The following is a 71,012-nucleotide window of genomic DNA, read 5'->3' as shown; positions in this document are numbered from 1 at the left end:
CACTGTCAAAGCCAACCGTATGACCATCAACTCTGTCGTGTATACAGCCAGGTGGTCTGTCATACCCCCAGTCAATACGGTGGGTTCGGAACTATTCCGTTTGAGACCTGGTGGCCTCAGCATCAACTCGGACTCGGACTCGGGGGTGGGGGCGGAGCTCTTCCCGAGTCCGGGAGATTCATATTACTCTGGGTTCCGGCTAACACGGAACCCAAACCGGCTGCGCGCGTGCGCTATCATGCATAAATGTATCCCCAACCCCCCCCCCCCCCCCCCACACCAAACGCGATCACGACATGCAGGTTAAGCACGGAAATCGACTCTGCCTCTCGAGCGTGCTTTTGCGGCACAGTCGATAGCGCGCCGGACCTCGGGCTAGAAGGTCGAGGGTTCGAGACCTGCGCCCTGCTGTTTCATTACACTGGTGTCAGAAGTGGGATCGGACCTTGCATCCACGACAGTGTGTGTGCTTGGCCGGTGAGCGCGTTCCTGTAAGACGTAGAGTCGCAAGCTAGCTCGAGGACGCGCTCTTTGAAAGGAGGGAGTAGTGTAATGACCCTGGGTTTATATGCGGAAATCGACTCTGCCGCACGAGCATGTTTTTGCGGCACAGTCGATAGCGCGCCGGACCTCGGGCTAGGGGGTCGAGGGTTCGAGACCTGCTCCCTGCTGTTTCATTACAGTATTACCACGACAACCGGCAACAAAGTTCGTCTTCACCCACGTGGGTATAACCAATGAGGAGATGGCACGTGGGTACCTGCTTCTATAAACCAATGAGGAGATGACTTTCAGCGCGATCTTCGTCAGAAATAGGAACGACTTCTATTTTAGCCATTGGCAATGGCATACGCTCGTTGGCGCGCGCGAGCAGTGTGGGTGCAATAATTAAATAACATGGATTTCTAAATTTATTTTGCGACGCTTGCGCACGCGACGTGTCCCGTCTGGTCAGCATGTAATGGTACTTGGGTCGAGTCCACTTCAGCATATCTGTCTGTCCCGATAATATTTTTCAGAAGTAGGCCATATGAGGTTTTTATTTGGCAGGTGATAGAATAATAAAAAAACAAATTAATGTAATAATTGCACCTCTAAAATTGGTCCCATTAGTCTATTAGATGGAGAAGGACCCTAGATAATCTATGCTATAAATTAATTAGATTTTACAACTTTTTTTTTTGGAACACCACTCGCACTAATTCTATTAATTTCAGTGCTTTGGCCATTCCTGGCTTAATATAGTGCTATTAGCGATATTTAGGCATATGCTGGTGGCTATGTTAATTAAAAGACGACTTGGGATAGATGATCCACGACAAACAGCACATCTCAATGTCATAGGCCTATTTTTCTAAGGTAGACCTATCTGTAAACGACGATACATCATAACAAAATACACCATATAAGAGGCCCAATGTAGTTTTATGGACCTTCTAAACTGTCGAGAATAAACCCATAACTGATACAAATGGTTGTATTATAGAGGCTTTATTTCAGCATGAAACACAAAAGGCCGTTTGAGTGGTTATTCAAATTAGCATACATCGCTGCAGTTTACAGCCTAGACAATAATTGTGTACTAAACGCTCAAAACGTCATGATTGGGTTTGATTCCCGGGCCGTGAACGGAAAATGAATGCATGCATACTGTCGCTTAGGATAAAAGCATCTGTTGATGTCACATTTATTATTTTTGCACACCTCATATTTGTGATGCATCGAACATTTATCTGCATGGAACTGTTGACATTCTGCGCATTCTGAAAGGAGAAATTCTCATGTATTGTTTATGTTTATGTTGTTCATAGTTCGGTTGATAGCTGCAATATTACTACCTACATTTAATATTCACATTTTTTTTAGGGGGGGGGGGGGGCATTGCTGGGCTGATTCTGTCCCTAAAATTGCAGCTTTGGCTCAGTTCAGGCTGCCAGATCCGGACCAAGTCTGTACCGTATTTCATTTCAGACTCAGGCTGGCAGTTTTAGATCTGGCATGTCGGAATCAGGCCATGTGGGGGCCAGACATTTTGTGCTACCTGGGACGTTTCCTGACTGCAACCCCACTTTCCTAAACAACAAAGGCTATCCCAGTCCGACATGTCCTTGGGTCTTTTGATCCATCTGTGTATATGGGCATAAAATCCTGATATACAGTATCCAGTCATCTTTTAAATAACTTGGATGGATCAAACCCCTCCCTGTCTTTCGGTAATCTCTCCAACACTTGTAAATCAACTACTGGAGGTGGGAGTAGCCATGGTGGTGGACTCACAGGGATAGGTACCATGGGGCTGAACTCCCTGCCAAACAGTCCCATCTGCCTTGCCTGGGTATCAGCCACCCATCCAAAGCTTGTATTCTGTCCACAATCCATATCCCTGTAAGTTAACCCAATAGTTAATTGCCAGCTGTTGTTTTCTAATATGTAATGGAGTCTCCCCCATCCCCACCTGTAGAGCTGACTCTGGAGAGGTCTGAAAGGCCTCACTACATATTCTGAATCCTTGCGTCTGTATGACATCAAGCCTTTTCAGTGATGTCCTGTCTGCCGAATCATACACTATACTTTGTTAGTCTATTACAGATGGAATCAAAGCAACATACATGGTCCTCAGTGAGAAATGCCCAGCCACTAACTCATCCCTGTGCATCACATATAGATATTTTTTTTTACATTTTCCTACTACTCCCTCAATGTGTTCTGCCTAGGTCCCGGTTTCCCGATAGCGATGGAATTTAGGCTTAAGAGTGTTTTAAAGATGCATATTTCCTACAACTGCTGAAGACATAACATGCATTTATGTCCCAAAACACCACAAAGCAGCCTGGTCTCATAGACTAGATGTAACATAGTAGATGTAAATCCAAGACAATCATATTAGTATGATATGTTACGTTTGGGATGGTTACATAAGACAGAGATTTACTTAGGGTGGTTCCTCAGGATGGAGCAGTGGGTGTATAACTAATGTGAATGTCCAGCAACCCAAAGGTTGTGAGTTCAAATCTCATCATGAAACATTTTAGCTAATTAGCAACTTTTCAACTACTTACTACTTTCTAGCTATTTTGTAACTACTAAGCATGTTAGCTAACCCTTCCCCTAACACCTAACTCCTAAATGTAACAGTATAACTTTAAACCGTCCCCTCGCCCCGACACGGGCGCGAACCAGGGACCCTCTGCACACATCGACAACGGTCGCCCACGAAGCAGCGTTACCCATCGCTCCACAAAAGCCACGGCCCTTGCAAAGCAAGGGGCAACACTACTTAAGTCTCAGAGCAAGTGACGTAACTGATTGAAATGCTACTAGCGCGTACCCGCTAACTAGCTAGCCATTTCACATCCGTTACACTCACCCCCCTTTCAACCTCCTCCTTTTCCGCAGCAACCAGTGATCCGGGTCAACAGCATCAATGTAACAGTATAACTTTAAACCGTCCCCTCGCCCCGACACGGGCGCAAACCAGGGACCCTCTGCACACATCGACAACGGTCGCCCACGAAGCAGCGTTACCCATCGCTCCACAAAAGCCACGGCCCTTGCAAAGCAAGGGGCAACACTACTTAAGTCTCAGAGCAAGTGACGTAACTGATTGAAATGCTACTAGCGCGTACCCGCTAACTAGCTAGCCATTTCACATCCGTTACATAAACTTAACCCTAACTTGAACCCATAACCCTAACCTCTAGCCTAGCTAACGTTAGCCAGCTAGCTAGTATTCGTGACATATTATATGTTTTGCAAATTCGTAACATATTGTACATTTTGCACATTCATATCATACAAAATGAGTGATAAACATCCGCAAATGAATACATACCAGACGAAACATAACATACAACATGGAGTGTCACGGATTTACATACAGAATAATACGAAATGCTCTGAGACCATTGTACATTTTGTTAATTCATAACATATAATACGAATTATAATTTGTAACATTTAAAAAAAAAATGGTTGATGGACAACCACAAATTAATACATACCAACAAGAAACGCAACATTTCATATTAAATGATGGATCTCTGATTTATTTACAGAATGATAGGAAATGCTCTGAGACCAGTGTTGTGCAGAGAAAACGTTCGCTAAGTGCGTCGTTGAGGCATGATGTGTCGATACTGATAGGATCGAAAGAAAGGCAGCTCTGGTCTCGGCTTTCTCCTTTCAAAATTTACTTAACATTAGAATTATTCCACAATACTGACGGCGGATAAGCCCCTACCTAGAGAGATATTATCACCTATGGCTGCAAATATTGTGACAGCTTATTCTATTGCTTACTCTATAATAATGCACTAAATCAAGGTTCAGCAAATCATTGCGCCGACTTTTACATATCGTTTTTTGGTGGCTACAGCAAAGATGCAGATGTCACTTGGTTAGCTAGCAAGAAATGTAAATCACTTTGCTAGCTAGCTATGCTGATGCAAAATGTATTTGGCATCGATTAAATGGCTGTTCAGGCAGGCAAGTTCCCACTCCGTTGTCAAAACCTGGGTTGGGAAAAACATGCATTGCAGGCAAGCTGCAGAAGGGTGAGCAGGCTACTTACTATTCCCCATCGTCTATCTGTGCAATTTTGACAGCCAACTACAAACTGAAAAAGTTTGAGAGGGTTTATCTACTGTTCCCTCGTTAGATTACTGTGGTTAAGCCACCCACTCTGACGTTTACTTCTGAATTTTTGAAAAAAAATATATATATATATATATATATATATTTTTTTTTTTCAATATATTTTCTTCTGAATGTAGTAAGCAAATACACAACACCTTACGGTATCGCGTGTTTTCTGGTAGGGAAACTGAGTCGGATGCACGCAGAGATAGAGTAGAGAAGACAGCTACAAATCATTCGAAGCAAACAGTTTGAATCACACTTATTCAATCATCCATAATAAAAAGTATACCAAATCGTTTATTTCAGCCTAACGGGGGTGCCTTTCCGCAAATGTTACATTGTTAAAGCAAGATGTAAAAACAGTCATGACATACAAACACTACAAACAGCACACAAAGTAGATTTGTTTAATACTACGAAAAAACACTCTGTGTGACCCTGTTTTAGCCCACTGCAGTAAAAAGGTAATGGATTTAATTGTCATTGTTTGTCAACACTCTACACTTCAAAAATCTTCAAACTATGTCAAATTGACAGCAGCATATCACCCTGCTGGCTTGCCTCTTAACCTAATCAGGGTTGCTCCTGGTCAGTTGCAGAATGGGAGACCAGCTGCTGCTGGAAGTGGTGTTGGAGGGCCAGTAGGAGGCACTCTTTCCTCTGGTCAAAATAATAAAATTACAATATATGCCCCAGGCCAGTGATTGGGGACATTGCTCTGTGTTGGGGGATGTCTTTCGGATGGGAAGTTAAATAGGTTTCCTGACTCTCTGTGGTCGCTAAAGATCCCATGTCACTTATTGTAAGAATAGAGATGTTAACCCTGGTGTCCTGGCTAAATTCCTAATCTGTCCCTCATACCATCATGGCCACCTAATCATCCCCAGCTTCCAATTGGCTCATTCATCATTGTAACTATTCCCCAGGTCATTGCTATAAATTAGATTGTGCTTTCAGTCAACTTACCTGGTAAAAAAAATGTCGTTGATCATGGCTAGACAACCATTTTCAAGTCTTGCATAGATTTTCAAGCAGATTTAAGTCAAAACTGTAACTCGGCCACCACTATGCTTGAAAATATGGAGAGTTGTACTCAGTAATGTGTTGTATTGGATTTGCCCCAAACATAACACTTGTATCAGGACAAAAGTGAATTGCTTTGCCACATTTATTTGTAGTATTATTATCAATCAATCACATTTATTTACATCCGCCGATCACAAAGGGCTGTATAGAAACCCAGCATAAAACCCCAAACAGCAAGTTATGCAGATGTAGAAGCACAGTGGATAGGAAAAACTCCCTAGAAAGGCAGAAACCTAGGAAGAAACCTAGAGAGGAAGCATGCTCTGAGGGGTGGCCAGTCCTCTTCTGGCTGTGCCAGGTTGAGATTATAACAGTACATGGCCAACATGTTCAAATGTTCATAGATGACCAGCAGGGTCAAATAATAATCACAGTGGGTGTAGAGGGTGCAACAGGGCAGCACCTCAGGAGTAAATGTCAATTGTTTTTTCATAGCCAAGCATTCAGAGTTAGAGACAGCAGGTGCGGTAGAGAGAGAGTTTGCCTTGTTGCAAACAGGATGCATGTTTTGGAATATTTTTATTCTGTACAGGCTTCCTTCTTTTCACTGCCAATTAGGTTAGTATTGTGGAGGAACTACAATGTTGTTGATCCATCCTCAGTTTTCTTCTATCACAGACATCAATCTCTGTAACTGTTTTAAAGTCACCATTGGTCTCATGGTAAAATCCCTGAGCAGTTTCCTTCCTCTCCAGCAACTGAGTTAGGAAGGATACCTGTATCTTTGTTGTGACTGGGTGTATTGGTACACAATCCAACGTGTAAATAATAACTTCAACATGCTCAAAGGGATATTCATTGTCTGCTTTTTTATTTTTACCCATCTACCAATATGTTCCCTTCTTTGCATGGCATTGGAAAACCTCCCTGGTCTTTGTAGTTGAATCTGTGTTTGAAATTCACTGCTCAACTGAGGGACCTTACAGATAATTGTATGTGTTGGGTAGAGATGAGGTGGTCATTCAAAAACCATGTTAAACACTATTATTGCACACAGTGTGAGTTCATGCAACTTATGTGACTTGTTAAGCACATTTTTACTCCTGAACTTACCATAAGGGGTTGATTACTTATTGACTCAAGACATTTCAGCTTTTCATGTTTTTTAATAATAAAACATTATTCCACTTTTATAGTATGGGATATTGTGTGTAAAGGCCAGTGACAGAAAATATAAATGTAATGAATTTTGATACAGATTTAACACAGTAAAATAGGATGGTAAACACTCCCACTAGTACATCACAGTGAACTTTGAGTGATTTTAATCAAGGCATTCATTCATGCAGACATGTGACAATGTTTACCATCCAATTTTACTGTGTTAAAATTAAAATGATAGTCCATCAAATTGCACTGTAATATAAAGTAAACTAGTGTTTTTCCTATATTGTAGCTGGCATGTGGATTAGGGACAATGGATTAGTGATCTACTTGTGGCAAACGTGTGACCAATTGTTTAACATCCATTTTTACTGTTTTAAAATTGAATTATGTTCCCTCATAGTTCACTGTAATATACTGTAAACTAGTGTTTTTCCAATGTTGAAGCTGTCCTAGTATGGGCATGTTATACTGAATCAATAAGGCAGGAGGAGGTGTGATATATGGCCAATATACCAAGGCCAAGGGCTGTTCTTATTCCCGACGCAATGCGAAGTGCCTGGACGCAGCCCTTAGCCGTGGCATATTGACCACATATCACAAACCCCCAAGGTGCCTTATTGCTATTATAAACTGGTTGCCAACGTAATTAGATCAGTAAAAACAAATGTTTTGTCACACCCATGGTATACGGTCTGAAATACTATGGCTGTCAGCCAATCAGCATTCAGGGCTCGAACCACCCAGTTTATAATTTGCAATGTTAATGACAATGGATTAGTGATGTACGAGTGGCAGACGTGACAAAATGTTTACCATCCATTTTTACTGTTTTCGAATGTAATTTAAATCACTGAAAATTCACTATAATATACAGTAAACTAGTGTTTTTCCAATGTTGTAGCTGGCATAATATGGGCATGTTATGCTTTGCATTAAAAAGTACAATGGATTGGTGATCTACTAGTGGCAGACACAGGGATTGGAACCAAAATTATTTTCCAATCGTTTCGTTCTAAACAGAACCATTATTGTTTTTGTTCCATTCCACTGTTCCAGCAAAATAATGTTCTGAACCGGTTCGAAACCGCCAAAAAGTATCAGTTTATATTGTTCCTTTTTAAACCTCTGAAATATATTCTTTGACATTTAGCTCAATATTAAATTACTTCACCAATCAGTGCAGATAGAGCAGCTTGCTGTGGAGCGGGTAACCAATTTAATCTGTATAGGAAAGTCATTAGGAACAAATTCTATTTTGCAGTAACTGCAAAGAGAGAGAGAGTGAGAATGGGGGAAGCTTGAGTTGAAGTACTGGACATCTTGTTATGACAAGCATTATTTGAATTAGGCCCCAAAAATTATACCTACGGAGGAGCGGCTTCTATGGAGGAACTTTTAATGTCTATGAACTTCCGAGTTGGTTTAACGGTGGACTAGAGAAAACGTTAGCTAGCTAGCGAGCTAACAAGCTTGTGTGTTCAGAGTAGCGCTAGAATTAAAAAAACGTCTTACTAATAAATCCAATGTGAACCGTGATAACTATAGAATCCTTAACTTGCATTGAAAAAGTAAATCCATTCTTCTGTAATCTCTCCCTAATTTCTGAATTACGCTTTTAACATCCTCAGGAGGCTACAGTAACATATGGTTCAGAGGGGAGGGGCAGGTACCCTACTCACACGCACACCCACTGGCAAAGATTTTGGTCTGGAAAGCAGACACAGTTGTGGGTGAACAGGGCGTACAGGAGGGGACTAAGCATGCACCGTGTTGAGGGTCAGCGTGGCGGATTTGTTGTTGCCTAACCTCACCACCACCATCTGCAATGCAGATGTAGAAGCACGGTGGCTAGGAAAAAGTCCCCAGGAAGGCAGGAACCTAGGAAAAAACATAGAGAAGAACCAGGCTCTGAGGGGTGGCCAGTCCTCTTCTGGCTGTGCCAGATGGAGATTATAAGAGTACATGGCTATTTGAGGCCAAATTGTTCTTCAAGATTTTCAAACGTTCATAGATGACCAGCAGGGTCAAATAACAATCAGTGGATGTAGAGGGTGCAACAGAGGGTGCAACCTCAGGAGTAAATGTCAGTTGGCTTTCCATAGCCAAGCATTCAGAGGTCGAGACAGCAGGTGCATTAGAGAGGGAAAGGGTCGAAAACAGCAGATCCGGAACAAGGTAGCACATCCGGTGAAGAGGTCAGGATTCCATAGCCACAGGCAGAGCAGTTGAAACTTGAGCAGCAGCACGACCAGGTGGACTGGGGACAGCCAGGAGTCATCAGTCCAGGTAGTCCTGAGGCATGATCCTCCGGGAAGGAGGGAGAGCGAGAGAATTAGAGGGAGCATACTTCAATTCACACAGGACACCAGATAAGACAGGAGAATTGCACCAGATAACAGATTTTAGCTAGTCTGGTAGTTACCCATCACTGGTCAGATCGCGGCTGGATTTCCTTTTGTAATCCGTAATAGTTTGCAAGCCCTGCCACATCTGACGAGCGTCAGAGCCGGTGTAGTAGGATTTGATCTTTGTCCTGTATTGACCAGGTCTAACCTATAGCTCAGTGTGGACGTTGCCTGTAATCCATGGCTTCTGGTTGGGATACGTACGTATGGTCACTGTAGGGACAATGTCATAGATGCACTTATTAATGAAGCCGATGACTGATGTGGTAAACTCCTCAATGCCATCGGATGAATTCTGGAACAAATTAGAGTCTGTGTTAGCAAAACGGTCCAGTAGCTTAGCATCTGATTCTTGAGCGCGTCACTGGTACTTCCTGATAGAGTTTTTGCTTGTAAGCAGGAATCAGGAAGATAGAGTTATGGTCAGATTTGCCAAATGGAGGGCGAGGGCAAGCTTTTTATGCGTCTCTGTGTGGAGTAAAAGTGATCAAGTTTTTTTGCCTCTAGTTCACTGGTGACATGCTGGTAGAAATCAGGTTAAACAGATTTCAGTTTTCCTGCGTTAAAGTCACCGGCCATTAGGATTGCCACCTGTTGGTTATCATTTTCTTGTTTGCTAATGGCCATATCACAGCTCTTTGAGTGCAGTCTTAGTGCCAGCATCGGTTTGTGGTGGTAAATAGACAGCTACAAATAATATAAACTCTCTTGGTAAATAGTGTGGTTGCAACTTATCATGAGGTATTCTAACTCAGGCGAGCAAAACCTCAAGACTTCCTAATATTAGAGATTGCGCACCAGTTGTTGTTAACAAAGAGACACACACCACCTCTGAGCTTCTCCCCGATGCAGCCGTTCTGTCCTGCTGATATATAGGAAAACCATCTAAATTTACATTTACAATGTCCTTGTCCAGCCACGACTCTGAGAAACATAGGATATTACAGTTCTTCACATCACATCTAAAGGATAGTCTCGAACCGAGCTCATGCAGTTTATTCTCCAGTGGTTGCACAGGTGACATGCCAATAGATCGAAGGGTAGAGGCGATTTATCCACTCTCCAACATAGTCTTTTCTGGTATCCCGCACACCGGCCTCTATAGGCCCACCTCATCCATCCTTCTTCGAGTGTCAGGATTTGGGCCTGGTCCACAATAATCAATATGTCTCAGACTCATTGAATTAGAACTCTTTGTCCAAATGGAGGTCAGTGATAGCTGTAATGATGTTCAGAAGCTCTTTTCGGTCATAGGAAACGATGGCAAAAACATTATGTAGAAACAGGAAAAAGTCTTTGCACACTTCCAGTCAGATGCAAATGTTTTTAATTATAGCTGAGCTTTCGGTAAGTCGACCTTCATCAGAGCATATCTCCACAAACAATAGCGGGACAGATAAGGCCACACAGCGAGCCAGAGGTAATTGCAGATACCTGTGGTAATCTAAAGTACCCAAAAGGGCCACAAGGTGTCATAATATCAGATACAGGATAAAATAGAACATGTTATAGATGTATTTCTACTAGAACAAAAACACATGTACACAGGGAATGTGGTTACTATAATTCATCCATACTCTCAAAGATAGCAATACAGGTGAAAAACTACAAAAAAAAGAACAAAAAAGGAAAACATATACAACACTATATACATACGCAGAACCAGGAGAAATCTAGAAAACAACCAGATAAAGGTAAACTGTCGGGGAAGTATCGGGCCACTAGGGCTTTAATGAATACAGGACACCCTAATAGCAGGTGTGTGAAGCTAAGATGATGTAAAGATTATGTACAAAAAAGTTAAGATCAGCCCAATACAAAAACACAGAAACCAGGCCCTGATCGTGTGCAAGTTAGTAAATGTACACCCCTTACCAAGATGAACAGTCTCCAGTCTATTATAATCAAATCATGTTGTGGGCCAATAGTTCCATCCCACTTGAAATCCCCTTTAAATGTAGTTTAGTAATTGGTAGCTTGGAAGACTATATTTTCAGAGTAGCTTCCCCAGTGCTAACCACTGCTCCTATAGGGTTAACCCACTTGGGGGAGATTGTAACCCTAGGCACGGGTTGTTACTTGTTCCACTACCTACCCTCTTCATTCAGGAGAGTGTGGCTGTGGCCACAAACGCCTTTCCAATGACACCATCCTACTTATGATACCAGTGCAGTGAACAAAGACTGTGCACTGCCTCTTTCGGGTATTGAACTTGTGTCTCTTAGACCACAGGCAGACTTGCGAACCACTGCTCCAATAGAGGTTAACCTTAGGTTGTTGCTAATGTGACTAGAATGACGTTGCAAGTAACAATAAACTTTCCAGGACATAGACATGTCTTATATGTGTAACAGTATAACTTTACGTCCGTCCCCTCGCCCCGACCCGGGCGCGAACCAGGGACCCTCTGCACACATCAACAACTGACACCCACGAAGCATCGTTACCCATCGCTCCACAAAAGCCGCGGCCCTTGCAGAGCAAGGGGAACCACTACTTCAAGGTCTCAAAGCGAGTGACGTCACCGATTGAAACGCTATTAGCGCACACCACCGCTAACTAGCTAGCCATTTCACATTGGTTACATATGGGCAGAAAGCTTAAATTCTTTTTTTTATTTTTATTTTTTGTCCCATTTTTCTCCCCAATTTTCGTGGTATCCAATCGCCAGTAATTACTACCTTGTCTCCTCGCTACAACTCCCGTACGGGCTCGGGAGAGACGAAGGTCGAAAGCCATGCGTCCTCCGAAGCACAACCCAACCAGCCGTACTGCTTCTTAACACAGCGCGCCTCCAACCCGGAAGCCAGCCGCACCAATGTGTCGGAGGAAACACCGTGTACCTGGCCCCCCTTGGCTGGCGCGCACTGCGCCCGGCCCGCCACAGGAGTCTGGAGCGCGATGAGACAAGGATATCCCTACCGGCCAAACCCTCCCTGCCCCGGACGACGCTATGCCAATTGTGCGTCGCCCCACGGACCTCCCGGTCGCGGCCGGCTGCGACAGAGCCTGGGCGCGAACCCAGAGACTCTGGTGGCGCAGTTAGCACTGCGATGCAGTGCCCTAGACCACTGCGCCACCCAGGAGGCCCCAAGCTTAAATTCTTGTTAATCTAACTGAAGTGTCCAATTTACAGTAGCTATTTCAGTGAAAAAGACCATGCTATTGTTTGAGGAAAGTGCATAACAACAAAAACTTTTATCACGGCAACTGGTTTGATACATTCACCTTCAAATGTAGAAACTGGGTTCTACAGTTTGAACCCCTGCTGTGTCTGGCCCCACACCCACCCGCAATCTAGATGAATGAAGGTTATTATCTTTTCTGTAGGGAAGCTAATTATCCATAATTTATGACATTCCCGGGAGTTTGTAAACTTGTTTTTTTATTACCATATAATTTTTGTATGTTCTCTATAGTTATGTACTTGAAAATGTATCAATTGACCAATTCGGCACATTTGGGCAGAGATGATACAACATTTTGTGCAGTAATGCAAAGCTTCAATGGATCAGTCTGAAACTTTGCACATACACTGCTGCCATCTGGTGGCCAAAATCTGAATGGCCCCTAAACTCCTATGTGATTTAATGGCCTTTCTCTTGCATTTCAAAGATGATGGGAAAAAAAATATAGAAAACGCATGTTTTTTTGTTTGTATTATCTTTTACCAGATCTAATGTATTATATTCTTCAATCTTAATTTCACATTTCCACAAACTTCAAAGTGTTAACTTTCAAATAGTATCAAGAATATGCATATCCTTGCTTCAGGTTCTGAGCTACAGGCAGTTAGATTTGGGTGTCATTTTAGTCGAACATTTAAAAAAGGGTCCTATCCTTATTAACCCACTTAGGGGATATGGTAAGGATGACCCAAGGGTCTTTACAATACTAATGTGGCGCCCAGGCGTTGTGACTGTGAGATCATCTGCGCAACTCGAGTAGCCTACTATAAAAAGATGTCCAGGAAGCGGCTAAATTAACATTTGAACTCAAAATGACTGCAGCTCCGACCACACAGAACAGACTGGAACGCGCCCATTTTCAAATTTGCGCAGTCGCAATGATGAAAGCATTCGAGAAACACCGCCATTATTGCGTAGCTAGTCTGACTATTGCATTGTGTTGTCGACCTAAACAAAAATTACCTGCAATAATGAGGGAAATTGTGGAATTTTGTGGGAGTAAGCCCATATAGTGCGCGCCGTTTACATAAGGTGCCTTTGACCAGCTCAAGATGTCCACAGAGATGCTCAGGTAACAAACATATCGACCGTAAAGCTGCCTGAGCAAGCCACTGTAGCTAGTAGGGCAAGCCGTAGATCGCTAACCTGAACTAGTTAGCTTATTTGCTGCCTGCTAGCTTCCTAAAGTCCTAAAGTAGTCAGTCCTCACATTCAAGCTACTATTCCGACTTCAACTTCTGACATTTACATAATTAGTACATACATCAAGAGGACCTAGCTATGTTTGCCCAACGTTATTGTTTGGTATTTATGTAGCTAGGTAACACGTTTTACTGCTAGCTAACTAGCTATAAATTAGTTGAATGACGTACATTAACGTTAGCTAGATAGCTAGAGAATTGATTTGTCAATGATCTGAGCCCGGTTTCCCTAAAGCATCTTTAGGCTAAGTTCAACGTTAGGAAAATATGGTGTATTTAGTCTTAAGATACCTTTGGGAAAACAGGCCCTGGTATTTTTTAGGGTAGCTCTCGGGAAAAACCTTAGTGTTCAAATGCAATAATTTCAAAGATTTTACTAAGTTATAGTTAATATAAGGAAATCAGTATGCTGAGTTAAATTCATTAGGCCCTGGATTTCACATGACAGGGCAGGGATGGAAGTCATGGGCTGGCGTGGTTGCATGTGGTCTGAGGTTGTGAGTCTGGGTGGATGTACTGCCAAATTCTCTAAAATGAAGTTGGAGGTGGCATATGGTAGAGAACTTAACATTAAATTCTCTAGCAACAGTTCTGTTGGACATTCCTGCAGTCAGCATGCCAATTGCACGCTCCCTCAAAGCATGAGGCGTCTGTGGCATTGTGACAAAACTGCACATTTTAGAGTGCCCTTTTAGTCCCCAGCACAAGGTGCACCAGTGTATTGATCATGTTTAATCAGCTATTTGATATGCCACACCTGTCAGGTGGATGGATTATCTTGGCAAAGGAGAAATGCAATCTAGCAGGAATGTAAACTAATTTCTGCACAAAATTTGAACGAAATAAGCTGTGTGTATTGAACATTTCTGGGATCTTTTATTTCAGCAGATATAACATGGGACCAACACTTTACATTGCGTTTTTGTTCAGTATACAATTCCGACACTGTTTTAACGTTTAGAAAAGCCAATCATCGCTTGCAAAATGATTTTTGAAAATACATAGCCCTTTCATATCAGCCAGAACAAAACTTTCAAATAAAACTATACACTTACCGTAGCAGATTTGTACAGATCATATGCTGTGTGCCTCCAGTTAGAAAACTACACTTCCTCCCCAGTTACTTACACACAGGTGTTTGAACAGATAGCTAATTGGCACAGGCTAATTGGCACTCTGTGTACCTTCTGTAAACAAGTGCTGTAACATGGGCATTAGTCTGGTTAATCAGGCTGTAATACACAATTAATTGGTATATCGCCTGAAGCTAATGCTTGCAACATCATGTAACTGTTCCTTACAAGCCAGAATGATTAATAAAATTAAATTCAAACTTAACCGGCTGTGCATGCTCAGACATGTCACCCATTGAGCATGTTTGGGATGCTCTGGATCGAATAGTACGACAATGTGTTCCAGTTCCCGTCAATATCCAGCAACTTTGCACAGCCAGTGAAGAGTGGGACAACATTCCACAATCAACAGCCTGATCAACTCTATGTGAAGGAGATGTCACTCTAATGAGGCAAATGTGCTAATGAGGCAAATGGTGGTCACACCAGATACTGACTGGTTTTCTGATACACTCCCCTACCTTTGATTTTAAGGTATCTATTCCCAGTCATGTGAAATCTGTAGATTAGGGCCTAATGAATTAATTTAAATTTAATATTTTCCTTTAATGAACTGTAACTCAGTAAAATCATTGAAATTGTTGCATGTTGGTGCACCTTGTGCTGGGGACAATAAAAGGCCACTCTAAAATGTGGACTTCTGTCACACAACGCCACAGATGTCTCGTGTTTTGAGGGAGCATGCATTGGAATGCTGACTGCAGGAATGTTCATCAGAGCTGTTGCCAGAGAATTGAATGTTAATTTCGCTACCATAAGCCTCTGTTGTTTTAGAGAATTTTACAGTACTTCCAACTGGCCTCAAAACTGCAGACTGTGTAACCATGCCAGCTCAGGACCTCCACATCCGGCGGCTTCACCTGCAGGATCGTCTGAGACCAGCCACCCGGACATTTGAATTAACTGAGGAATATTTCTGTCTTTTAATAAAGCCCTTTTGTGGGGAATAACTCATTCTGATTGGCTGGTCCTGGCTCCCCAGTGGGTGGGCCCATGTCCTACCAAGTCCACCCATGGCTGCGCCTCTGCCCAGTCATGTGAAATCCATAGATCAGTGCCTAATTTAATTAATTATTTAAATTGCCTGATTTCCTTATGAACTGTAACTCAGTAAAATCGTTAAGTATAAATGTGATTTCTGTCATTCTGAGCACCGTGGGTGGACACCCTAATTGGTTACATACCCAATGCGTAAATGTATGGTCAATTTCTCAAATGGCCGGTAAATTAAAATCTTCCTGGTCACGTTGTCCACTGCCACATTTTCCAACTGGAAATCCTGCTAAAGGGAGATAAACAGTTAAAGTTGGAAGTTTACATACACTTAGGTTGGAGTCATTAACTTGTTTTTCAACCAATCCACAAATTTCTTGTTAACAAACCATAGTTCTGGCAAGTCGGTTAAGACATCTACTTTGTGCATGACAAGTAATTTTTCCAATAATTTGTTGCAGACATTTCACATATAATTCACTGTATCACAATTCCAGTGGGTCAGAAGTTTACATACACTAAGTTGACGGTGGCTTTAAACAGCTTGGAACATTACAGAAAATTATGTCATGGCTTTAGAAGCTTCTGATAGGCTAATTGACATAATTTGAGTCAATTGGAGGTGTACCTGTGGATGTATTTCAAGGCCTACCTTCAAACTCAGTGCCCCTTTGCTTGACATCATGAGAAAATCAAAAGAATCATCAAATCAAGTTTATTTTATAAAGCCCTTCGTACATCAGCTAATATCTCGAAGTGCTGTACAGAAACCCAGCCTAAAACCCCAAACAGCAAGCAATGCAGGTGTAGAAGCATGGTGACTAGGAAAAACTTCCTAGAAAGGCCAAAACCTAGGAAGAAACCTAGAGGCACCAGGCTATGAGGGGTGGCCACTCCTCTTCTGGCTGTGCCGGGTGGAGATTATAACAGAACATGGCCAAGATGTTCAAAATGTTCATAAGTGACAAGCATGTTCAAATAATAATCAGGAATACATGTCAGTTGGCTTTTCATAGCCGATCATTAAGTGTTGAAAACAGCAGGTCTGGGACAGGTAGGGGTTCCATAACCGCAGGCAGAACAGTTGAAACTGGAATAGCAGCAAGGCCAGGTGGACTGGGGACAGCAAGGAGTCATCATGCCCGGTAGTCCTGACGTATGGTCCTAGGGCTCAGGTCCTCCGAGAGAGAAAGAAAGAGAGAAGGAGAGAATTAGAGAGAGCCAAGATTTTGTGACCGTAGCGTACGTGTAGGTATGTACGGCAGGACCAACTCGGAAAGATAGGTAGGAGCAAGCCCATGTAAGGCTTTATAGGTTAACAGTAAAACCTTGAAATCAGCCCTTGCCTTAACAGGAAGCTAGTGTAGGGAAGCTAGCACTGGAGTAATATGATCAAATTTCTTGGTTCTAGTCAGGATTCTAGCAGCCGTATTTAGCACTAACTGAAGTTTATTTAGTGCTTTATCCGGGTAGCCGGAAAGTAGAGCATTGCAGTAGTCTAACCTAGAAGTAACAAATGCATGGATTAATTTTTCTGCATCATTTTTGGACAGAATAGTTCTGATTTTTGCAATGTTACGTAGATGGAAAAAAGCTGTCCTTGAAACAGTCTTGATATGTTCGTCAAAAGAGAGATCAGGGTCAAGAGTAACGCCGAGGTCCTTCACAGTTTTATTTGAGATGACTTTACAACCATCAAGATTAATTGTCAGATTTAACAGAAGATCTCTTTGTTTCTTGGGACCTAGAACAAGCATCTCTGTTTTGTCCGAGTTTAAAAGTAGAAAGTTTTCAGCCATCCACTTCCTTATGTCTGAAACACAGGCTTCTAGCGAGGCCAATTTTGGGGCTTCGCCATGTTTCATTGAAATGTACAGCTGTGTGTCATCCGCATAGCAGTAAAAGTTAACATTATGTTTTCGAATAACATCCCCAATAGGTAAAATATATAGTGAAAACAATAGTGGTCCTAAAACGGAACCTTGAGGAACACCGAAATGTACAGTTGATTTGTCAGAGGACAAACCATTCACAGAGACAAACTGATATCTTTCCGGCAGATAAGATCTAAACCAGGCCAGAACTTGTCCGTGTAGACCAATTTGGGTTTCCAGTCTCTCTAAATGAATGTGGTGATCGATGGTGTCAAAGGCAGCACTAAGGTCTAGTAGCACGAGGACAGATGCAGAGCCTCGGTCTGACGCCATTAAAAGGTCCTTTACCACCTTCACAAGTGCAGTCTCAGTGCTATGATGGGGTCTAAAACCAGACTGAAGCATTTCGTATACATTGTTTGTCTTCAGGAAGGCAGTGAGTTGCTGTGCAATAGCTTTTTCTAAAATTTGAGAGGAATGGAAGATTCGATATAGGCCGATAGTTTTTTATATTTTCCGGGTCAAGGTTTGGCTTTTTCAAGAGAGGCTTTATTACTGCCACTTTTAGTGAGTTTGGTACACATCCGGTGGATAGAGAGCCGTTTATTATGTTCAACATTGGAGGGCCAAGCACATGAAGCAGCTCTTTCAGTAGTTTATTTGGAATAGGATCCAGTATGCAGCTTGAAGGTTGAGGCCATGATTATTTTCATCATTGTGTCAAGAGATATAGTACTAAAACACTTAAGTGTCTCTCCCGATCCCAGGCCCTGGCAGAGCTGTGCAGATCCAGGAAAGCTAAGCCCTGGAGGAATACGCAGATTTAAAGAGGAGTCCGTAATTTGCTTTCTAATGATCATGATCTTTTCCTCAAAGAAGTTCATGAATTTATTACTGCTGAAGTGAAAGCCATCCTCTCTTGGGGAATGCTGCTTTTTAGTTAGCTTTGCAACAGTATCAAAAATAAATTTTGGATTGTTCTTATTTTCCTCAATTATGTTGGAAAAGTAGGATGATCAAGCAGCAGTGAGGGCTCTTCGATACTGCACTGTACTGTCTTTCCAAGCTAGTCGGAAGACTTCCAGTTTGGTGTGGCGCCATTTCCGTTCCAATTTTCTGGAAGCTTGCTTCAGAGCTCGGGTATTTTCTGTATACCAGGGAGCTAGTTTCTTATGACAAATGTTTTTCGTTTTTAGGGGTGCAACTGCGTCTAGGGTATTGCGCAAGGTTAAATTGAGTTCCTCAGTTAGGTGGTTAACTGATTTTTGTCCTCTGACGTCCTTGGTTTAGGCAGAAGGAGTCTGGAAGGGCATCAAGGAATTTTTGTGTTGTCTGAGAATTTATAGCACGACTTTTGATGCTCCTTGGTTGGGGTCTGAGCAGATTATTTGTTGCGATTGCAAACGTAATAAAATGGTGGTCCGATAGTCCAGGATTATGAGGAAAAACATTAAGATCTACAACATTTATTCCATGGGACAAAACTAGGTCCAGAGTATGACTGTGGCAGTGAGTAGGTCCAGAGACATGTTGGACAAAACCCACTGAGTCGATGATGGCTCCGAAAGCCTTTTGGAGTGGGTCTGTGGACTTCTCCATATGAATGTTAAAATCACCAAAAGTTAGAATATGATCTGCTATGACTACAAGGTCCGATAGGAATTCAGGGAACTCAGAGAGGAACGCTGTATATGGCCCAGGAGGCCTGTAAACAGTAGCTATAAAAAGTGATTGAGTAGGCTGCATAGATTTCGTGACTAGAAGCTCAAAAGACGAAAACGTCTTCTTTTTTTTTTGTAAATTGAAATTTGCTATCGTAAATGTTAGCAACACCTCCGCCTTTGCGGGATGCACGGGGGATATGGTCACTAGTGTAACCAGGAGGAGAGGCCTCATTTAACACAGTAAATTCATCAGGCTTAAGCCATGTTTCAGTCAGGCCAATCACATCAAGATTATGATCAGTGATTAGTTCATTGACTATAACTGCCTTTGAAGTGAGGGATCTAACATTAAGTAACCCTATTTTGAGATGTGAGGTATCACGATCTCTTTCAATAATGGCAGGAATGGAGGAGGTCTTTATCCTAATGAGATTGCTAAGGCGAACACCGCCATGTTTAGTTTTGCCCAACCTAGGTCGAGGCACAGAAACAGTCTCAATGGGGATGGCTGAGCTGACTACACTGACTATGCTAATGGTGGGAGCCTTCGGCGTCTCAGACCCCGTAACAGGAGGAGTAGAGACAAGAGAAGACTCGGCCTCAGACTCCGACTCGCTACTTAATGGGGAAAACCGGTTGAAAGTTTCTGTCGGCTGAATGAGCGACACCAGTTTAGCATTCCTACAGCATTTTCCTACAGAAGTCATGAGAAAGTTGTCCGTCTGCGGGGACTGTGCGGGGGGATTTATACTAACGTTACTATCTGTACTTACTAGTGGCACAGACACTGTTTCATCCTTTCCTACACTGAAATTACCCTTGCCTAACGATTGCGTCTGAAGCTTGGCTTGCAGCACAAATATCCTCGCCATAAGGCGATCGTTCTCATGTATATTATGAGTACAGCGACTGCAATTAGAAGACATCATGTTAATGTTACTACTTAGCTTCGGCTGTTGAAAGTGCTGACGAACCATGTCCAGATAAAGCGTCTGGAGTGAAAAAGTTGAATGAGGGAAAAAAGTTGTGAAATCAGCCAAGACTTCAGAAAATAAATTGTAGACCTCCACAACTCTGCTTCATCCTTGGGAGCAATTTCCAAATGCCTGAAGATACCACGTTCATCTGTACAAACAATAGTACGCAAGTATAAACAGCATGGGACCACGCAGTCGTCACACTGATCAGGAAGGAGACGCGTTCTGTCTCCTAGAGATGAACGTACTTTGGTGCGAAAAGGGTAAATCAATCCCAGAACAACAGCAAATGACCTTGTGAAGATGGAGGAAATGGGTACAAAAGTATCTATATCCACAGTAAAATGTGTCCTATATCGACATAACCTGAAAGGCTTCTCAGCAAGGAAGAAGCCACTGCTCCAAAACCGCCATTAAAAAAAGCCAGACTACGGTTTGCAACTGCACATGGGGACAAAGATGGTACTTTTTGGAGAAATGTCTTCTGGTCTGATGAAACAAAAACAGAACTGTTTGGCCATAATGACCATCGTTATGTTTGGAGGGAAAAGGGGGACGCTTGCAAGCCAAGAACACCATCCCAACCGTGAAACACGGGGGTGGAAGCATCATGTTGTGGGGGTGCTTTGCTGCAGGAGGGACTGGTGCACTTCACAAAATAGATGGCATCATGAGGGAGGAAAATTATGTGGATATATTGAAGCAGCATCTCAAGACATCAATCAGGAAGTTAAAGCTTGGTCGCAAATGGGTCTTCCAAATGAACAATGACTCCAAGCGTACTTCCAAAGTTGTTGCAAAATGGCTTAAGGACAGCAAAGTCAAGGTATTGGAGTGGCTATCTCAAAGCCCTGACCTCAATCCCATAGAACATTTGTGTGCAGAACTGAAAAAGCATGTGCGAGTAAGTAGGCCTACAAACCTGACTCAGTTACACCAGCTCTGTCAGGAGGAATTGGCAGAAATTCACCCAACTTATTGTGGAAGGCTACCCGAAACGTTTGACCCAAGTTAAACAATTTGAAGGCAATGCTACCAAATACTAATTGAGTGTATGTAAACTTTTGACCACTGGGAATGTGATGAAAGAAATAAAAGCTGAAATAAATCACTCTACTATTATTCTGACATGTCACATTCTTAAAATAAAGTGGTGATCCTACCTGACCTAAGACAGGGCATTTTTACTCTGATTAAATGTCAGGAATTGTGAAAAACTGAGTTTAAATCTATTTGGTTAAGGTGTATGTAAACTTCCGACTTCAACTGTATGGCTTTGTGGAAATGCTAACCCTATAAAGGTGCTACACATAGGATGTTTTTGAATATTTGCATTTTAATTTCAGAATTTACATAATATATCTGCCGCTAATAGTGGAATGATAGTGTTTCACAGTATTACTTACCCACAATAGTTGTGATATTCGCCTATTGATTTCTCCCGCCGGAGCGGCATCTGTTGTCAAACTGGGAAAGCTGTTTTGACATTGGCTGTGTTATCTAGTGGAAATCTCAATTTTATGGTTCCTAAAATTCTACGCTGTTCAGTTTCAGTTAGAGAACAAGCACTGGGTAATGTAGGGAATCATTGTATCTAAATCGTTGGGAAATACACTACATGACCAAAAGTATGTGGACACCTGCTCGTCAAACATCTCATTCTAAAATCATGGGCATTAATATGGAGTTGATCCCCTTTGCTGCTATAACAGCCTCAAGTCTTCTGGGAAGGCTTTCCACTAGATTTTGGAAAATTGCTGTGGGGACTTGCTTCCATTCAGCCACGAGCGTTAGTGAGGTCGGGCAATGATGTTGGGCAATTAGGCGTGGCTTGCAGTCTGTGTTCCAATTCATCCCAAAGGTTTTCGAAGGGGTTGAGGTCAAGGCTCTGTGCATGCCAGTCAAGTTCTTCCACCGATTTTCATCAAACCATTTCTGTATGGACCTCGCTTTGTGCACGGGGGGATTGTCATGCTGAAACAGGAAAGGGCCTTCCCCAAACTGCTGCCACGAAGTTGGAAGCACAGCCGCTTCTAGAATGTCATTGTATGCTGTAGCATTTCCCTTCACTGGAACTACGGGGCCTAGCTAGACCCATGGAAAAACAGCCCCAGTCCATTATTCCTCCTCCACTTTACATTTGGCACTATGCATTGGTGCCGGTAGCGTTCACCTTGCATCCGCCAAACCCAGATTTTGTCCGTCGGACTGCAAGATAGGGAAGCCAGATGGAGAAGCTTGTTTTCGTCACTCCAGAGAACACGTTTCTACTGCTCCAGGGTCCGATGGCGGCGAGCTTTACACCACTCCAGCCGACACTTGGCAATGCACAAGGGGATCTTAGGCTTGTGTGCAGCTGCTCGGCCATGTTCTTGTGCTGACGTTGCTTCCAGAGGTAGTTTGGAACTCCGTAGTGAGTGTTGCAACTGAGGACAGACAATTTTTATTTGCTGCGTGCTTCAGCACTCGGTGGTCTCATTTGGTAAGCTTGTGTGGCCTACCACTTCGCAGCTGAACCGTTGTTGCTCCTTGACATTTCCACTTCACAATAACATCACCGCCTTTGTATGGCAACTGCTCGGCATCTGACAATAAGGCGCTACAGAGGGTAGTGGGAACTAGAGGTCTACCAATTATGATTTTTCAATTCCGATACCGATTATTGGAGGACAAAAAAAGCGGATACCGATTTAATCGGCCGATTTATTTAAAAAAAAAAATATGTCATACACACACACACACATTTTTTGTAATAATGACAATTGCAACAATACTGAATGAACAACGAACAAACTTAATATAATACATAAATACACACACGCACACAGCTCTGAAGTGACAATGATACTGAAGAGTCGTCTTAGGAGACAAATACTCTCAACTGTTTGAATAAAAACAGAGTTTAAGTTACCTGTGATGAATGTTGAAAACAAAAACTTTAATTTCTATATGCATGAAATCCTATTTTAATAATGGGCATGGTAAGAATTGACAACCAAAGTGCGAGTCATAATTCCCATGGCACCTAGCAAAATCTGAAAAGCGGTTCCTTCATTTACTCCATAGGATATTTTTAGATTCACTTAAAATAAGGTCTGTGTTTCGTGTAGGCTTACATCACGTGCCAATTTTATAACGGTGTAGATATCCATAGGACAAGGTAACTCTGATTAATATCGGCTAAATATAAGCGAAGATAAAAAATAAAATAAAAATTGTAGAGTGGATTTATGAAAATATGTTGCCAAACGTTACCTTATCCTAGTGAGATTTACACGGGTATCAAAACGTTGAGGCGGTTTAAGCCTGCGCGAAACAGACCTTATTTGAAGTAGATCAAGACATTCTCTATGGAAGACATGAACGGTAAAATAAAGAAGCAACCCCTTTCAAATTCAGCCGCAAGTTATTACAGGAATTATAACGCGTCGACTATTTCTCTCTAAACCATATACCTTTGACTAATCCGGAAACTATCACCTCGAAAACAAAACGTTTATTCCGTTCCGTAATTTTATCTAACGGGTGGCATCCATGAGTCTAAATATTCCTGTTACATTGCACAACCTTCAATGTTGTCATAATTACGTAAAGTTCTGGCAAATTAGTTCGCAAAGAGCCAGGCGGCCCAAACTGTTGCATATACCCTGACTTTGCGCGCAATGAACGCAAGATAAATTACACTTTCACCTGGTTAATATTGCCTGCTAACCTGGATTTCTTTTAGCTAAATATGCAGGTTTAAAAATATATACTTGTGTATTGATTTTAAGAAAGGCATTGATGTTTATGGTTAAGTACACATTGGAGCAATGACAGTCATTGATTGATTGTTTTTTTATAAGATAAGTTTAATGCTAGCTAGCAACTTACCTTAGCTTACTGCATTCGCTAACAGGCAGGCTCCTCGTGGAGTGCAATGTAATCAATGCAAGATTGGCTCCCCCAAGCTGACAAGGTTAAAGATCTGTCGTTAACGTTCCTAGGCCATCATTGAAAATAAGAATGTGTTCTTAACTGACTTGCCTAGTTAAATAAAGATTAATTAAAGGTGTAAAAAAAAAAAAAAAACGGCAAATCGGCGCCCAAAAATACCGATTTCCGATTGTTATGAAAACTTGAAATCGGCCCCGATTAATCGGAATTATTAGTCGACCTCTAGTGCGAACGGCCCAGTACATCACTGGGGGCCAAGCTTCCTGCCATTCAGGACCTATATAATAGGCGGTGTCAAAGGAAAGTCCAAAAATTGTCAGACTCCAGTCACCCGAGTTAGACTGTTTTCTGTGCTACCGCACGGCAAGCGGTACCGGAGCGCCAACTCTAGTACCAAAAGACTCCTCAACAGCTTCTACCCCCAATCCATTAGACTGCTGAACAATTCATAAAAATCGTCACAGGGCAATTTACATGGACACCCTCCTTTCTTCACTGCTGCTACTTTCTGTTTGTTTGTTTTACCTATGCATAGTCACTTTGCCCCCACCTACATGTACAGATTACCTCAACTAGCCTGCACACTGACTCGGTACTGGTGCCCCTTGTATATAGCCTCGTTATTCTTATTGTGTTACTTTATTACTTTTTATTTTAGTCTACTTGGTAAATATTTTCTTCTTGAACTGCACTGTTGGTTAAGGGCTTGTAAGTAAGAATTTTGCGGTAAAGTCTACACTTGTTGTATTCAGCGCATGTGACAAATAAGTATGATTTGACTTAAAATTGACCGGGGAAGCTCTAGCAGGGCAGAAATTTGACAAACTGACGGATTGGAAAGGTGGCATTCTATGACGGTGCCATGTTGAAAGTCGCTATGCTCCTCAGTGAGGCCAATCTACTGCCAATGTTTTGTCTATGGAGATTGCATGGCTATGTGCTCAGCAACGGGCTTGGCTGAAATAGCCGACTCCACTAATTTGAAGGGGTGTCCAGATGCTTTTGTATATACAGTTTATTCGGAAAGTATTCAGACCCTTTGACTTTTTCCACATTTTGTTATGTTATAGCCGTATTCTAAAATTGATTAAATAGCTTTTTCCACTCATCAATCTAAACACAATACCCCCATAATAACAAAGCAAAAATAGTTTTTTATCATTTTTGGAAATATATAGAAAATTAAATATTACATTTACATAAGTATTCAGACCGTTTACTCAGTACTTTGTTGAAGCACCTTTGGCCACGATTACAGCCTCAAGTATTCTTGGGTATGACGCTACAAGCTCTATTTGTGGAGTTTCTCCCATTATTCTCTCCAGATCCTCTCAAGCGCTGTCAGTTTAGATGGGGAGCGTCACTGCACAGCTATTTTCAGGTCTCTCCAGAGCTGTTTGATCGGGTTCATGTCCAGGCTCTGGCTGAGCCACTCAAGGACATTGAGACTTGTCCCGATGCCACTCCTGCGTTTGTCTTGGCTGTGTGCTTGATGTCGTTGTCCTGTTGGAAGGTGAACATTAGCTTTTCACCAAGGATCTCTCTGTACTTTGCGCCGTCCATCTTTCCCTCGATCCTGACTAGTCTCCCAGTCTCTGCCGCTGAAAAACATGATGCTGCCACTATGCTTCATTGTAGGGATGGTGCAAGTTTTCCTCCGGAATTCAGGCCAAAGAGTTCAATCTTGGTTTCATCAGACCAGAGAATCTTGTTTCTCATGGTCTGACAGTCTTTAAGTGCATTTTGGCAAACTCCAAGTGGGCGGTTATGTGCCTTGTACTGAGGAGTGGCTTCCGTCTGGCCAATTTACCATAAAGGCCTAATTGGTGGAGTGCTGCGGAGAGGGTTGTCCTTCTGGAAGTTTCTCCCATCTCCACAGAGGAGCTCGGGAGCTCTTTTAGTGACCATTGGGTTTTTGTTCACCTCCCTAACCAAGGCCCTTGTTTGTTCCAATGGTAAATGACGAGACAGAGACATTCATGCGAGTAACCAGCCTTGTTCTGTACATCATGACACCTCCGGGTATCTCAAGCACCCCGGTATAAATACATGAGTTGCAGTAATAAACATTTACCAACAGATGGCATCACTGTGCCATCTTAAACCCATAACATCTTCCCTTTAATAAAATAGGACAGGAGGTGTCAATTCATTAACAAAACAAACCTAGTAATAGTTTCCAACATGAACAGTTTAGTTTTTTTTTTTTTTTTTTTTTCTCAGATAACAACTTAACACATTTTGATAGTCTCTTTACTTTTTTTTTTTTCTTTTAATCTCTTTCTGTCAACCCTGATGGGAAACCTACAGATTAAGTCTTTTTGGTGGCTGAGACAAACGCCCGTAGCGTGAAAAGACAGGGGGCTTGTCTGCGAGGACTGCGGGTTCCCGCACAGGCGTGTCACCTGACTGTCTAAGAGGAGTATTGATGGGCGAGGGAGCAGCCGACCTGTGATCACCTGGCTCTTCGCCCAGTGCCTCAGGCCCCATGTGACTTGACCTGTGATCACCTGGCTCTTCGCCCAGTGCCTCAGGCACCATTGCTGGAGTTCCGTCTTTTGTCATGCGACCCCTTTGACCATCAGGGTTCTGAGTAGGTGCTGGCTCAGCAATCCGAAGGTCAACCCTGTTGCGACGGTACAATGATCCATTCACTTCGACCAAGTAGGAGCGTGGTGCCACTTTCTGTACACAGGATCCGAGTCTCCAGAGGCCCGTCCGGTCCCCTGGTAGTGGCTTCATTCGCACCGTTTCACCCACCCTGAGCTCAGGTAAGTCTTTTGCTGATTTGTCGTAGATGAACTTGGAGACCTGTCTTCTGTGACGTAGCTTCACCAGCACGTCAGTCACCACACAGGGCTCCAGGAGAGTGTTGGCTACTGGCAGAGCTGCTTTTAAGCGCCGTGCCATGAGGCGCTGGGCCGGGCTGCTATCCATGCCTTCTGTCGGGGTATTGCGCCACTGCAGGATTGCTTTCCAGGCATCTTTGCCCTCTCGCAGAGCCTTTTTGCAGAGGTTCTTTGCGATTTTTACTGCGGACTCCGCCTTCCCATTAGCTTTTGGGTATCGTGGTGATGAAGTGACGTGCTCAAATTCCCATCCTGCAGCAAATTTTCGGAACTCAACACCGGAGAATTGGGGTCCATTGTCTGAAATTACCCTATCTGGCTGGCCATAGCGGGCAAACTGAGCCTTGCAGCGTTTGATCGTTGTCTCTGCTGAGAGGTCGGGGAGGAGGTCAATCTCCCAAAAGTCTGAATAATGATCAACTACCAGCAGAAAGTCTTTGCCACTGTGCTGGAAGAGATCTAAACTTACTATCTGCCAGGGGCGCATCGGTAGCTCGTGGGACATCATCGTCTCTCTCTGTTGTTCAATGGCATATTCATTGCAGATTGTGCATTTACTGACATAGTCTTTGATTTCACTCTGCATTCCTGGCCAATACAGTGTGTCACGTGCTTGTCTGTAACAGGCCTCACCTCCTATGTGACTTGAGTGCACACGCGCCAACATCTCATGGCGCAGAGACCGGGGAATAACGACTCTCTGACACATGAATATTACTCCGTTTTGAACACTGAGCTCCTCTTTGACTTGCCAATATTCTCTGACGGCTAAAGCAGTTTCTTCCTTGCAGTCGGGCCAGCCCATCATAATCACAGACCTCAATTCCTGGAGTTGTCCGTCCCTGTCTGTGTGCTGTCTGATTTGTATAAGGCGCTGGTCCGTAACATTGAGGTAGTCAGCCTGGTTGATGTGTTCAACATCCACTTGCTCTCTTTGTAAGCTGCACACTGCGTGTTGTTCATGCATGGAGCGTGTGTGAATGCCTGATGCAGTAGCCCTGCTGAGCGTGTCACTCACATACATCTCTGGCCCTGGCTTATACAACACCGTGAGGTTGTAGTTTTGTAGGGCCAGTAGCATGCTCTGCAGTCGTTTTGGGGCATTCAGAAGAGGCTTGCTGAATATAGCAATAAGGGGCTTGTGATCTGTCTCTGCGGTAATATTGTCACGCCCGTACAGGTAGTGGTGGAAGCGTTGGCATGCAAACACAATGCTGAGGCACTCCTTCTCTATCTGGGCATAGTTCTGCTCTGTTAGGGTGAGTGCCCTAGAGGCGAATGCCACAGGCTGGCTCTCCTGCATGAGGCAACAGCCAAGTCCATACTGGCTTGAGTCACTCTGAATCGTGACAGGTTTTGACACATTGTAGTAACGCAGTACAGGTGTCTGGGTGACCAGTTTTTTTATTTCCCTCACCGCTGCGTCATGTTTTGGGAGCCAATGCCAGATGGCGTCCTTGTCCATGAGCCTCCTTAGTGGCTCACACACTTCAGAGAGCCGCGGTAGGAATTTGGCCAGGTAAGTGATGAATCCGACGAAGCGCTGCACTCCCTTCACGTCAGATGGGTGGGGCATTTCCAAGACAGCCTTCACTTTTTCAGGATCCGCCTTCAATCCGATGGAGGACAAAATGTGCCCATGAAAGCGGACCTCTGGCACTTTAAACTGAAGCTTTTTTATGCTTAGTCTTAGCTTGACCTGTCTGCATCTGACCATCAGGGCCAGCAGCTTGGCGTCATGGTCACATTCTGCCTCCTCATCACTGTCCCCACAGCCCACTACGAGGATGTCATCTGCTATGGGTTCCACGCCACTGAGTCCCATCAACAGCTCGTGCTGCTTCCGCTGATACACCTCTGGAGCCACGGAGACACCAAACGGAAGCTTCAACCACCTCTTCCTGCCCCAGGGTGTCCAAAAGGTGGTCATGTAGCTGCTGGGCTCGTCGAGCTTGCACTGCAGGAAGGCATCTCTAGCGTCCACGAGCGTGAAGATTCTGGCCTTTGGGAGCTTGTAAAGAACATCCTCCAACGTGGGCATAATGTAATGTGAACGTCGCAGAGCCCGGTTGAGGTGTTTAGGATCAATGCATATCCGTAGCTTGTCTGGTTTCTTGATGATAACCATATTACTTATCCAGTCTGTAGGCTCAGTGACGGATATCATGTGGCCATCTGCTTCGTATTTGTCAAGCTGAGCCTTCGTAGCTGCTTTCATGGCCACTGGTACATTACGGGGTGCACACTGGACAGGCTGGATTGCTGCGTCCAACTCAAAGTGGACTTCCCCGGGAACTGACTCGACCGGGGCGTTGAAGACATCATGGTACTTGCTTAGGAGTGTCTCCTTGCTCAGGGGCCCAGCCTTGACTTTATCTATAATGTTAAGATCAGCTGGGATGGTAAAGTTAATAAGCCCAAGGCGCTCGCATGTAGAACCTGACAGTAATGGCTGTTGACTAGCCTCAACTATTTCAAACTCAAGGGTGTGTTTCTGGCCACGTAAAACACACTCTGTCACAAACAGGCCTAAAGAGGTCATGAACTGGCCTGAATACAGTTTCAGCTTGGTGCTACTCTGTGTGAGATTGTCTCTGGGCGCGAGCCTCCTTTTATCTTTAAGGCTCATAACGTTGCATGTGGCCCCTGAATCTATCTGGCATTGCTGTGGTTTATTATTAAGTAGCAGAGTGACGAACCACTTTTTCCCTTTTGCCTTCACTGCCCCTATGCACTCGCTAGCATATACATCCTCCGTGCTGTTGTTCCCTTCATCTGGGTTTGTTTCAATGGAGTGCACCTTACCCTCCTTTCTCTTGCTTTTCATGCAGACCCTTGCAAAGTGATTAGCTGTACCACAGGATTTGCATATTTTTCCATAGGCTGGGCAGTGTTCTTTTCCTCGTCCATGAGAAATGCCACAATATCGGCATGTATTGGGGTTGTCTACTGCAGAGTTGGCTGTAGTATTAGCATTAGCTGTGGCAAAGGGGAATTTCTTTACTGGCTGCCTGAATGTAGCATTGACATTGTCCATATGTTGCCTTTCTAGCTCCATGGACCTTATCCGTATATCAGTAAGCTCTGCTGCACGGCATGTCTCCACTGCCAAGACCAGCGTCAGGTCACGTTCTCTCAGCAAACGTCTGCGGGTGCCCTCATCAGTTATGCCAAGCACAATCTTATCTCTGATCAGTTCATCTCTTAAAGCACCATAGTCACATGTAGCTGCCTTTTCCCTTAACCTAGTGACAAAGCTGTCAATGGACTCCCCGTCCTCCTGTTTGCAACAACCGAAAACATAACGCTCGTAGATGACGTTCTTTGCTGGCTTAAAGTAATGTTCAAGAGCATCAAGAATAGTTATAGCGTTACCTTGCTGAGCTGCTGTTAGGTTCAGGTTGTGTTTGTATACGTGTCGGCATTCAGTTCCCATTATAGTCCTCAAAGTGGCAGCCACTACCTCTTCGTCCTTTTCCAGAAGTCCCGTTGCTAGCGCATAGTCTTCCCATTCACCTCTAAACGTATCCCAGTTCGTGCTCCAATCCCCGCTGAGCTTCATAACGGCGGGAGGGGGAATGTTCGCTGCCATGTCTAACCGGTGCTAACAACACTGAAGCTAACTAGCAAACTCACTCTAGCTAAAGCCAATTCCGGCGAAATTTTACTCAAATAAACAATTGTTTGGTAAACCAGAACAGGTTACTCTAATTTGCGGAAAGCATGGTTAGTGATCCCTCTTCTGACACCATGTTTGTTCCAATGGTAAATGACGAGACAGAGACATTCATGCGAGTAACCAGCCTTGTTCTGTACATCATGACACCTCCGGGTATCTCAAGCACCCCGGTATAAATACATGAGTTGCAGTAATAAACATTTACCAACAGATGGCATCACTGTGCCATCTTAAACCCATAACAGCCCTTCTCCCCCGATTGCTCAGTTTGGCCAGGCGGCCAGCTCTAGGAAGAGTATTGGTGGTTCCAAACTTCTTGCATTGAAGAATGATGGAGGCCACTGTTCTTCGGGATCTTCAATGCTGCAGAAATGTTTTGGTACACTTCCCCAGATCTGTGCCTCAACACAATCCTGTCTAGGGGTTCTACGGACAATTCCTTCGAACTCATGGCTTTCTTTTTGCTCTGACATGCACTGTCAACTGTGGGACCTTACATAAACAGTTGTGCGCCTTTTGAAATCATGTCCAATCAATTGAATTTACCACATGTGGACTCCAATCAAGCTGTAGAAACATCTCAAGGATGATCATTGGAAACAACATGATGCACCTGAGCTCAGTTTTGAGTTTCATAGCAAAGGGTCTGAATACTTATGTAAACAAGGTATTTATGTTTTGAATGAATAAATTGGCAAACATTTCTAAACCTGTTTTTGCTTTGTCTTTAGGAGGTACTGTGTGTAGATTGTTTTTTTAAGTCCATTTTAGGATATGGCTGTAATATAACAAAATGGGGGAAAAGTCAAGGGGTCTTAATACTTTCCGAATGCACTGTATAGTGTATCTTATCAATAACAAACTATCGTTTTTACAGCTGGTGGAAAACTCGAAAGTAACCAGCTTCAAACAGCTGTAAAACATTTTTTGTTTTGTTATTTGTTAGATATTTCACAGCGATTTAGATGGTACAATGATTCTCTACACTATTCAGTGCTTGTCTACACACAAACTGAAATTTAGTAGACAATGTAGAATTTTAGCAACCAGAAAATGACAGTGCGAATTCCACTAGATAACGCATGCACAAAGTCAGAACAGCTTCCCATTTTGACAATAGTTGCTGTTCCGGCGGGAGAAATCAGTCGGCGAATATCACAGCTTAAATCAACACGTGATTTAAGTAATCCTTTGAAACACTAGCGCAAGATATATTTGGACATATTCTGACATTACAATGCCAAAAGGCAAACTAATTCTACTGTATGTGTTGCACCTTTTAAAAAATGTTTCTCGCTGATATGAAATGTTTTCCTTATGTCTCCAAAATGCGTATTGCTTGCGGTTCGGTTAACGTTTAGAGAAAGTGTTGGAGCTCTTAACAAAATTCTTCCAGCAAGAAGATGCCTTCATCAATAGGCGCTTAAAGTAGTCAACGTCTATGAATGGGCTAGCATTAGGGTAAAATAGCTAGCTAGCCTATTGAATCGTCATAACTGTTTCTGAAGTAAAGGGACAGAGAAGGTCAAGGACAGATATGTTCACATCATACCAGTAGCTATGGCATATCCACATACTTTGGTTAGGAATTTAAACAAAGGTGTATAGCTTTCTAGAAAGAAACTCGTGAGGTATGCTGGATTTTTATTAATTTGGCTGTCATTCCTCTTAGCATTCCTCTTGGCACGAGCAAGCTCAATGTGTTGGTGACCAAACTGCATGGGTTCTTGGCTCATGCTCCAGAGGAAGATGACGACACACTGGTGACTGAAAGTCCTGAAGGTGAGAACTGTAATAAGTACACCTTTAACTCAGTAGGTATAGTGGTGTTGTCTGGCCATTATTGTCTGCTGATTTTAATTCACAGGTATAACGAACAAGGACTGTGTGGAGCCACACTCAACAGACCGAACCTCCATTGAGGTATTGACATGATAAATATCAGTATTGGCTGTTCTAGACCAAAGAATATTTAGTATTGATGAAGATCTAGAAGATGTAGTTATTACATATTTCTTGTTGAATACAGACCTCAACAGACGCCTTGAAGCAGTCCAGATGTGGTTCCAGGAGGTGGGATTTCTTATAATATTTTGACATATGTGCTAGTTTATGTACATGTTGTTTATGGACAGGAAACTCATAAAAACATTTTGTCAGACTCCTATCCTCTAATGCAGAGGTTTTCAAACTTTTCAACTGGGACCCCAAGCCATTCCATATATTTGAACTATTCCTGAGTTAGCATGCCCAATTCAATTTGTCAAGTAATTACACACCCTTATTGAGGTCAATCAGGTGAGCTAGTTTAGGGCTCCAGCAAAATTGTGAAATGTCTGGGGGTCACTGAGGAGGTTTGAAAAACCACTGCTCTAATCAATGTCACTTGTTGTATTACAGAAAACCTTCCGTTGTGATTAAACACAGTGGACTGGATGTATCTGGTGCTTCAAATGAAAGTGATGATGACTGCTTGATCGTCAATTCAAACGGTTATCCTGATGTAACAAGATTGCCTAAAGGTTTGTTTTTCTGCTACTTTCAATAGTGTAAGGGGATATTAACCCTGGAAATGCATAATGTATGACTGGATTTATAAACAGAAAATGCCTTTGTTTCCATGCGTTTGTTTTTACATTTCTTATGCACAAAGGGACTGCACTGGTGAGGCCTGAGCCGGTAGAAAATGTCAGAGATGACTTCCGAGGTACAGAATTCCTTTGTGGAAAATCTGGTAATCTGAAGAGAGTTTTTTCCAGGAGACGTGGAGGTGAGCTTTCATGAATTAATATGAAAATGCATATCCTTTACCCTAAAATAGTGTGCCGCAGAATGACAATTAATTAATGTTTGTAATCAATCAAATCAAATTTCTACATGAGCAGATGTCACAAAGTGCTATACAGAAACCCAGCCTAAAACAGCAAGCAATGCAGATATAGAAGCACGGTGGCTAGGAAAAACTCCTTAGGAAGGCAGGAACCTAGGAAAAAACCTGGAGAGGAACCATGCTCTGAGGGGTGGCCAGTCCTCTTCTGGCTGTGCCGGGTGGAGATTATAAGAGTACATGGCCATTAAAGCCAGATTGTTCTTCAAGATGTTCATAGATGACCAGCAGGGTCAAATAATACTTGGTGGTTGTAGAGGGTGCAACAGGTCGGTACCTCAGGAGTAAATGTCAGTTGGCTTTTCATAGCCAAGCATTCAGAGGTTGAGAGGGCAAGAAAGTTGGGGGGAAAACAGCAGGTCTGGGACAAGGTAGCACCTCCTGTGAATAGGTCAGGGTTCCATAGCCTCAGGCAGAACAGTTGGAACTGGAGCTGCAGTACGACCAGGTGGACTGGGGACAGCTAGGAGTCATCAGTCCAGGTAGTCCTGAGCCATGGCCCTAGGGCTCAGGTCCTCTGCGAGGGGGAGAGAGAATTAGAGGGCACATACTTAAATTCACACAAGACACTAGATGATAAGACAGGAGAATTACACCAGATATAACCCTAGCCCCCCCACCACCACCACATAGACTATTGCAGCATAGATACTGGAGGCTGAGACAGCGGGAAGTCGTCCGACAATACCCCCGGACAGGGCCAACCAGGCAGGATATAACCCCACCCACTTTGCCAAAACACAGCCCCACACCACTAGAGGGATATCAACAGACCACCGACTTACTACCCTGAGACAAGGCTGAGTATAGCCCACAAAGATCTCCTCCACCACACAAGCCTGAGGGGGTGCAGAACCCAGACAGGAAGATCACATCAGTGACTCAACCCTCTCAAGTGATGCACCTTTCCTGGGGACTGCATGGAAGAGCACTAATAAGCTAGTGACTCAGCCCCCGTAATAGGGTCAGAGAATCCCAGTGGAGAGAAGGGCGCCGGCCAGGCAGAGACAGCAAGGGCAGTTAGATGCTCCAGTACCTTGCCGTTCACCTTCGGATCCCTGGGCCAGGTTAGCTTTGTAGGTTAGCAGTAAAACCTTTAAAATCAGCCCTTGCCTTAACAGGAAGTCAGTGTAGAGAGGAAGTTCTAGTCAAGATACTAGCAGTCGTGTTTAGCACTAACTGAGGTTTATTTAATGCTTTAGCCGGATAACCGGAGAGTAGAGCTTTGCAGTCATCTAATCTAGAAGTGACAAAAGCATGGATTAGCTTTTCTGCATAATTTTTAGACAAAAAGTTATATTTTTGCAATATTACGAAGATGGACAAAAGCTGTCCTATAAATATTCTTGATATGTTCGTCAAAAGTATGATCAGGGTCTAGAGTAACGCTGAGGTCCTTCAGTTTTAATTGAGACGACTGTACAACCATCAAGATTAATTGTCAGATCCAACAGCAGATCTCTTTGTTTCTTGGGATCTAGAACAAGCATCTCTGTTTTGTCAGAGTTTTAAAGTAAAACATTTGCTGCCATCCACTTCCTTATGTCTAAAACACAGGCTTCCAGGGTAAGCAATTTTGGGGCTACACCATGTTTCCTCAATGTGCAGCTGTGTATTGTCTGCATAGCAGTGACTGTTGACATTGTGTGCATCTCCAAGAGGTAGGGGGGTGTGTGTATACAGTTGAAGTCGAAGTTTACATATACCTTAGCCAAATACATTTAAACTCAGTTTCAAAATTCCTGACATTTAATCCTAGTAACAATTCCCTGTCTTATAGGTCAGTTAGGATCACCACTTTATTTTAAGAATGTGAAATGTCAATAATAGTTGAGGAAATTATTTATTTCAGCTTTTATTTCTTTCATCACATTCTGAGTGGGTCAGAAGTTTGCATACACTCAATTTGTATTTGGTAGCATTGCCTTTAAATTGTTTAACTTGGGTCAAATGTTTTGGGTAGCCTTCCACAAGCTTCCCACAATAAGTTGGGTGAATTTTGCCCCATTCCTCCTGACAGAGCTGGTGTAACTGAGTCAGGTTTGTAGACCTCCTGAAATAATCTGTCTGTAAACAATTGTTGGAAAAATTACTTGTGTCATGCACAAAGTAGATGTCCTAACCGACTTGTCAAAACTATAGTTTGTTTACAAGAAATTTGTGGAGTGGTTGAAAACATATTTGAATGACTCCAACCTAAGCGTATGTAAACTTCCGACTTCAACTGTATGTTTGTGTGCGTGTATGTGGTCCTAAAACAGTACCTTGAGGAACACCGAAACGTACAATTGATTTGTCAGAGAACAAAACATTAATAGAGACTGACATCTTTTCGACAAATAAGATCTAAACCAGGCAAGAACTTGTCCGTGTAGACCAATTAGGGTTTTCAATCTCTCAAAAAGAATGTGGTGGTCGATGGTGTCAAAAGCAGCACTAAGGTCTAGGAGCACATGGACAGATGCAGTCTGACGCTATTAAAAGGTAATTTACCACCTTCACGAGTGCAGTCTCAGTGCTACGATGGGGTCGAAAACCAGACTGAAGTGTTTTCAAGATGGCGTAGCAGTTGGACGTCTTTTGTCTTGTCGTGTCCCGTGTATATATATTTTATCTTCGTGTATATTTTTCTTAACCCCAACTTCAACATACTCTCCTGCAACCCGCCTCACCCAATGTGGTATGGATCTGCTATTTTCTTTACTTCAGAACCGGAACACCCAACAGAAGCTAGACAGCTAACTAGCTAGTAGTCAGCTAGCCACTGCTAGAGGTCATCAGCTAAACTTTAGCCCGGACAACTGCCAGTCTGCACAACGCGATTCAACCCAGAGCGTGTCGGACTTCTTACTCTGCATATCCCTGGATTCCTACTGCAAGCTCTGAACCTCTTCACCTGGATCATCGCAGCTAGCGATTGGCTTCTCCTGGCTAACGTCTCTGTCCCAAAGAATGCACCAATTAGCCTGGAGCTAGCCTATGCTAGGCACATTTCCTGGCTAGCTGAAGAGGTCCATCAGCCACTCCTTGGGCTACAATACCTATTTTGCCAATTAGCCTGGACCCCTTTTATTGCTGATACGGAGCCCCGCCGATCCATCACGACTGGACTACCGACGTAATATGCCCGAGAGGGTTTTTCAACTGGCTCCCCCATCGTGACGTCCCCTGAATGCCCATCTGCTAGCCTGCTAGCCGTGGCCCACTAGCTCTCTAGAGCACACCGGACTGTTAGCTGAAGAGGTCCAAAAGCCACATTTCCTGGGCTACAATACCTATTTTGCCAATTGGCCAGGACCCCTTTACTACACGGAGCCCTGCTGATCCATCACGACTGATCTGCCGACGTAACCGCATGAAGGGGCTATAACTGACTTCTTCCGTTCCGACGTCCCTCTTAAGGCCCTTCTGCTAGCCCCAGCCCACTAGCTGTCTGAATCGGCGTGTCTCCAGCTCGCCCAGTTACTCACTGGACCCAATGATCACTCCGCTATGCATGCCTCTCCCTAATGTCAATATTCCTTGTTCATTGCTGTTTTGGTTAGTTATTATTGCCTTATTTCACTGTAGGGCCTATAGCCCTGCTCAATAAGCCTTAGCTAACCCTTTAGTTCCACCTCCCACACTTGCGGTGACCTCACCTGGTTTAAATTATGTTTCTAGAGACACTATCTCTCTCATCGTCACTCAGTGCCTAGGTTTACCTCCACTGTATTCACATCCTACCATACCCTTGTCTGTACATTATGCCTTGAATCTATTATACCGTGCCCAGAAACCTGCTCCTTTTACTCTCTTCCAAACATAATAGACAACCAGTTCTTATAGCCTTTAGCCGTACCCTTATCTTATTCCTCCTTTGTTTCTCTGGTGATGTAGAGGTTAATCCAGGCCCTGCAGTGCCTAGCTCCACTCCCATTCCCCAGGCACTCTCATTTGTTGACTTCTGTAACCGTAAAAGCCTTGGTTTCATGCATGTTAACATTAGAAGCCTCCTCCCTAAGTTTGTTTTATTCACTGCTTTAGCACACTCTGCCAACCCGGATGTCCTAGCCATGTCTGAATCCTGGCTTAGGAAGGCCAGGACTATAACATCCCTAACTATAACATTTGCTGACAAGATAGAACTGCCAGAGTTCTGTCTTACTATCCAGGTCTGTGCCCAAACAATTTGAGCTTCTACTTTTAAAAATCAACCTTTCCAGAAACAAGTCTCTCACTGTTGCCGCTTGCTATAGACCCCTTCTGCCCCCAGCTGTGCCCTGGACACCATATGTGAGTTGATTGCCCCCCATCTATCTTCAGAGCTCATACTGTTAGGTGACCTAAACTGGGACATGCTTAAAACCCCGGCCTTCCTACAATCTAAGCTTGATGCCCTCAATCTCACACAAATTATCAATGAACCTACCAGGTACAACCCCAAATCCGTAAACATGGGCACCCTCATATATACACTGCTCAAAAAAATAAAGGGAACACTTAAACAACACAATGTAACTCCAAGTCAATCACACTTCTGCGAAATCAAACTGTCCACTTAGGAAGCAACACTGATTGACAATAGATTTCACATGCTGTTGTGCAAATGGAATAGACAAAAGGTGGAAATTATAGGCAATTAGTAAGACACCCCCAAAAAAGGAATGGTTCTGCAGGTGGTGACCACAGACCACTTCTCAGTTCCTATGCTTCCTGGCTGATGTTTTGGTCACTTTTGAATGCTGGTGGTGCTTTCACTCTAGTGGTAGCATGAGACGGAGTCTACAACCCACACAAGTGGCTCAGGTAGTGCAGTTCATCCAGGATGGCACATCAATGCGAGCTGTGGCAAAAAGGTTTGCTGTGTCTGTCAGCGTAGTGTCCAAAGCATGGAGGCGCTACCAGGAGACAGGCCAGTACATCAGGAGACGTGGAGGAGGCCGTAGGATGGCAACAACCCAGCAGCGGGACTGCTACCTCCGCCTTTGTGCAAGGAGGTGCACTGCCAGAGCCCTGCAAAATGACCTCCAGCAGGCCACAAATGTGCATGTGTCAGCATATGGTCTCACAAGGGGTCTGAGGATCTCATCTCGGTACCTATTGGCAGTCAGGCTACCTCTGGCGAGCACATGGAGGGCTGTGCGGACCCACAAAGAAATGCCACCCCACACCATGACTGACCCACCGCCAAACCGGTCATGCTGGAGGATGTTGCAGGCAGCAGAACGTTCTACACGGCGTCTCCAGACTCTGGCACGTCTGTCACATGTGCTCAGTGTGAACCTGCTTTCATCTGTGAAGAGCACAGGGCGCCAGTGGCGAATTTGCCAATCTTGGTGTTCTCTGGCAAATGCCAAACGTCCTGCACGGTGTTGGGCTGTAAGCACAACCCCCACCTGTGGACGTCGGGCCCTCATACCACCCTCATGGAGTCTGTTTCTGACCGTTTGAGCAGAGACATGCACATTTGTGGCCTGCTGGAGGTCATTTTGCAGGGCTCTGGCAGTGCACCTCCTTGCACAAAGGCGGAGGAAGCGGTCCTGCTGCTATGTTGTTGCCCTCCTACGGCCTCCTCCACGTCTCCTGATGTACTGGCCTGTCTCCTGGTAGCGCCTCCATGCTCTGGACACTACGCTGACAGACACAGCAAACCTTTTTGCCACAGCTCGCATTGATGTGCCATCCTGGATGAACTGCACTACCTGAGCCACTTGTGTGGGTTGTAGACTCCGTCTCATGCTACCACTAGAGTGAAATGCACCGCCAGCATTCAAAAGTGACCAAAAGATCAGCCAGGAAGCATAGGAACTGAGAAGTGGTCTGTGATCACCACCTGCAGAACCATTCCTTTTTTGGGGGTGTCTTACTAATTGCCTATAATTTCCACCTTTTGTCTATTCCATTTGCACAACAGCATGTGAAATTTATTGTCAGTCAGTGTTGCTTCCTAAGTGGACAGTTTGATTTCACAGAAGTGTGATTGACTTGGAGTTACATTGTTTAAGTGTTCCCTTTATTTTTTTGAGCAGTGTATATCATCCTACCAACCTGCCCTCCAAATACACCTCTGCTGTCTTCAACCAGGATCTCAGCGATCACTGCCTCATTGGCTGCGTCCATAATGGGTCTGCAGTCAAACGACCACCCCTCATCACTGTTAAACACTCCCTAAAACACTTCAGTGAGCAGGCCTTTCTAATCGACCTGGCCCGGGTATCCTGGAAGGATATTGACCTCATTCCGTCAGTAGACGATGCCTGGTTACTCTTTAAAAGTGCTTTACTCACCATCTTAAATAAGCATGCCCCATTTAAAAAAATATATATAATAATAATAATGAACCAGGAACAGATATAGCCCTTGGTTCACTCCAGACCTGACTGCCCTTCACCAGCACAAAAACATCCTGTGGCGTACTGCATTAGCATCGAATAGCCCCCGCAATATGCAACTTTTCAGGGAAGGTAGGAACCAATATACACAGGCAGTTAGGAAAGCAAAGGCTAACTTTTTCAAACAGAAATTTGCATCCTGTAGCACAAACTCCAAAAAGTTCTGGGACACTGTAAAGTCCATGGAGAATAAGAGTACCTCCTCCCAGCTGCCCACTGCACTGAGGCTAGGAAACACTGTCACCACTGATAAATCTACGATAATTGAGAATTTCAACAAACATTTTTCTACGGCTGGCAATGCTTCCCACCTGGCTACCCCTACCCCGGTCAACAGCCCTGCACCCCCCACAGCAACTTGCCCAAGCCTCCCCTATTTTCTCTTTAACCCAAATCCAGTCAGCTGATGTTCTGAAAGTGCTGCAAAATCTGGATCCCTACAAATCAGCTGGGCTAGACAATCTGGACCCTCTCTTTCTAAAATTATCTGCTGCAATTGTTGCAACCCCTATTACTAGCCTGTTCAACCTCTCTTTCATATCGTCTGAGATCCCTAAAGATTGGAAAGCTGCCGTGGTCATCCCCCTCTTCAAAGGGGGAGACACTCTAGACCCAAACTGTTACAGATCTATATCTATCCTGCACTGCCTTTCTAAGGTCTTCGAAAGCCAAGTTACCAAACAGATCACCGACCATTTCAAATCCCACCGTACCTTCTCCGCTATGCAATCTGGTTTCCGAGCTGGTCATGGGTGCACCTCAGCCACGCTCAAGGTCCTAAACGATATCATAACCGCCATTGATAAAATACAATACTGTGCAGCCGTCTTCATCGACTTGGCCAAGGCTTTCGACTGTCAATCACCGCATTCTTATCGGCAGACTCAACAGCCTTGGTTTCTTAAATGACTGCCTCGCCTGGTTCACCAACTACTTCTCAGAGTTCAGTGTGTCAAATCGGAGGGCCTGTTGTCCGAGCCTTTGGCAGTCTCTATGGGGGTGCCACAGGGTTCAATTCTCGGGCTGACTCTTTTCTCTGTATACATCAATGATGTCGCTCTTGCTGCTGGTGATTCTCTGATCCACCTCTACACAGACGACACCATTTTGTATACTCCTGGCCCTTCTTTGTACACTGTTTTAACTAACCTCCAGACGAGCTTCAATGCCATACAACTCTCCTTCCGTGGCCTCCAACTGCTCTTAAATGCAAGTAAAACTAAATGCATGCTCTTCAACCGATCGCTACCCGCCCGCCCGACTAGCATCACTACTCTGGACGGTTCTGACTTAGAATATGTGGACAACTACAAATACCTAGGTGTTTGGTTAGACTGTAAACTCTCCGTTCAGATTCACATTAAGCATCTCCAATCCTAAATTAAATCTAGAATCGGCTTCCTATTTCGCAACACAGCATCCTTCACTCATGCTGCCAAACATACCCTCATAAAGCTGACTATCCTACCAATCCTTGACTTCGGCGATGTCATTTACAAAATAGCCTCCAACACTCAACTCAGCAAACTGTATGTAGTCTATCACAGTGCCATCTGTGTTGTCACCAAAGCCCCATATACTACCCACCACTGCGACCTGTATGCTGTCGTTGGCTGGCCCTCGCTTCCTTTTTTGTAGCCAAACCCACTGGCTCCAGGTCATCTACAAGTATTTGCTAGGTTAAGCCCCGCCTTATCTCAGCTAACTGGTCACCATAGCAACACCCATCCGTAGCACGTGTTCCAGCAGGTATATCTCACTGGTCACCCCCAAAGCAACTCCTCCTTTGGCCGCCTTTCATTCCAGTTCTCTGCTGCCAATGACTGGAACGAACTGCAAAAATCACTGAAGCTAGAGACTCATATCTCCCTCACTAACTTTAAGCACCAGCTGTCAGAGCAGCTCACAGATCACTGCATCTGTAAATAGCCCATCCAACTACCTCATCCCCCATACTGTTATTTATTTGATTTATTTTGCTCCTTTGCACCCCAGTATCTCTACTTGCACACTCATCTTCTGCACATCCATCACTCCAGTGTTTAATTGCCATTTTGTAATTATTTTGCCACTATGGCCTATTTATTACCTTACGCCCCTTATCCTACCTCCTTTGCACACACGCTATATACACTTTTTCTAGTGTATTATTGACTGCATGTTTGTTTATTCCATGTTTAACTCTGTTGTTTTTGTCGCACTGCTTTGCTTTATCTTGGCCAGGTTGCAGTTGTAAATGAGAACTTGTTCTCAACTAGCCTACCTGGTTAAATAAAGGTGAAATAATAATTAATTAGTTGTCTTCAGGAAGGCAGTGAGTTGCTGCCAACACCGTTCTCAATATTTATTTTGAGGAATTGGAGATTCGATATAGGCTAATTATTTAATTTTTGTTTTCGTGTCAAGATTTAGCTTTTTCTAGAAAGGCTTTATTACTGCCACTTTAAGTGAGTTTGGTACACATCTGGAGGATAGGGTGCAATTTACTATGTTCAACATAGGAGGGCCAAGCACAGGAAGTAGCTCTTTTAGTAGTTTAGTTGCAATAGGGTCCAGTATGCAGCTTGCAGGTTTAGAGGCCATTACTATTTTCATGAATGTGCCAAGAGATGCAGGATTACAAAACTTGAGTATCTCCTTGATCCTAGGTCCTGGCAGTTCTGTGCAAACAACTGAGCATTGGAGAAATATGCAGATTCAAAGAGGAGTCCATAATTTGCTTTCTAATGATCATAATCTTTTCATGGAAGAAGTTCATGAATTCATCACTGCTGAAGTAGAAAGCCATCCTCGCTTGGGGAATGATGCTTTTTCTTAGCCAGCCTAAAACCCCAAAGAGCAAGCAATGCAGATTTAGAAGCATTGATTGATCGATTGTGTGTTTTGTAGGAGGTGAACACTTGGAGATTGTTAGCTGTACAGCCTGTGGCCAGCAAGTTAACCACTTCCAGAGGGACTCCTTCAATCAGCATCCGGTACTCAAAGTACTTATTTGCAAGGTGAGGTGATCCTGGGTCTGTCAAAGATTGGGACAATTATAGTGAACACAAATATAAGCTCAACATGCAACAATGTCAAATATTTTACTGTGTTACAGTTTATATAAAGAAATAAGTACATTTAAATAAATTCATTAAGACCTAATCTATGGATTTCACATGACTGGGAGTCCATATGTTGGTCAGAGATGCCTTAAAAGAAAACCAGTCAGTATCTGGTGTGACCACCATTTGCGTCATGCAGCGCGACACATATCCTTCACGTAGAGTTTATCAGGCTGTTGATTTTGGCCTGTGGAATGTTGTCCTACTCTTCTTTAATAGCTGTGTGAAGTTCCTGGATATTGGCGTGAATTGGAACACGCTGTCAAACACGTCAATCCAGAGCATCCCAAACATGCCCAATGTCTGGTGATTATGCAGGCCATGGAAGAACTGGGTCATTTTCAGCTTCCAGGAATCAGGAACAGATCCTTACGACAAGGTGCTGTGCATTATCATGCACAACAATGGCCCTCAGGATCTTGTCATGGTATCTCTGTGCATTTAAATTGCTGTCTATAAAATGCTATTGTTTGTTGTCCGTAGCTTATGCTGCCCATACCAAAACGCCACCACGGGGCACTCTGTTCACAACGTTGACATCAGCAAACCGCTCACCCACACAACGCCATACACGTGGTCTGTGGTTGTGAGCCAGTTGGACGTACTGCCAAATTCTCTAAAACAACATTGAAGGAGGCTTACGGTAGCGAAATTAACAGTAAATTCTCTGGCAAAATTTGTTGGACATTCCTGCAGTCCGCTTGCCAATTGCACACTCCATCAACTTGAGACATCTGTGGCATTGTGTTGTGTGACAAAACTGCACATTTTAGAGTGGCTTTTTATTGTCCCCGGCATAAGATGCACCTGTGTAATGATTAGGGCAGTCCCCAACAAAATCAAAAATCTTGGTTGACTGAAAGTCGTCTGTTCAATTGCTCAACATTTTTAAACATGTATTTTCCCGTATATAGACACACCATATATGTTTTAATAAAATCAACTATTTGCATTGAGCTTGTCTGATGCTTTAAGTGTACAGTTTGATGCCTAAAGGGCGCCAGAGATCTCAATAACATTAACTTGACCCAACTATTCTCCTCCCGCTCCTGCTGGCTTTCGCTCATTCTGCCATTACTCTCCTGAAGTTGCCGGTAAAAGGCTACATGAGGAGTTGGCAACCTTTCTCATGTGGAATGCCAATTTATCTTACCATTTCTACTCATCTGCATGCCAGTTATGGTTTTCATATGCACATTTTAGTGAAACTGTTTAATTTATAATAATGTCTTGATATCTTAATCATTGTCATGTGGTTAATCAACATTCTATTTAAATCTAAATTAAAATGATACAAACATAAAAAGTTACTTCTATTGCCATTGCCAACTACTTAAAAATAGCCTACATAAAGCCAACAAATAAAACCATTGCTCCTGCATGTAGAAAAAATCATCTTAGAAATCAGATTGGCTACATTCTGCCTGTTTGCAACAAACTTGAAACGTATCAACTATTAACTTGCGTTCAGCCAAAACTTGCTCTAGTGAACTTGCAACATTGCATAAAATATTCTGGGCCCTCGGTTTCCTGTGCCAGTGAGCTTTTAGACCCATTTGTAGGCTATTTGCGCAAAGGATAAGAAGCAGTGCTTGACTTGGGCAGGAGTTCACCTGAGCTGAGTACCAGCACCTCAAATGTTCTACTGCTTGAACTCCTGTTCCTCTTATAGAATATTAGCTCTAAAGTATTGTGGAGCTCCTGCACCAGGACCCAAAATGAGTACCAGAACCTATTTCAGTCCAAGTCCAGCTCTGACGTTTCCACTGGATCAGAGCATGACATTTTTGCCTTTCACGCTGAGTGGTTATCGAAAGGGAGAGCACTGGAAAGATTTTCAAATACATTGAGGAATTAATGATATTCTCAATGGAAAGAAAAACAGACTTTGCTTGCTGTTTGAGGTGAAGAAAACATTACTTTGAGGAGCTCCACAGGTCATTAGTGGTGGCGTGTTAAGCCAATCATAAATGTGCCCGTTTGGGGATCCGATTAGTATTTCTATGCCTGCATTTGTGCACAGGCCAATTGTGCACAGGCCACTTCTATGTGTATGCGTCCTTACTCAATATTGACAGGGGTGGCCTCCCGGGTGGCGCAGTGGTCTAGGGCACTGCATCGCAGTGCTAACTGCGCCACCAGAGTCTCTGGGTTCGCCCCCAGGCTCTGTCGCAGCCGGCCGCGACCGGGAGGTCCGTGGGGCGACGCACAATTGGGCTAGCGTCGTCCGGGTTAGGGAGGGTTTGGCCGGTAGGGATTTCCTTGTCTCATCGCGCTCCAGCAACTCCTGTGGCGGGCTGGGCGCAGTGCGCGCTAGCCAAGGGGGCCAGGTGCACGGTGTTTCCTCCGACACATTGGTGCGGCTGGCTTCCGGGTTGGAGGCGTGCTGTGTTAAAGAAGCAGTGCGGCTTGGTTGGGTTGTGCTTCGGAGGACGCATGACTTTCGACCTTCGTCTCTCCCGAGCCCGTACGGGAGTTGTAGCGATGAGACAAGATAGTAATTACTAGCGATTGGATACCACGAAAATTTGGGAGAAAAGGGGATAAAATTAAAAAATGGTAATAATAATATTGACAGGGGTGCGCCAAACAAAAGACGATGACTAAATTGGCAGAACTCATAAATGGAATTAAATAAACCAAAAGTTGTTTCTCACAATTATAGCATAGGTTGTGGACTTTGTAAATAATGTGTCCACTCCGACAATGAGAACAAGACTGGAATAATATTGAATGCATTAAAAGAAATGACCGTAACCAAAGTAACAAACTTTAGATTAGGAATTAACAGTAAATTTACTGGTGATATGTCATGGGGAATTGATATACACTAATAATCAAACGCAAACAATTCACACAATGAAGTTATGACACAATGAATGTGAGTTTTGGAGGGAGAGAAGTGCATTGTTCATCTGGGCGCATGGTAAATCACACGTCTGCATTGGCCATGCAGGATTTATGGTGATATGGCCTCCGCAGACGTCAGGGCATTCATACTTCTTGCGCTTTGCGGAGCAGGATGTGCCGCCCCCACCCACCGTCAACCCATCATGTCAATGGGGAGCTATACAGAGCCCTCCGCATTAAAACATTTGGGAGGCGCATGGCGATGTGGTACAGAGTTCGATTTGGCCTCTGCATGCCTCTGGAGGCTCCGCAATATGGAGCCGCCGACCACATTTTCGAATCGAGTATAAATTGGCTTTCAGTCCAAGACTCCAATGGATTAGTTCACTGAGATGGGCGCATATATACACTTGTTACTGCTCGACTAAAACAATCTCTGTCGACCAACAGCCTAACGACCAAAAAATCGACCAGTCGACTAATTGGGATCAACCCTAGTAATGATCATGCTGTTTAATCAGCTTCTTCATATGCCACACCTGTCAGGTGGATGGATTATCTTTGCAAAGGAGAAATGGTCACTAAATGTAAACAAACATTATATGGAAATAAGCTTTTTGTGCATATGGAACATTTCTGGGATATTTTATTTCAGCTCATGAAACATGGGACCAACACTACATGTTGCATTTATATTTTTGTTCAGTGTGTGTGTGTGTGTGTGTGTGTGTCATTCTCCAACAATATTTTGTTAAGCTCAGCTACATTTTTGGAGGATATGTCCTTATTGTCTTATTTTCTCAGTCTTGTTTCAAGTATTACTCAAGTGATGACATCAGCAAGGATTGTGATGGCATGGACGAACAGTGCAGGTACAACGAGGTGGTTCTTCTATACAACAAGATGCTGCAAGCAAATCCTGAAATGTTAACAAACATACAGGTTGTTACATTAATCATTACTTCAAACTATTATATTTGCTTCTTACAGATGGTGTGCAGAGGGGGGAAACCTGATCTGCTGCGACTTTTGCCCCAACGCCTTCTGTAAGAAATGCATTTTGCGTAATCTGGGGCGAAAGGAGCTGTCTGGCATCCTAGATGAGGAGAGTAAGTGGTACTGCTACGTATGCAGCCCAGAGCCTCTTCTGGACCTGGTCGTCGCCTGTGACAACGTTCTTGACAACCTGGGGAGTTTGTGGCAAGACCACCGCAAGAGGGGCAGAGGTGATGGCAAATCTGGACATTGTGACTCCCATCCCAGGCATTCTCAAAACATTCCCACGGGTCATTGGAAACATAGTGGCATAGATGGGCATGTGGTATTCAACTACAACACCCTTCAAATTCCAGAAGAGATGGCCAAAAAGGCAAAAAAACTTGTGGACTCTACGAACACTGTAAACACAACTTTCGTGAAGTTCATTCAAGGTGGAATGGATTTTAAGCGACAATACTTGAAGACTTTCCAGTCAGTACTGAAGGGTCTAAAGAAGTCCCACACAGCTCTGGAGGAAGCCCTTTGGGAGGAGTTCAAAGAGATTGGTCTGCCAAATGATGGGGGAAACCCCACTTTTGATACTGATGCACCTCAACAAGCACAAGAGGGTTGTGTGGAAATGGACATTGTTGATAAAAATTGCCTGCATTTCTTAAAGAAAATTGCAGCTGAACATTTGGAAGATAATTATTCAGACTCTAAGGGCTTTACGGATGATGAAAGGCCTTCGTCCTCAAGTGAAATGAAAGGTGTCCTTGGCACAGAGATAATGCCCCGTCGAGGTAGAGGCAGGCCACGGAAAAACTCTAAACCCGGAGAAGATCCTTCCAACATGACAAAACAACTGGTGGTGCAACTTACACCTGTCCCTGTTGAAAAACAGCCACCCTCTGGCCCCCCAGAGTTGGAGGTGGAGTTGGAGGAGAAAAAGGAGTTGGAGGAAGAAATAAAAGAAAAAGTGGATGAACGTAAGGGAGGCTGTGAATCTATTGAACCTGCAACAGAAGGGGAGTATGAATCTGCTGAGGAGGGAAACGAATCTCTGGTGCTGGAACTGGAAGATGAACCAGAGAATAGACGCTCACCTCGGGTAAAGACCACGCCCTTACGCAGGCCAGGTGAGGGCAAGACCAAGTCTACCCCCTCAGGCGCTGACAGTGAGGGTGACTCTGACCCTGACACCAGCCCCAATGTTGAACTACCTCAAGGAGCTGATGAGGAAGGGCTTGGAAGAGGAATTGAAGACTCGGACTCCGATGAGGTCCCTGCTGTCCTTCAGCGGGCAGCCATGGCTCACAGTTCAGATGAAGCCAGGAGTGACGATGGAGACCTTCGGAGCGTGACCAAGAAATGCCTCTTCGGCCTGAAGAAGAACACTCCCCTCTCTCCAGAAAGAGTGGTCCGCAAACGCAAGGTGCAAGAGCGCTCCTCTGACTCCGACTCCTCCAGTGACAATCCAGACCTGCAGAAGGAGATCAAAACTATGAGCAGGCCCAGGGGGAGGCCTCGGAAGGTTAAGAGAGAGGATGAACCTACCCCCAGCAAGGATAGTCCACAACATAGGCCCCCGGGCAGACCTCAGAAGGTCAAGAAAGAGAATGAATCCGCATTCAGCAAGGAGGGTTATACCCAGGTAACCAAGCCTAAAAGCACACCTCGGTCCCAGCAGGGAACAAAGCAGTCGCCATCCTCTTCCAGTCAAGAAGAGGGAGACCAGGATTCTGAGTCTAGCGATGACAGTGGTGACCAGAAGATTAAGCCTATCACTGAGGAGGTTGCCTTACTGGGGTCAGCAGCTTTCCACCAGTCGTCTGGTGAGTTGGTCTCTCACTTTCTCTGCACTTTTGAGGTAAACCACTGCATTCAGGAGCTGTATTTCAACCCTATTCAGGTAGCCATGTAGATTTCCTCATTGGCAAATGTTGAACTGACCTTTTTTTTTTTTGTACTCTTACCCTGTAGGCGATGAAGAGCAGACCCGGTCTGGGCCTTCTTGGGAAGCAGAAGATGATGACGATCCAGAAAATAGGTATGGTTCTGAACAAACGGACTTAGCCTTTGTAACACACCCTAGGCGCGGGAGAAAGGCCACGCCACGGAACTCTAAGTCGGGTGATAATAATGGTGACTCCTCCATTGTCAAGACCCCTTCCCAATCAATCTCATCTCGTCCAACCCGCAGCTGCAGTAAACCAGCAGCTATCCCATACAATTTCTAGTGTAGAGCAGAGGTACCGTGTCAAGCACAGGGAGAAACCCCTCACACCTTGCTAAGGCTGTGTTATGAATGATAGGCTACTTATGCAACTGTTTTCATTTACCTTTTTCTTAAAACATTTTTGAAAATGTAATTTAAAGTTAAATGTGAGTTGTCTATTAGCAGAATGTGGCATCATTTGTCCATATCTGTGCATTTCAAGGTGATTAAGAGGGGAAAATGTTATCGTATTAGTTATCGAAAATGTTATCGTATTAGTTTGCATAAAAGCCTGATGCACTTATTAAAACAGATTAAACAAATTATTTTATACCTCATAGTTTCTCATTGGTCAACAATACTGTAAGTCATCCTTATTTCTTCCAGATATAGTATTCTAGTTTTTACCAAAAATAACAGTATACTGTATATTAAGTATTTTAAGCCATGTTAAAGGTATCGATTGCATTATTTGTTAATAGTGTGATTATACTTTTCTTTTTAAATAAAAGCTAATGAACCACACCAGGGTACTGAATACACATCTGAACGTACCCTTAGACTTAATTTACAGGTCTGGATATATTTATCTTTGACTATACTAGGGGTGAATTACATTCCTGTCACTGGGAATTGGTCATCATGGAGTTTGGTGTCATTTCTGGACCCCAACCCTCATATTATACATCCCCTAATGGTCAGTTCATGATCAGGCATTCTTTAGGGGGACCGTATTGTACATGACTGCACCCTTCTGGCTGCTGGATGTTGCCCATTTCTCTAAGGCAGTGTAAAAGCATACACATTACTGCTAGTATTAGGTAATTGTGTTGGTGTATGGTTACTGTATGGAAGATTTTTTTTCTTGATATATTTGAAGTGCATGTGCAATATGCCAGTGGTGTAGTGGCTGTATTTAGCGCTGCTATTCTGACACAGTTGAGTACTAATACGATGGGTTGACTATCCAATGATTCTCTGAACAGACTGGAAAACTCTATTCTGCTTGATTGAATCTTTAACATTTTTATGATTTATTGCTTCTGACCAGGTTGAGTGCTTAGCCGAGAAAGAGGACTTGTGATGCTAAACAGCAGTATACCAAAGACACTGATTATAAGACCCTACTGTACTGTATTTGACATACTTTCTTTGTGCCTTTTTTCACCACAGGCACCTAGCTGAATTTCTTGTATGCTTTGTGATACTAATTGCATAATCATATTTAGAGTATTTTCATGTTTGTTTTGCATGCAAGGCCATATTTATTGGCCATTTACCTACATTTTAAATGATTTAAAAACTGCTAATTTAATGCAATTGCATTTTACTTTGGAGGAGCTCGATGCCTAAAGGCAACCGCTCTTCAAGCTGGTCCTGTAGAATGGTTGTAATGCATTTTATTCAACCACAACTTTGTCCTCTTGTGACCTCGGAGGTCAGCCTTACAACATTGCTGTGAGACGAAGAGGCATGTTGTCTTATGTAGTGAAGTGTCTTTTTTTTCTTTATTTTCTCCCCAGTTTAAACACTTGCGGTAATGCCTCAGGCCCAGGCTGTTGCCGGCCGCTGCTGTTTGATACTGCCTCATATGAGGGGCCCTCATGTACACTTACTTCTCGCTGAGGCTTCATCCGAGGCTTCGTTCAACTATTATTCTGCCAAAAGGATTGTTTCTTAAAAACATATTCTTGTGTAAGTAGATACATGTATTTCACCGAATATTGAACTTCGTAAAAAGCCCAACAAAACCTTTTTTTCTTTTTCTTTTTTCCCCCATCACAAACTATTTCCTGCATACCACCTAAAAATAAAGTGGTTGTAAGAACTTATTTTCAAATTGAAGTAATAATTATGCTGTCATTAGCTCTGAGCTGCTGTAGTGTTAGCCTTGTTAAAGGCCTGTTGTAGAGCATGCGTTAAACCAAGGATATGTTCTTACTTTTGTCATTGACTGAACTCTGTAAGAGAAACTATCCGTTGTAATAAATGAATACCCTTTATAATGTCTCGTATGTCTTCATTATTCTATATAGGACCAGCTTTGTTCATCTTGTGAGTTATACGTTTTAGATGTTTGTTATGGAGGGGAGGGGTTGATTCAAATGTGCTTACAAAGTCGTTAAGTTATCTGGCCTCTGACTCCTCAATGTGTTGCGTTTTTAAGATTAAGTTAAGTGAAATGGTCTTTGACAGAGCATTTCAGCTGTCTATTTGGTCACATAACAGATATTTACATCAGTAAAGAAAGAAAAACATTCAACCACTTAATGCAATGGCTGTAAAACTGTATTGTCGGTTGTTTACAGTTCAGGGAATGCAAAGCGGTATTAGAATAGCTAGCATTGTTATTTTCATTAATTCTAGAAGAAATGTATCTTCTGGTGATATTGCTAAGTTTAAGGTGATATCCTGCGTTTTGATTGTAAGACAAGTTCCTTTAGAGAATAAACCTATTAAGCAGGGCTTGTTGGATTTGATGTGATGATCATTAAAATGATCCTCCGGTCCCTTTTCCCTCTCTTCCTTGCTTCTGAAAGAATCGCTAAGAAAATGCTCTTGGCCCAAATCAAAGCCAACTACTCATCGGGGGAGGATTTCTCTTCAGACGAGGAGTCATCACAGGATGATGAATCTGACAGAGAAGAGAAGGCGCAGGAAGATGGGAAAGATGAAAGCTCAGATGAGAATGGTAAGTGATCCCTCCTTTCCTCCACCGAAATTTCAATTTTTAGTTTTTTTTGTCATTAAGCTGAAATACTGTCCTGACATGACCTGTTTCTTATTAACTGGGCATTAAAGTAGGCCCATATTGTAATTGTGGTGATCTAAGACATCGCCATGTGTCACTGCTTATTAGTGTACAGGTTGAATTAACATTTGCTATAGGAATATGATGTCCTCCTGACATTATACCATGTTTCTGCTGCAGGGCAGACCTCCAGTTTGACCTCTGACTCTGGGTCCAGTAAAACTCGTCACAGACACTGTCTGCTACGCCACAAGCTCAGCCTTGACGATGGAAATCCAAGTGATCAGAAAACAGCTGAAGAAAATGGGAACGAGCAGAAAGTCAAGAAGTCTAGAAGAACCGAAGGTGTGTGTGGGATGGGTTCTGTGGAACGACTATGATTGGATTCCATCAGTGCCCTAGACTAGTTTTGGAGTTGGTCCAATTACTTTGAACTTGTTTTTTTCTTTCTTCCATTGCCTCAGGTGAGACATTGGAGAGCCAGAGTAGTGATGATAGCCTATCAGAGCAGGAAGAGTCTGGTATGAGTGAAGAGCTGAGCCAATCTGAGAATGAGGGCAATGAACAGAAGCCCAAAAGGTAGAAGACTGCTAACCTGGAAGGAAACCATGTTTTCTGTCATCGTTACATGTAATTGTGGTTGCATTCTTTTTATTAGTGAAATATCTTTGCTCTTTTGTCTCCTTAGCTCATCTACCTCTAGAGTCGAGAGAGAATCAGTCCGTAGTTATCTACAGAAGAAGCAGCAACCCTCATATATTGTGCTGTCTGACTCCAGCGTCGATAAGGTAATAACAAGTGGACGTCACCATCTCATTTTACGTTTGCATTGTCAGTCGCCCTTTTATATTCTTCTTAATAACTTCATGATGTGCAACTATTTGATTTCTGAGAGGTATGATCATCATTCTGCTATTCTTGTTCACTGTTTGTGTATCAGGTGCTAAATGTTAAATTGTATGTTGTTCTTTTACTGGTAAAAGCGTTGTTGTGCTGGTGACCTCCGGATCTGTCTATCTAAACAGAGTGAAGATGACGAGAAGGACGGAGAGGAAGGTGACAACAAAGGTACACCTAAGGGCCGCAAGAAGATCCGCAGAATCATCATAGATGAGCACCTCCGCTCAGAGACCCAGAGAGCCCTGAAGGAGGAGGAGGATAGATGCAGACGCCTTGCAGAAAGAGAGCAGAGGGAGGACTTCAGAGAGGTACACTACACACAGCTGACCCTCTCCATGCACACTCACTGTAGAAACCATGCTCTCTCAGAAATGTCATACTGTTAGTCTATTTTATTTGAATACGTTATATATTATATCTATATGGTTTATATGATCAGTTTTGGTCTAATGGTGGTTTCCTCGCAGGTGATTGTTATTGACGATGAGGTGTCTCAAGTGGCCTGTCCAATCACCACTAAGCTGGTCTTGGATCAGGATGAGGGGACCAGGGAGCCACTCATTCAGGTGCACAGGAACCTGGTGACCAGGCTCAAGCCTCACCAGGTGGATGGTAAGTCTTGGTTTTTATTTGTTGTACAAGTTCAATACATACAATAATTAACATAGATTGCCAAATACAGCAGTGTCCCTTCGATTTGCTGTATTTCTTCCTTTTGATAGGTGTGCAGTTTATCTGGGACTGTTGTTGTGAGTCAGTGAAGAAGGCCAATTCCACCCCTGGATCAGGTTGCTTACTGGCCCACTGCATGGGCCTAGGGAAGACACTGCAGGTAAGAGGAAGGGAAGAGAGAATAAAATGAGTGTTTAGGATTTTATATGGATCCCCATTAGCTGTTGCTAAAGCAGTAGCTACTCTTCCTGGGGTCCAAAAATAATAATAAAACATGATGTAATACAGAATAATAATAGACATGAACAGCTCAAGAACAGTGCAACGTACCAGTCGTTTGGACACAAGGGTTTTTCTTTATTTAAAAAAAAATGTTACATTGTAGAACAATAGTGAAGACATCAAAACTATGAAATAACACATATGGAATCACGTAGTAACCAAAAAAAGTGTTAAACAAATCAAAATATATTTTAGATTCTTCAAAGTAGCTACCCTTTGCCTTGATGACAGCTTTGCACACCCTTGGCATTCTCTTAACCAGCTTCACCTGGAATGCTTTTCCAACACTCTTGAAGGAGTTCCCACATATGCTAAGCACTTGTTGGCTGCTTTTCCTTCACTCTGTGGTCTAACTCATCCCAAACCATCTCATTTGGGTTGAGGTCGGGTGATTGTGGAGACCAGGTAATCTGATGCAGCACTCCATCACTCTCCTCCTTGGTCAAATAGCCCATATATAGCCTGGAGGTGTGTTCGGTCATTGTCCTGTTGAAAAACGAATGATGGTCCCACTAAGCGCCAACCAGATGGGATGGTGTATTTCTGCAGAATGCTGTGGTGGCTATGCTGGTTAAGTGTGCCTTGAATTCTAAATAAACCACGGACAGTGTCACCAGCAAAGCACCATCACACCTCCTCCATGCTACACTCTGCGTCTCACAAAGACGCGGTGGTTGGAACCCAAAATCTCAAATTTGGACAGATTTCCACCGGTCTAATGTCCATTGTGTTTCTTGGCCCAAGCAAGTCTCTTCTTATTATTGGTGTCCTTTAGTCATGGTTTCTTTGCAGCAATTTGACCATGAAGGCCTGATTCATGCCGTCCTCTGAACAGTTGATGTGTCTGTTACTTGAGCTCTGAAGCAGTTATTTGGGCTGCAATTTCTGAGGCTAGTAACTCTAATGAACTTATCCTGATGATGAGCCAGTTTCATCATAGCGCTTGATAGTTTTTGCGACTGCACTTGAAGAACGTTCAAAGTTCTTGATATTCCGGATTGACTGACCTTCATGTCTTAAAGTAATGGACTGTCATTTCTCTTTGCTTATTTGCGCTGTTCTTGCCATAATATGGACTTGTTCTTTTACCAAATAGGGCTATCTTCTGTATACCACCCCTACCTTGTCACAGCACAACTGATTGGCTCAAACGCATTAGGAAGGAAAGAAATTCCACAAATTAACTTTTAACAAGACACACATGTTAATTGAAATGCATTCCAGGTGACTACCTCGTGAAGCTAGTTGAGAGAATGCCAAGAGTGTGCAATGCTGTCATCAAGACAAAGGGTGGCTACTTTGAAGAATCTCAATATAAAATATATTTTGATTTAACTCTTTTTTGGTTACTACATGATTCCATGTGTTATTTCATAGTTTTGATGTCTGCACTATTATTCTATTCAAAATGATGAAAAGCCCTTGAATGAGGTTGTCCAAACTTTTGATATACAAGTTATTTAGGTATGTGTGCTGTGAGATGTTTAAAAAAATATATATATATATTTAATTGTTTGCTTTGGTAATTTGAGACGGAAGGGTGTTCCATGTAACTATGGCTCTGTACAATACTGTGCGTTGCCTTAAATTTGTTTTGGACTTGGGGATTGTGAAGAGATCCTTGGTGGCATGTCTGGCAGGGTATCTATGTCTGTCAGAGCTGTGACAGACGTGTTGTCGTATGCATGTGTCATTAACAAACAGTATATTTTGTTAATGATACTAGTCTTGCTAAAATATTTTTCTCATTTAGGTGGTGACATTCCTCCACACAATGCTGCAGTCAAAGTGCCTGAACTTCAGGACTGCCTTGGTGGTGTGTCCACTCAACACTATCCTTAACTGGGTCAACGAGTTTGACAAGTGGCAAGTTAACATGGGAGCTGACAAAGTCAAGGTAGTTGGAGATTAGATGTTTTTCTTTGAAGGTAAATACATGCAGAGGTTATTCATATACAATGTAGTATCAAGAAATAGCAATGGCATCTTTTTGTAGGCACTAACTCCGCCATGGTTAAGCCTATGTGAAAATAAATTGTGTTTTTGGATAAACACCGATAATAGGGCTTCAGAGATTTTAGACGTTTTGTTCTATGAGATCAGCTAATGTCACTTTTTGTGAATTTTGAGCACATAAAAAAAGCACACAACTGCGTCATAATTCATGAAGGACATGTTGACTGACTGTTATCTCATAGAACAAAACGTATAAGATCTCCTAAGCTTGTGTTGACCTCAGACCTTGTTTTCGGCGTTTATCCCAAAACCCTGTTCTTTCCCCGTTAATTGTTGCCATAGGAATGGCTGAATGAACCAGAGGTAACTAATATCCGGGGTTTTGGACTACAAGCTGGCGAGCTCTATATTCAAAGTATTTCATGTTTCTTTCATCTCCCTGTCTCGACCTCTTCATTTCTCTCACCATTTTTCTCTCGGTCTCTATACACTAACATACGTAGGTGACAGAGTTGGCAACATTGAAGCGACCTCAGGAGCGTTATATTGCGCTGCAGAAATGGCAGAAGGATGGTGGTGTTATGATCATGGGCTATGAGATGTACCGCAACCTCACACTAGGCCTCAAAGTCACCCACAGACAATTCAAAAAGACCTTTAACAGCACACTGGTCGATCCAGGTACATCCTCTACTAAATCTATGCATGTAGTGTTGAGAGGTATGCACCATTTACTTTGTTTATTGTGTTGAAACTCTAATACACTCCACTACTTTCGTTGTACTCCAGGTCCAGACTTTGTGATCTGTGATGAGGGGCACATCCTTAAGAACGAGGCGTCCAACATCTCCAAAGCTATGAGTGCCATTAAGACCAAACGGAGAGTGGTGCTGACAGGCACGCCACTGCAGAACAACCTCAATGAGTGTAAGGAGGCCTGCTTCAGTCTATCACTACCTTTCCATTTAAAACTGTACTCTGACCAGTATCCCAACATTTAGTTAATTCATATTTCAGTTTTAGTATATCTCAAAACTTTTAAGGGAACATAATTTGCATGATCATTTCCTTGTTAATGTTCAAGTCTAGTCATATATATGTTGGTTCTTTCAGACCACTGCATGGTGAACTTCATCAAGGAGAACCTTCTGGGCTCAATCAAGGAGTTCCGGAATCGGTTTATCAACCCCATTCAGAATGGCCAGTGTGCAGACTCCACCCCCAGAGATGTCCGCATCATGAAGAATCGCGCCCATGTCCTTCATGCAATGTTGGCGGGATGTGTACAGGTGAGATGGCTCAAATACTAGGAGTGTATGGCACTTTCATTTGTAGTTTATCAGAACCACTGACTACTTTTTGCAAGTATTTGTTATTCTTTGTCAGTCTCCAGTGGATACACTTAGTGTGTTTTTCCTTTCTCAGAGGAGAGACTACTCAGCCTTGACCAAGTTCCTGCCCCCTAAACATGAGTATGTTATGGCGGTTAGGGTGACCCCCCTCCAGTACAGACTGTATCGCTACTACCTGGACAACTTCACTGGTAAGAACCTCCAGCCAGTTAGCTCAGAAAGCTCTGTAATTAAATGTGTATGATATTTAGAGACATTTTGGCTTTTACTGAGAATATAGGGGAAAAAAGCTGTGTGTGTCTGTAGGAGCAAGATCCGTAGTTGAGGGAGCCAGGGGCAAGACTGGAACCAGCCTCTTTAAGGACTTCCAGATACTCAGCCGAATCTGGACGCATCCCTGGTGTCTGCAGCTCAACTATATCAGTAAAGAAAATAAGGTGAAGACCCATCAGATGCAGATTTGACCAAAAATACTATTTTCTCATCACCAGACAGATCCTGATGCATCAGTCAAACTGTCACCAACTGAGATTCTCTTTGTTTTTAGGGCCATTTTGATGGAAAGCACCAGGGGAAAGCGGAGAGGTGTGTAAGCATGAATATTCAGGCTACCCCTTGTCACAGATCTCTAAAGTAGGCTTGCACGGTATCCATATTGTCATACCTTCATACCTAACTTGGCCCATACCGGTATATTCCGTAATACCAGCACTGAACACAAGGGGTGCTATTTTCAAACCCCACTGGGCCTCTGTAATCCGGAGGTTAGCAATGCTAACAAGTAAATGTGAAGTCCCATAGAGAATGCTAACTAAATGCTAATGAATGCATTGCTAACATTTTATACAGTCTCTGACCTAAACTACTTGTAGGACAGACATCCCTGCTCATAAAGATATACAAGTAACTCAAAAATACTACTCACAGTTTGCTGCACGCACAAAATAAATATTAGACAGCGAGGCTTTTGTTCCAGGAGGGGATTCTCTGCTGTTACCAAGTGAAGCTTGATTTTGGAAAAAGCTAACCACTTATCTAAATAGCTAACTAGCTACTAAATTAGCAAAACTGCAGAGCATTAGAACATTTGACAGTTAACTCATTTGTTATAAGATACCTAGCTGGAAAACATTTAGTTATGACTTCCATACTGTAACTAGATCACATGCTTCACAACAGTAAGTGACTCAAGGCTACAGTCTCTTGACTGGGAACTACTATGTGACTGGGAACTACTGGTAAGCTTGATGATGAAAAATGATGTGACAGGTGAAATGAACACGGTTTCTTTATCTCCTAATGTATTGCGCAAGTTGACTTCAGGTAAAACTTAAACCGTTTCAATGGTATCGACAGTATTGGAAAAACCATCCCGTGGCTTTTTCCAAATAGCCCAGTATATGGTATACTGCTAAAGCCTACTCTTAAGCAGTCCACAAAGTTAATGCGTGTATGTACGCTTGGGTGGAGTCCGATTTTTATTTCACTTTTGATTTTTTTTAGCAATGCACACCTTTTGGTAACATAATACCTCGCCTGTCCATTCGTTTCTAGACTCCCAAAAAGCAAACTTCACAAGAAGGCGATAGCAGAGGTTTTCTTTTTGTCTGCCCGTTTATGGTAAAGGAAAAGAAGAATCACATTGAAAATATCACCACTGCAAGCTAATTTGAATGAAAACCAACTGCATATTTAAATAATACCTACATGTAATGAAAGTTTAGTTTTTTAAATTTTATTTAACCTTTATTTAACTAGGCAAGTCAGTTAAGAACAAATTCTTATTTACAATGACGGCCTAGGAACAGTGGGTTAACTGCCTTGTTCAGGGGCAGAACGACACATTTTTTCCTTGTCAGCTCGGGCATTCGATCCAGCAACCTTTCGGTTACTGGCCCAACGCTCTAACCACTAGGCTACCTGCTGTTTTACATTTACTTAGTTTTGTGCCTTCCAGTAGACTACATCTTGCTAGCTACACTACATGACCAATAGTATGTGGACATCTGCTCGTCAAATCTCATTCCAAAATCATGGGCATTAATATGATGTTGGTCCCCCTTTGCTGCTATATCAGCTTCCACTCTTCTGTGAAGGCTTTCCACTAAATCTTGGCACATTGCTGCGGGGACTTGCTTCCATTCAGCCACAAGAGCATTAGTGAGGTCGGGCACTGATGTGGGCCATTAGGCCTGGCTCGCAGTCTCTGTTCCATTTCACCCCAAAGGTGTTTGATGGGGTTGAGGTCCGGGCTCAGTGCAGGCCAGTCCAGTTCTTCCACACCGATCTTGACAAACCATTTCTGTATGGACTTCACTTTGTGCACGGGGGCTTTGTCATGCTGAAATAGGAAAGGATCTTCCCAAAACTGTTGCCACTAAGTTGGAAGCATAGAATCGTCTAGAATGTCACTATGCTGTAGCGTTAAGATTTTCCTTCACTGGAACGAAGGGGCCTAGACTGAACCATAAAAAAACAGCCCCAGACTATTATTCCTCCACCAAACGTTACAGTTGGCACTATACATTGGGGCAGGTAGCGTTCTTCTGGCATCTGTCAAACCCAGATTCATATATATATATATATATATATATATATATATATATATATATATATATATATATATATATATATATATATATATATATATATATATATATATATATATATATATATAAATAATAAATTACTCTCTCTCTCACACACACACACACACACACACACACACACAGATGTGTGTGTGTGTGTGTGTGTGTGTGTGTGTGTGTGTGTGTGTGTGTGTGTGAGATATATATATATATATATATAAATAATAAATTACTCTCTCTCACACACACACACACACACACACACACACACACACACACACACACACACACACACACACACATCTGGCTAAAAACAGCAAGCAAGCTAGCCTTTTAGCTTCCCACATCTCCATCATGTGAAATAATCTGATTTATAAATAATATGCCCTGGCATATACTTGCCAGTGTAATTTATACCAGTTTGATATGCTGCTTGAATGTATTCGCTCCCTTATCAGATAAGCATAGAATGTGCCTATTTACTCCATGAGGAAAAATTACATGGCTACAACTGTTTTCACTTTCAAAATGGCCTACAATCACGTAGGTATTACTTCTAAACAAAATACATTTTGCAGGTGTTTCTAATAAGGCTACATCATTTGAACTGTCGCTGAGATTATATTTGGTTATCGTTGCAAAATAGACTGCTTATTTATTTTTGATGCATAGCCTATAGATCAACTCAGGAACTAAGCAAGTTGGTTCAGCCTCATCTACACAACACTGCCACCATCGCAACGTAAGGAATAATACATTGCGTTTTGAAATTTGCGTTGCACAAATGTGCGTAGCAAGCAACATAGGCGCCAGGACTTCATACTGCAAGGAGCTGTTCATTTTGTGACAAAAAACAGCATTCACGTACAGCGTTGCTTAGCGTTTGCGTTAACTGCGTAACGTCTGCCGAGCTCTTTAATTACTATGACAGTGTGATGCTTACAGTGTGATGCTTATCTATTACCATCAAAAGGTAATCTCATGCAAATAATAGATTGTTGCCTTTCATCCTTTCCTTTGTCCCACTCAGTAAAGAGAAGGAGAACAAGGGAAAATTGCGTAATGCTGATGAAAAAATCAATGATATGGAAGTGATCATGGTGTGGAACAGCTCATCAAAGAGTGTCAATGTGGAAGGAGACCAGCGAGCAGGTCCACTGGTTACAGTGGTAGATGGTAGTAGTCTCTCTTAAATTAAGGAAATTACTTTGCCATGTATTTTACGTTAGCTTCTTGTGTTACAATTGAACATTTTAAATGATTTACAATTAAGTCATTAATATAAGGTGAACATATTCATGAGGTCAATGGTGATATTGTATGCTTTGTGTTCAGCGGTGAAAGCGTCCACCAGTTTCAGGCCTGACAGTCCGGCTGCAGACTGGTACAAGGATATGCTGAGTGATTCAGACGCCACCATCCTGGGACACTCAGGGAAGATGGTGCTGCTGTTTGAGATTCTCCGAATGGCAGAGGAACTGGACGACAAACTGTAAGTGTGCTTGAGAAATGCATTCAGGCACCGGGGGGTATTTAAAAAGAAGGATTGAGTTAGCCAGAGGTTTATAGAGCAGATTTGTTGAATTAACCTTTTCTTCGTCAATTTTTGTTTGTATATTCACAGGTTGGTGTTCAGTCAATCCTTGATCTCATTAGACATGATTGAAGATTTCTTGGACCTCGCTAACAAAGCCAAAGACAACGGACAATCATCCCTATACAAAGGTACGGTTCCCATTGGCTGTTCACATATTCAAGCATATGTTATAGTGTTACAAAACAATTGTTTTCTTCAGATTGTCTATAATTGTTATAATTTGTTTCCTTTTCCAAACTGTAGGTGATGGCAGCTGGATCAGAAACATTGACTATTACCGTATTGATGGGTCCACCAGTGCCACATCCAGGAAGAAATGGGCTGAAGAGTTCAATGATGCCACCAATGAGCGGTACGTCTCTGACTGCTGTACTATTCTACCTCTCAAATTTCACTGTGCCAAACCTCAACACAGTATGTAGCATAACACTTCGTATTGTATTATTATTCATGACAAAGCATCAGTAATTGTAGACAGTGTGATTTCTTGAGATGGTCTGTTTAAGATTCTACTCACAATCACTCCTTTGATTTCATTTCTAACCAATTTACTTTCAGAGGTCGTCTGTTTCTCATCTCGACAAGAGCTGGGTCCCTTGGGATCAACCTGGTAGCAGCTAACAGGGTCATAATTTTTGACGCTTCGTGGAACCCCTCCTATGACATCCAGAGCATCTTCAGGGTGTACCGTTTTGGCCAGCTGAAGGCAGTGTTTGTCTACCGCTTCTTGGCACAGGTAATGACATCTCGTATGCACCCCATCTTCTGTAATATGATTGTGGGACACATTTTGTGTTTTTTACATATACAGTCACATCCAAAATTGTTGTTAAGATTAGCAAAAAACACTATTAAATAAATACAAATACGAGCTATATTGTATGCACAAAAAAAATAATCTAAATAGCTTACATTCTGTTAATAAAAATAAAAAAAGGTAAATTATTGGCACCCCTAATGATTCTTATAAATATAATCAAACAATGTGATCTGCATTAACATTCTACTATTTAAAGTTAAAGGCCAGGCACCACACCCTAATAGGGGATTTTTTTCTCCTTAATCATATCACAGTCAACTTTTACCAGTTGAATGAAGATACGCATAATATTTTTTTAATATATATGCAAATGAGGTGATATTTCATTAAATATGCACATTTTGCATATCCCGCAAAAAAAATGTTGGTTCACTGGATTAAGTCGGCGTAACTATTTAGGTAAAATGGTCCTGAAACATGCACACGTGAAGGGGAACCAATTGTATTGATTCAAGTTATTAGAAAAAATGAAAATCACTATTTTTTTTTAGTTACGAAGTTTGCATCCGACATTGACTATTTGCATATCCCGCAAATCCATTTTTCAGGACACTGGATTAAGTCTGCGTAAAAATTGTAGTTTAATTTTGTTAAGACACTCCGGTACGTAAAATGCATTTTTGGCAAATTTTTCTAAACAAAATGTTACCTAGAATAACAAATTGAGAACATATCAACAATAACCTCTGGGAAAGTCTCAAATATATCCAAGGATAACCACACAATCTGGTGAATGTAGATTCTTCTAAAACTGAGGAAAATTAGTTGGCATGTGGGAAGAGTCTGACTTTCGGTAAATGGGAGTTAAAGACAAGTACACTGAATTTAGATGACCAAACATCTATTTAGACCCAATCACCATCTCTTCAAAGTAAGTTACTACATATAGTCCAGTTTGTTACATTCTCTAAAATAAAATATACATTTTCATGAAGATTTTGACATTTTTATGTTTACTTTTTGAAAATAACAAAATACCAACAAATCTAAAAATTGATAGGTACTGTAGATGCAAAAATGCAATTTCAGTCTGTGGTGCCTTGCGTCAAGGAACTGTATTGTGGCCTTTCATGGCTTCCTGTTTCACTGGGTATAAAAATGTGGTAACATGCATGTTGTTAGGTTCTAAATAAACAGAGTAAAAACTGAAACGGACGACTCGATAAAGCTCAAACCAAGTTTATTCACCCACTGGTTCATGCAGCTGCAAAGACGAAGCATGATTACACAAGCACATTTATTTATTACCTCCTCCTTGGCGTGGGTCAACTTCTATACCTCTAGACAGCCAATACATATCTGTTGCTAGGAAGGAAATTAATTGGTTCCTCTCACTGGTGTAGTCATGGCCCTGCCTGATGCTAGAACCTTTGTGGGCGTTGGCGTGTACAGTGTATTCGGAAAGTATTCAGACCACTTGACTTTTTCCACATTTTGTTACGTTAGTCTCAATTTTTTTTAAATGAAATTTCACATAGGTATTCAGACCCTTTACTCAGTAATTTGTTGAAGCACCTTTGGCAGCGATTACATCCTCGAGTCTTCTTGGGTATGACGCTACAAGCTTGGCACATCTGTATTTGGGGAGTTTCTCCCACTCAACTGCTCTGTCAGGTTAGATGGGGAGCGTCGCTGCGCAAGCTATTTTCAGGTCTCTACAGAGAATTTCGATCAGGTTCATGACCCGGCTCTGGCTGGGTCACTAAGGACATTCAGAGATGCGGAGAGATCACTCACTATTAAGGCAAAACATTTTGAAGGTTAAAACCACTGGTACAGTGGTTAACTTTCCTGGTAGAGGACCCACGTGTATCTTGTCCCCACGCACAGTGAGGAAGATGGTTCCGGAGGCACAGAAAAGTCCAAGGGTCACAGTTGGAGAGCTGAGAACTTGGTTGCATCTTGGGCTCGCCATGTCTCCAAATCAACAATTACATCCACCTCCATGTCAATAGGCAATTTGGAAGTGTTGTCATAAAAAAGCTCTTTGAGGGCAACCAACAAATGTGAACGCTCAGTTAGCTGAACGGCCTTGTTGTTTTGGAACCAGGTGCTATGGTCAGATGAGATAATATTAGAGCTCATACATACTGTAAAATATGGTGGTGGATCTTTGATCTTATGGGGCTGTTTTATTTCCACTGGTCCTGAGGCACTTGTTGTGGCGCCTGCATGCTTCCCAGACGGAACAGTTCGTGCATATATTATGACGACATTTTGTGACATTTTTGTTAGTTTTGGACTTTGGCAAGTGTTCTTTCGGTTGTTCGAGCACACATTGTTTTTCTCTAGGCAAGCTGAAGTCCGTAGCCGAAGTCTACGCCCCCTCGTCGGCGATTGGTCAACAGTAGGTGTTGTGAAGGCTTCAGGGCGCCCAAGAAAGTACAGCAAGCGCCAGGACCGTCTCCTAAAGTTGATTCAGCTGCGGGATCGGTGCACCACCAGTACAGAGCTTGCTCAGGAATGGCAGCAGGCAGGTGTGAGTGCATCTGCACGCACAGTGAGGCGAAGACTTTTGGAGGATGGCCTGGTGTCAAGAAGGGCAGCAAAGAAGCCACTTCTCTCCAGGAAAAATATCAGGGACAGACTGATATTCTGCAAAAGGTACAGGGATTGGTCTGCTGAGGACTGGGGTAAAGTCATTTTCTCTGACGAATCCCCTTTCCGATTGTTTGGGGCATCCGGAAAAAAGCTTGTCTGGAGAAGACAAAGTGAGCGCTACCATCAGTCCTGTGTCATGCCAACAGTAAAGCATCCTGAGACCTTTCATGTGTGGGGTTGCTTCTCAGCCAAGGGAGTGGCTCACTTACAATTTTGCCTAAGAACACAGCCATAAATAAAGAATGGTACCAACACATCCTCCGAGAGCAACTTCTCCCAACCATCCAGGAACAGTTTGGTGATGAACAATGCCTTTTCCAGCATGATGGAGCACCTTTCCATAAGGCAAAAGTGATAACTAAGTGGCTCGGGCGGGGAACAAAACATCGAGTAGTGCCTTTTGTCATTTTTTGCACTTGAGAAATATTGTACCAAACATCCTAATCGGATGCAAAATTGTGCGGCTAAGATCTCTTCTGCTTAAACATCAAAATTAATGACAGATTTCTTGAGAGATTAATTAATGGGAGTGTATACTGGCTATGGCATCTCAAGATGGACAAACAGTACTATTACCTGCTGCTTTTTTCTTGTTTTTCATGCAAAGGTTTTTTAAGGGAATATGTGACCACACTCGTTTGGTTCGGCTAGCTGAGGTCGGCTAGGCGCCAGCCGAATTGATGCATGCTGACGCCTTTAAGATCCACGACATCATGACATGAACTCTACCAAGTATCAGGACATTTTAGCCAAAAACCTGGTTGCCTCTGCCAGGAGGCTGACACTGGGCCGCAAGTGGATCATCCAGCAAGACGAAGACCCTAAGCACACACAAAAATCCACAAAGTAATGGTTAATTGATCACAAAATCAACATTTTGCATTGGCCATCTCAAACCTGTGGTTTGAATTGAAGAGGGCAGCCCATAAGCGCAGACCGAAGGTTATCAAGAATCTGGAAGGATTCTGTATGGACGATGGTCTAAGATCCCTCCCAATGTGTTCTTCAATCTCATAAAACGTTATAGAAAAAGGTTAAGTGCTGTTATCCTCACAATAGGATGGTGCACAAAGTATTGAAAATAGGGGTGGCAATAATTTTTACACAATTTTTTTATTACTTGTTAAAGAAATGTTTTCTCAGCAATTGTATTAGTACAATATCACTCAGTATTTGTATAAATCATATATATATATATTGTTTTGCTCATCTTTATCAAGGGTGACAATTTTGGATGTGACTGTAATTCTGTAATCACTGATATTAAATTGCTGTTTCTTTCCAGGGTACCATGGAGGAGAAGATCTACGACCGGCAGGTGGCCAAGCAATCTCTATCGTTCCGGGTGGTGGACCAGCAGCAGATACAGAGACACTTCACTCTGTTTGAACTGACAGAGCTTTACATGTTTGGGCCAGACCTGCTGGATGACCCCAACTCTGAGAAGAAGAGCAAGAGGATCACACCCCTGCTGCCCAAGGTGACCAAGGCTACAAATTAAACACACAAGACCATTAAATTCTCAATTGACCCTTTACTAAGCCCCGCCTCCCTTGGCTAATGTCGCTACCTCTGACAACATTTTCCCGGGAAGCTCAATTCCCCATTCAAGAAATCACCTCGCAATATTCTCAATGTGCTTCTAATACACAATGAAATTTAACAGACTACCCCCTGCTCATCAGGAGACATTGTGTATGTTATGGTGAACTGTCATGGAAATTGCTTCACCGGAACCTGGTGAAATTATGCTTGTAGTGTAGCTAGCCACTGAATAGCTCTGAATTCACCATCAGCATATGCAGTCAAAGCTACAATTGAAGTCGGAAGTTTACATACACCTTAGCCAAATACATTTAAACTCAGTTTTTCACAATTCCTGACATTTAATCCTGGTAAAAATTCCCTGTCTTAGGTCAGTTAGGATCACCACTTTATTTTAAGAATGTGAAATATAGTAGAGTGATTTATTTCAGCTTTTATTTCTTTCATCACATTCCCAGTGGGTCAGAAGTTTACACACACTCAATTAGTATTTGGTAGCATTGCCTTTTAAATTGTTTAACTTGGGTCAAACGTTTCGGGTAGCCTTCCACAAGCTTCCCACAATAAGTTGAGTGAATTTTGGCCCATTCCTCTTGACAGAGCTGGTGTAACTGAGTCAGGTTTGTAGGCCTCCTTGCTCGCATATGCTTTTTCAGTTCTGCCCACACATTTTCTATAGGATTTAGGTCAGGGCTTTGTGATGGCCACTCCAATACCTTGACTTTGTTGTCCTTAAGCCATTTTGCCACAACTTTGGAAGTATGCTTGGGATCATTGTCCAGTTGGAAGACCCATTTGCGACCAAGCTTTAACTTCCTGACTGATGTCTTGAGATGTCGCTTCAATATATCCACATAATTTTAAATGTAAAATGTAATTTTCCTCCCTCGTGATGCCATCTATTTAGTGAAGGGCACCAGTCCCTGCTGCAGTAAAGCACCCCCAAAACATTATGCTTCCACCCCTGTTCATCACAGTTGGGATGGTGGTTCTCCAAAAAGTACGATCTTTGTCCCCATGTGCAGTTGCAAACCGTAGTCTGGCTTTTTTTATGGTGGTTTTGGAGCAGTGGCTTCTTCCTTGCTGACAAGCTTTTCAGGTTATGTCGATATAGGACTTGTTTTCATGTGGATATAGATACTTTTGTGCCTGTTTCCTCCAGCATCTTCACAAGGTCCTTTGCTGTTGTTCTGGGATTGGTTTACCCTTTTCGCACCAAAGTACGTTCATCTCTAGGAGACAGAACGCGTCTCCTTCCTGATCAGTGTGACGGCTGCGTGGTCCCATGGTGTTTATACTTGCGTACTATTGTTTGTACAGATGAACGTGATACCTTCAGGCATTTGGAAATTGCTCCTAAGGATGAACCAGACTTGTGGAAATCTACAGTTTTATTTTCTGAGGTTTTGGCTGATTTCTTTTGATTTTCAAATGATGTCAAGCAAAGAGGCACTGAGTTTGAAGGTAGGCCTTGAAATACATCCACAGGTACACCTCCAATTGACTCCAATTATGTCAATTAGCCTATCAGAAGCTTCTAAAGCCATGACATCATTTTCTGGAATGTTCCAAGCTGTTTAAAGGCACAGTCAACTTAGTGTATGTAAACTTCTGACCCACTGGAATTGTGATACAGTGAATTATAAGTGAAATAACCTGTCTGTAAAAAATTATTGGAAAAATTACTTGTCATGCACAAAGCAAAGATGTCCTAACCGACTTGCCAGAACTATAGTTTGTTAACAAGAAATGTGTGGAGTGGTTGAAAAACAAGTTTTATTGACTCCAACCTAAGTATGTAAACTTCCGACTTCAACTGTATATACACTTTTGGAGCTAACTAGTGCTCTCAAATCGTATCCTGATGTCGATTGCAATGTTATGAATACCACTCATAACTTAGCTTGCTAACAAGGTGTATTAAGTGGCTAGCTAGCTAGCGTTAGAAACGTTTGGTAGTCAATGAGACTGAGAGCTAGCCAACCTGCTGAGCTATCAAACAATGTAACACAAGTATAATTTCGGATTTAAAAAATACTTCAACAGGCTCTGCATTTCAGAAATCACAGTAGCAAGTACTCCTGGTAAATTGTTCAATTATTTAGCCATAAAAAGTAAATAAATAAAAACTGGTTTTGCCATAGCCCTCATTGGCTTTCATGCGATTTAAACATGAGCTTATCTGAGGTGTTGGACACAACGAAAGTTTCTGTCCATTGGAGCGCTGTGATTGGTTGACCAAAATTCTAGGGCTTGGCGAAGGGTGAATTAGTATTTTTACTTCAACAGTAGAGTAGGGATTGACATTGTATGTCTGTTTCCCAGGACATGGTCCTGGCAGAGCTGCTGCAGATCTGTAAGGAGCAGATTGTCCGCTACCATGAACATGAGTCCCTGCTAGACCACAAAGAGGAGGAGGAGCTCAGTGAGGCCGACCGCAAAGCTGCCTGGGCTGAGTACGAGGCAGAGGTAAAGAGGAACTACTACACACATTCTCTGACAAAACAGCTAAATATGTTTTCATAGACCGTGGTGAGCAGCCTCTAGTAATCTCACCCTCTCCTGCTCTCATCTATAAACACTGAGAAATTATGGTTTTGAATCAATTCAACGTCCTTACTTGAATTCTCGTCTATCAAGAAGTAAAGAAGTAATGATATATGCATTATGTGTAAAAACAGGTGTATGTTTATCTCTCCTCTACAAAGGGTGCATTCTTCTTGAACAAGCCAGCACACACCAGCACCAACGTTCCCAGCCCCTCCACCTCTCGTATGGCCAACAGTCTGTTATCCCTGTACAAGAAGACTAATGAGCAGCTGAAGGTATTAGACATGTCTCCCCACCAGACCTGTGTGGAAATCAGTTGCTTTTCTCTAAAGTTTATGTTTGAGATTATCTCTCAATAGATGGATACCTCTCACATCAACATTTTAATGCGTCTCTCTCCTGAATGACAGAACATGATTAATGCCAGCCGTGACGAGGTCAGCGAGGCTATCAAGTCCCTGCATTCCTTAAAGAACCTCTCCGTGGATGACTATGTGTTGCGCTTGGTTAGTCCCTCGTATTATATTACGTTGATATGATAATAATCTTTGTGTAGAAAAAAATGTGATGTGCATTACGACGACATGTGACTTGTTTTTACAGTGGCACGATAACCCAAGTCTAGATGAGAAGCAGGTGAAAGTCCTGGCCCAGACCTGGAAAACCAGCAATGACAAGGAGCGGGAGCGAAGACGGGCCTTATATCATGACCTTCTCTCAAAACAACAATCAGTAAGCTTCAATTGTCAACAACAGCGTTGTTCTAATTTTCTTTCTGCTTTTGATGTTGCTTTGTAACTACTTAACCCTGCATCTTTCCCTTACTCCCCTCGACAGCTTACAATGTGCATCCAGACCATTTTGACCAGTAGAAAAATTGAAGTGACACAGACTGCCACTGTCACCAATCAGACACCAGCCTTGACAGACTCCGTTAAGAAACCCATGCAGTGAGACAGGAGAGACGTCTCTAGCCTCAGTCCCGTTCCACTAGAGGACACTCTAGTCTAACCGCAGTAACTATAGAGGTTACTTAATCCCCCCCAAAGGGGTGATAGATGAAACATTTCGGTTAAGGATTTCCTTTATTTTACATTGAAAATGAATGTATGTGGCGGCAGGTAGCCTAGTGGTTAGTGCGTTGGGCCAATAACTGAAAGGTTGCTGGTTCGAATCCCCGTCATTAATGGCTGATCCCTAGCTGTGAACCCACTCTCCGAGGGTGTCTTATGGGGAGTGGGATATGCAAAAAATTCACTATGTACATGTGTGAAATAGGACCCACACTATTATTATTATTATTATTATGCTCTATAGCAGGGGTATTAAACACTTACCCTACAAAGTCCAGAGCCTGCTGTTTTTCTATTCTACCTGATAATTAATTGCACGCACCTGGTGCGCCAGGTTCTAAATCAGTCCCTGATTAGACGAAACAATAAAAACAAGCAGTGGAACTGGCTTTGAGGTCCAGAGTTGAGTTTGAGGATTCTTTCGCAAAGATATTATGTTAAAGGGGCAGTGCAGTAAAAAAAATTGATTGAAATTGTGAAAATTATGATAATGCCCTTTTAGTTTAAGAGCTTTTTGAAAGAAAACGCCTGGAATTTCAGTCTGTTCTGCTGGGATTGAGTTTTTGGTCCATATGACAGCACAATCTGATCTGATTATTCTGCCAATAACCAATCATCTTTGCATATGTATTCTCCTACTTTAAAAGGGTGAGCGGGGTAGGCTCCAGAGTGTAGATGATCCTATCCGTCAATAAGGGCTGTGTATGTAAATATATTTATATTTGTATCAACACACCCACACGATCAGACTGAACATTTCAATGGCAAAATGAGGCTCAGGGAAATAAATTATACAAAATATATTTTGGCGTTATTTTCATGATAAACACAGTGATTTATTCCATTTAAAAACTGCATGGGGGCTTTAAATAAATATTCTGCCTTGGAAAAGGTTTTACTATGTGATTAATGGTATAATTGTCTGTTTCTCTGATGCTATAATAAAAATCTGTTCATTCGTTTTGTTTTAAAGGTTGTGTGGTTTTTGTTATGGTGAATTATTTGCCTTGGTAATTACACTTTATTTTATGGTTACAGTCAGAAATTACCAGGCATATACTTTAAAATAAGATTGTAACAATGATTGGTAATTTTTGGTACTACATTTTAAGTAGTTCCAAAAATACTTAATTTGTAATTTTTTTGGACTAAAGGTCGCTAGTAGAGGTACTGAATCACTTA

The 71,012-nt window shown here is 42.8% G+C and overlaps 1 protein-coding gene across 2 annotated transcripts; it reads left to right on the top strand.

Annotated features, from left to right (window-relative positions):
- The first annotated feature begins 13,287 nt into the window (after window positions 1-13,287).
- LOC129868578 (transcriptional regulator ATRX-like) lies at window positions 13,288-70,802 on the top strand. Of its 2 annotated transcripts, XM_055942684.1 has the most exons (35): window positions 13,288-13,496; window positions 32,404-32,513; window positions 32,599-32,654; window positions 32,761-32,804; window positions 33,132-33,253; window positions 33,385-33,501; window positions 42,882-42,991; window positions 46,751-46,818; window positions 46,937-48,759; window positions 48,908-48,974; window positions 51,683-51,834; window positions 52,075-52,239; window positions 52,359-52,473; window positions 52,583-52,682; window positions 52,920-53,102; window positions 53,262-53,406; window positions 53,517-53,626; window positions 55,502-55,645; window positions 56,208-56,385; window positions 56,494-56,631; window positions 56,818-56,993; window positions 57,130-57,247; window positions 57,363-57,493; window positions 57,604-57,641; window positions 60,675-60,820; window positions 60,980-61,136; window positions 61,269-61,369; window positions 61,485-61,593; window positions 61,800-61,977; window positions 65,948-66,142; window positions 68,533-68,676; window positions 68,916-69,032; window positions 69,168-69,263; window positions 69,361-69,489; window positions 69,595-70,802. In XM_055942684.1, exons 1-35 carry the CDS (start codon window positions 13,477-13,479, stop codon window positions 69,709-69,711), a joined length of 5,919 nt encoding a protein of 1,972 aa, XP_055798659.1. In that variant the 5' UTR covers window positions 13,288-13,476; the 3' UTR covers window positions 69,712-70,802. The 2 variants fall into 2 exon arrangements, with proteins under 2 accessions (XP_055798659.1, XP_055798660.1); XM_055942685.1 differs by lacking the exons at window positions 13,288-13,496; window positions 32,404-32,513; window positions 32,599-32,654; ... (1 more) ...; window positions 33,132-33,253; window positions 42,882-42,991 and having other exon boundaries at window positions 33,425-33,501.
- The last annotated feature ends 210 nt before the right edge of the window (window positions 70,803-71,012 follow it).

This window comes from Salvelinus fontinalis, chromosome 13 (genome assembly GCF_029448725.1).
Source record: "Salvelinus fontinalis isolate EN_2023a chromosome 13, ASM2944872v1, whole genome shotgun sequence".
NCBI classification, from domain to species: Eukaryota; Metazoa; Chordata; class Actinopteri; order Salmoniformes; family Salmonidae; genus Salvelinus; species Salvelinus fontinalis.
The sequence above is the reverse complement of the archived record's forward strand: the minus strand, read 5'-3'. Positions and strand labels throughout refer to the sequence as shown.

Excerpts from the sequence above, each read along its gene's own strand:
- LOC129868578 (XM_055942684.1), top strand. The coding sequence starts at position 13,477 with ATGTCCACAGAGATGCTCAG. Across the intron at positions 51,835-52,074 it reads TGAAAGCTCAGATGAGAATG|GGCAGACCTCCAGTTTGACC; the intron begins GTAAGTGATCCC and ends TTTCTGCTGCAG. Across the intron at positions 69,033-69,167 it reads AGACTAATGAGCAGCTGAAG|AACATGATTAATGCCAGCCG; the intron begins GTATTAGACATG and ends CCTGAATGACAG.